At 33.5% G+C, this 72,089-nt stretch overlaps 1 protein-coding gene across 1 annotated transcript; it reads left to right on the plus strand.

The window, feature by feature from the left end:
- The first annotated feature begins 30,236 nt into the window (after positions 1 to 30,236).
- LOC123657145 lies at positions 30,237 to 50,412 on the plus strand. The gene is made up of 6 exons (XM_045592723.1): positions 30,237 to 30,276; positions 32,526 to 32,698; positions 33,771 to 33,954; positions 38,417 to 38,556; positions 46,772 to 47,004; positions 50,277 to 50,412. The coding sequence occupies exons 1-6, from the start codon at positions 30,237 to 30,239 to the stop codon at positions 50,410 to 50,412; spliced, it is 906 nt and encodes a 301-aa protein (XP_045448679.1).
- The last annotated feature ends 21,677 nt before the right edge of the window (positions 50,413 to 72,089 follow it).

Raw genomic sequence — 72,089 nt, forward strand, 5'->3', positions numbered from 1 at the left:
AGCAGTAAAATCCTGGTATGCCCTACCTCAGTTAATGTTCAGCTAAAAGTGAAATAGTATAACAAACATATAGGTCTATCTCGTTCTAGGCACATGTAAATCTATGTTAGGTATTTTGCGAAATACGTTAATTATAAAGTACGAAATTCGGCCGATCTATCAATACCAACCAACACCAATTCAAATCAACTAAGCTTTGTAATTCGATTTGTATTGAGAGAAAATTACATAAACTTAACAATTGAACTAATGGTACACATTTAGCGGTATTAATCTAACTGGCTTTCATTTGAATATATCCATTTAATCCTTACGTAATTTATATAATATAAATAAAAAAAATATCATCACTTCATCGCTTCAGCCTATTTCAGTCCACTGCTGGACATAGACCTCAACAAGTTAACGCCAAAAATGGCGTGAACTCATGTGTATTGCCCATTGTCACCACACTGTACAGGCGGGTTGGAGAATAAAAAAAAAATATAGCACCACGCTTTTTCGACTAGCCCGTTTGTGCAGTTTGTATTGACCCTGCTTTCTGCTCCGAGGGTTGTGGGTTCGATCCCCACCCCGAGTCTGGGTGTAAATATTTATTTATCGAAAAAATATATGTAGCATACACCAGTCGGCTGTTACCTATAACACAAGCATTAAGTTGCTTTCTTTAGAAACACACGACCGTGTGTGTATTGTGTAAATATTTATTTATTTATTTCTTTTATTCAATATATTTTCTTATGATTACATTTTTAAATATATTTATAAAAAAGACAAATAAAAATATTTAAAAATATAAAAATAGTAGTCCTCCGATGGCAGGTTGAGGCCCAGGCCACCGGTAGTTAAGGTTCCAGGCTGAGGAACCTCCTCACAATGCGGGCCGTTTCAAGCAACACTGCCTTTTGAATCCGACCCTTGATCCAACAGTCAAGTGAGAGTTTCTTAAGGTGTTGGTCGAAACTCTTCGCTAATAGACCATTAACCGATACAACAATAGGAACAATTATTGTTGAGTCTACATTCCACATGCCGGTAATCTCGTGGGCAAGGTCTAAATATTTACTTAATTTTTCTTTTTCGGCCTTTACGAGATTATCGTCATGTGGAACTGTAATGTCAACAATAATTGCTCGGCGCGCTGATCGGTCTACTAGCACTATATCAGGTTTATTGGCTGCAATAAACCTGTCAGTGACAATAGATCGATCCCAGTAGAGCAATGCACGACCATTCTCAAGAAATGGCATTGGGCTATACCTATAATAAGGCAACTCATTTTCAACGAGGCCGTAACGAATAGCAAGTTGTTGGTGTATAATCCTGGCTACTTGGTTATGTCTGTGCAAGTACTCACCGTTAGCAAGATGACTACAACCGGAAACAACATCTCTAATGGATTCTCCAGGCTTATGGCAAGCTCGGCATATGTCTGGAGTTCCGTCTTTCATGATATGTTTCCGGTAGTTAATCGTCTTAATAACTTCGTCCATAATTGCACAGACAAAACCTTCGGTTTCTCCGAAGAGGTTCCCGTGTTGTAACCAGGATATAGAGCTGGGCTGGTCTACATCTGGGTCTGTCAGAACTTTGTAAAACCGGCCATGTAATTCCTTGCTCTTCCATACGGCCACGCGGTCAACGGTACGCATTACGCCATTTCTCTTTGCCTAAGGACAGCGGAGTAAAGCCCCTATCAACTGCAACAACGTCCATGTGCATATCGCTCTTCATATTTAAAAAGTACTCTCTGAGATTATACACCTCACGATTGTGGAGGTTTTTAGCGTTTAAAAAGCCACGACCCCCACATTTTCGTGGGATGTATAATCTCATCACAGACGATCGAGGATGGTGTATTCGGTACGTTGTTAACAGTTTACGGACTTGGCGATCAAGGGTATCTAATTATTTTATTTATTTTATTATTACGGTCATCGCTTGGGGTAGAGAAGGGCTTTTGGCACCTTACAATTTTTTGAGTGAAAACTCTTTAGAATCGTTGTCATTAGAAATACGATGAAAAGAAAATACGTCACGATAAAGAAACACATAAATGTTTAGGAGAGAATGAGATAGAATACATTACAAAACCATCTGCCTCTATCCCCTTGTAGGAGAAGGATCAGAGCTTAAACCACCACGCTGTTCTAATGCAGGTTGGCGGATTTATATGTATTATACTATGAGTAACGATGGCTATCAGGTTTACGAGATAGCAACCGGGACCGACAGCTTAACGTGCTCTCCGAGGCACGGTGGGGAACAACAAGGACTAACAACCAGACTGGAAATAAATATTTGTATAAACACAAATATCCACTCCGAGCGGGAATGGAACCCGCGACCGTCGGTGTTTATCCGCCGTCGACACGGTACACGCATCATTACCCTAGAGCGGTCGTCAATTCAGTTTATTTTTCTCTTTTAAAAACGGCCCCTTCGCAAATTAAAATAAATTAAAACGCTCACCCCATAATTGTCAGTTCTGTATTCATTGTCAAAATAATACAAAAGAGGCATTTTGTATTTCTTACGATCCCTCGGCAAATAGAATGAAATCATTGTAATCGAACACGGGATAATTAATATTATTAATGTCCATTGGAGTATTATATTGAAACTCATGCCTCAAAAACTGTTCTGTTCTGAAACAAAAAAAAACGACTTTAGTTACCTAGACAAATAAAGTACAATAAAAGTTTTTAGGGATAACTCAAAATCCCTCTTTATATATATATATATATATATATATATATATATATATATATATATAGAACTAGGTCGGTTAGGAAATTTCCTGCTGTGCTCTACCTCAGGGAAAGTCCTCGTCAGACATCATTCAAATTTAAATGACACACACACGACGACATACACGACACGATGACATGACAGGTACTAGCTTATAAATAAAAAGACACGTCAAAATCGATACATTCAGTATAAAGTTATGAAATAAGAAACTTCAAAAATACAGTTGAATTAAGAACCTTCGTTTTTTTAAAAAGTTTGAGAAAAAGTTAACAAAACACAACATTTCTTGAGATCAACTGTAAAGTTTTTAAGAAATTAATGTTTTAAGTTATAACGTTTATACGTGGTAATGTGCTACGATTATGAGTGGGAACTATATATTGGCTTTGAAATTTGTTCAAATCTACTGAATTTTTGAGCTCTTTTCAAAAACAAAATAGCTGTAAATTAAAAAAAACTTTTTTTTTTAGAAGTGATTCTCGCTTATTGACCAAAATGACCCTAATGGAGGATTTGTCTCACTACTCTGAATAATTCATTGATTACTAGGTAAACGCTTACATCAAGATTAGTTCTTTGTCTATATGAATAAAAATCGATCATAAAAGTGTAGCTTATTATAATATTTTATTTTTATACTTCGTAGATTGTTCTTATGTGATAAAAAACCTGGTCTAATGGGACACTAGATAGGAACAAAGTTCCTTATTATAAAATATTAATTTAAAATTATATTCGAAGAAAATGATTATTTGGCTATAAATTTTTAGTATGATTTTTTTATCGATAAAAATAAAAATAAAAAAAATTATGTGGTGTCATGGGACACCAGGTATGAACGAAGTTCCTTCGAATAGTATAGAAGCAACACAATTTGAAAAAAAATTGTTTAATTTTATATATATTTTCTAGTTCTTGATTTTTTTTTTTTTTGTTGATTGGTTTTTAATTAAGTATATAAAAGTATTTAGGAAATTTAGTATTTTAGAAAATAACAAATACCGTAAAATAACATAAATCAAACAAAATAATAATAATAAAAATAATAATAATTAAAACTATTAAGTTAAATAAAAAAACGTATGTCTATATTTATTTTTGTCGACAGTATAAAATTACATATATTTTAAAAAGAAATTACTAGTAATATTTTAGTTTTTCATATTATACAGTCGTGTGACTGATATCACGTCACTTCCGTTATATATTTTTCTTACGGTTTTAGTATTGGCCATTTGGCTGGGCGACCGAACTGAAAAAAATGTGAAATGGCTCAAGCCTGCCGTAAGGAATTTCGTTCCAAAACTAGATACTTTACAAAATTATCTTAACACCTTTATTTTATTAACAATGATTTTAAAAAATTTATAATAATTATCGAATGATATAATAATAATAATAGCAAACTGCAATAATAATAACAGTCATCACGTAGACTATACAGATATATTAGATCACTGTATAGCCATCATACACGACTATACACAAAAATCGTACTCTTTTTTTAACGTTACGGACGTTTACGGCTAAAGTACCCCTCCTCAACGCGCTATAAGGAACTTTGCACCAAAAATTAAGAAGGTGACATAGAAATTTGAAAAACGAACGATCAGGTAGACGGGAAACCATCTGTAAGATTGGTTGATATATTAACAAAACATAAATATTTAATTATAAGATAATTGTGTTTGCTCGCAAACGAAAAAAAAACTGACTCCAATTACATCGACAAGTAATACAACGTAAATTGACGAAAAAAAATAACAAACGCACTAGTCGTCACTACGATTTTCGAGGATTCCCCTCGATTTCTCTAGGATTCCATCATCAGATCCTGGTTTCCTTATCATGGTACCATCCCTGAGATATTTCCTTTCCAACAAAAAAATAATTATCAAAATACGGTCGAATTGAGTAACCTCCTCCTTTTTTGAAGTCGGTTAAAAAATAGAAAAATCATGAATTAACTGTCTAAAGTACCAATACAATATTATTTTAGTAAGAGCATTTTAAAATTTAATCTTAGCTTTATATTTAAAACCTTTTAAGAATTGTTAAGTTTGGGTCGCCATTGTTGGTTGATTTTGAGCGTGGGTGTGTTCAACCTTTACGTAATTACATTTAACGTAAAACAATATTCAGAAAACGGAATTAAACCCAAAATAAACAAAATCTTTTTTCATACGTAACAATTGTTATTTTTCTTTTAAGCCGAATGTTTCGAAATTTATGGTACAGATTAAAAAATTTAAGTGTTTTTCCGTTTTTGATTGTTTTTTTTTTTTTTTCTTTATAAATATGTTTGATACAGCTCCTATGTTGTTGAATATAAATGAATACTAGCATTAATTACAAAGCTAACATTTCACGCTTCACACACTTCAGCCTATCGCAGTCCACTGCTGGACATAGGCCACCCCAAATTGGCACCAAAAATGGCGTGAACTCATGTGTTCATACTGCTTTCATGCAGCGTTGTGTTCCCGCAGTAAGGTAGACAACTCCTGGGGCTGGTCGGGTGTAGTATGCTTCTGGTGTTGCAGGCGTCTTTAGTCTACGGTAACCAATTACCACCAGGTGATCGGTACATTTGTTTGTTATAAATATATAAATAAACAAATTATAAGCGATTTAACCAATCTAAAACAATAAATAAGTAATCTGTAGCCTGTAACCTATGGATTGCACCATCAGAAGCATCGCAAGTGCGTCGTCGAATCTTGAACCCTTTACTTTATTAAGTTATAGTTTCATTACATAAATGTTGGCAGCGTATTGACAATTAGAGGTTCAGTACAAGCACAGTAGCGGTAAAGAGTTGGAATCAATAATAAATCTCTCCGGGAGTTCATGCAATTTACAACAACAATTTCTTTTAGGGAAAATTTAGCTTCTTTGAATTTAAATTTTATATGAATTTTAAATTACTTCGCTTAAAAAGTGCTTACAAAAAAAGAGTACCTCACAAAGCGTGAAAATAAAAGCATTTTGTATTAAACAAACATAATTATGTGCATGGGGGGTTATAAGTGCATGTATGAAAGACAGATTGATGTTCTATTTTGTATCTGAGTTATAAATACTAATTACTAAAGGATTTATGAAACATGACATTCCCACATAAGATACTGACATACTCGTAGTACGCAACGTAATCCAGTTTTTGAATTTCTTTAAAATTTTAATCCACCTTTTTAGTAAATTAACACACATCGGGGGTTGTCTGGAAGAAATGGCTAATTAGCCATAAATTTCATTCTATGTTTGTAATATGTTTGTGGTGTACAATAAAGTATAAAATAAAAATAAATAAATTAACACACAAAAATTACATATTTTTTAAAAAGCAATACAAAAAACGACAAAAGAATACCAGTAAGATTTTTTTATTCAAATTGTATTCGACTTGCCCGTTTGTAATTAACATCAAATTATACATTCATTATCTCTAATAAGAAACTTAATAAACATCTGTAATTAACCTAAAATGAATCAACAAGTTTTAGCAAAAAAATATCATTTATTTTACGTGTATTGCAATGTATATTTACAAAAAAATCTACTTCTTAATATTTATCCATGCATATCTTTATTTATTTACAAATAAAATACTGATCATTAAGAGAAGCTTATTTATATTGTTTTTTAACATACATTTTTCTGTTCCGAAGGTAAGCAAATTATTTCATGACAACCCACGGAACAGGAAGTAGGGTGACTACAAACAGCACCAACGGACTAGTCATTGTGATTCTAATCCCCTATACAAATTTTAAGTTTTAACAATAGGTTAATAACACTATTTAAATTTTACGGTTTGGAAAACCAAATCCAAAGCAAATATATTAATAATAACATAGAAAATATAATGGTAAACAACGTCCTGTTTGTATGAAGTGACTTAATTAAAATTAACAGGAAGCGTTAAGGTCGACCTCGTCAAATTTGTTTGCTAACTGCTCTACTCATTTACCCAGTGACCCGTAGGGGACTTGTTCACACGACGGTAAAATTTGCATCAGAAGTTGTCGCACCGACAGAACCACGGAATAAGATAAAAAAATGCAAAACAGTGACATTTTTTGCCGCGCACAACCCGTCAGATTTACCGTAGCTTATACGCTTGAGCGCGCAAGTATGGCATATCATGTATTAAAAAAAAAACCTACATTTTTATTTATAATTTTTAAATATATTTAGCTTTTATTGTATTAATAATAATATTGTCTGCGTACCTTAAAACCACAAAGCAACTTAACAAATTATCCTTGCAACCCTCGACGGTAATTATTATTCAACCTTTTATCCAGGGCAAATCGAGTAAATTTGTACCGAAATTACTTTTATTAAAAGCATTCCTTTCCCTCCACCGATCCAAGTGCTAAAGTAGAGTAAATGGAGTGGAATTTCCGTTTGAGGAATAAATTATCTAGGCGCATTACTGTAAATATAGCCATAAAAATATAAAGATAATTTATAACAATATTTTTCGACTTTGATTACTTTTAGTCTTTCATTATTATTTCCGTTATTCGAAACAACATAATATATGACTAGAAATGGAAACAACAACAAAGAGAAAGAACCCCAAAAAAGGTCATGCCGAAATTTTAATTATAAAAACATTGTCACTATATTTTTAACCGACTTCCAAAAAAGAGGAGGTTCTCAATTCGACTGTATTTTTTTTTTTTTTTTTTTTTTTTTTTTTTTTTTTTATGTATGTTACATCAGAACTTTTGACCGGGTAGACCGATTTCGACAAATTTTGTTTTAATCGAAAGGTGGTGTGTGCCAATTGGTCCCATTTAAATTTATTTGAAATCTAACAATTACTTTTCGAGTTATATCTAATAATGCGTTTTTGCTTGACGCTTTTTTCGTCGACCTACGTTGTATTATACCGCATAACTTTCTACTGGATACACCGATTTTGATAATTCTTTTTTTGTTGAAAAGGGGATATCCCTAGTTTGGTACCGTGATAAGGAAACCAGGATCTGATGATGGGATCCCAGAGAAATCGAGGGAAACTCTCGAAAATCCGTAATAACTTTTTACTGGGTGTACCGATTTTGATAATTTTTAATTTAATCGAAAGCTAATGTTTATCATGTGGTCACAAATAAATTTTATCGAGATCTGATAACTACTTTTTGAGTAATCTTTGATAACGCGTAGTTGCTTAACTATTTTTTCGTCGATCTACGTTGTATTACTTGTCGATGTAATTGAAGTCGGTTTTTTTTTCGTTTGCGAGCAAACACAATTATTGTGTAAATAGATAACGTGCTTGTCGAAGGTGGTACAAGTTAAAATGTATCAAGTCCACGGGATCAGAGTTGGAAGTATCAAAGGTTATCATTTGCCAAAGTACGTACGTACGTACGTACGTCTCGCTTTACAAATTTTTAAGCAGTGACATACAATTATCACACCGGACACACGTTGGACTGAGTGTGTATCAAGAGGAATCGGGGTAGTGTTACTAACTGATACTATTTACTTGCTGTTTACAATTGTATTAACAACAACAAGCGAAAATCGAAAAGAAAGCCTAATCGATTATGTTTTCAACCGACTTCAAAAAAGGAGGAGGTTACTCAATTCGACCGTATATATTTTTAATGTATGTTCGGGGATAACTTAGTCTTTTATGAACCGATTTTGATAATTCTCTTTTTGTTCAAAAGGAGATATCCCAGGTGTGATACCATGATAAGGAAACCAGGATCTGATGATGGAATCCCAGAGAAATCGCAGGAAATCTTCGAAAATCGTCGTGACGACCAGTGCGTTTGTTAATTTTTTTCGTCTACTTACGTTGTTATTACTTGTCGATGTAATTAAAGTCGGTTTTTTCGTTTGCGAGCAAACACAATTATTTAAATAAAGGACATATGCTGCAAAAATTCAGAAAATTACTTTATTCAGTTATTTTTATTAATAAATATTAATATAAATAAATAAATAAAAATAAATTTTGTTAATAAATTATTAGGTTATATTATAATTCAAGAAAATCGTCTGTCTTTATCGTCTGTCTTTCTAAATAATGATTATTATTATTCTAATTTTGTTTACTAAAAGGCAAACATTGGACGCTTGAGTGATTGTCTTCAAATGTATGAACAGTAGGTACACTCGTAAAGTGCTCCATCAATTTAGCCCATTTTTTAAAACATATTCGTAAATATCGGGACAAGGTTTTGCTTATAAATAAGGTACTTGAAAAACTAAAGGGTAACATCAAAGAATCATTTTTTATAAATATAGTAAATAGAAAACACACATCAAACACAATATTTCTAACATCACATGTTTTTCGTAATAACAATGGCTTATTTCATTTTCTCGCAGTATATGTCGCTAGAATTCTATGATTAAAATTTCATCGGGCGATCGAAAACAGTGTTCCCATCCGTAAAATCACATAAACGAAATCGCACACAGGTCTCGTAACTCGTAATAACAAACTCCTACCGAAACTTCACCATTATATTATGTACCTGGCGTATATTGTCAACGGGAAGTTAAGACCGTGTCAACTGTTATTAGCCGTGAGACAGGCGGTATTAGAGCTATATGCTTCGCTTTAATAATGCCTTGTGATTTATATTTCTAATTACCTACTTATAATCTTGGAATTTTCATTTAAACTTTAAATGTAATTACATATATTAGAATAAAATAGTAAACTATGTAATTACATATATTAGAATAAAATAGTAAACTATGTAAATACTTAGCGTTAGCGTCTTAGGTGCGACAAAGCCAACCCTGCGGTCACCAACCCGCCTGCCCAGCGTGGTGACTATGGGCAACACACATGAGTTCACCCATTTTCGCGCGAACTTGTGGAGGCCTATGTCCAGCAGTGAACTGCAATAGGCTGGAATGATGATGTAAATACGATAATTGAGGGTGTGTTCTGGAATGTAATAAAACTTAATAGGCCACTGTTACTCTTTGTCCTCGATTAGTGATGAAAGACAGTGAAAATGCGATAAAATACGATCAATACGTTCATTTAGGTGACGTTAATCAACACGTCAGCGTAGGCAGTTTTTCTTAGATATAATTGCGTAATTAAGAGAACTTATGTACTATTTTGTCTGCCGTTGTTTTTAAACTTTTTTATTGTTCAATGTATATTATTTAGTCGTGGTGTAAAATGAATTATAGACAAGAAGACGAAGCCATATCAAGGCTGTTTTCTGTGTTTCTGTGTGGCTGATTCGAAAAACGGGAACGCCGGATGTATTAATATAAGACGAGCTGAAACAAATTCTTTGTTTTGACATTTCAATCTCGGGAGCTGTCAGTCTGATTTTGAAAAAAAAAACCTTTACGTTAATAAAACCTGTTAGACCATAAAGATTATTTATTAAAAATAAATGTACGATTGATAAAATAGTGGTAACGAATTTGTTATCAAACAAAGAAAAATCCGATTTTGATTTACATCAAAAAGTAAGAAATGAGTACATCATCAAAATAGGTAATAAAAAAATGATTTGCTGTCAAACAAATAAAAATCCGATTTTGATTTAAATTAAAACGTATAAAATGACAACACCATCAAAGTAGGTAATGTCATCATATTTTTAAAAATCGATTAAAAACCAAAGAAACAAAATACAACGCCTATTTGATGACTAACTTTTACTGTTAAATTTCAATTTAAAATTGTTGGTATCTAATAATATTTCGTTACGATTTTGATATGCTATTGAGTTTACTTTCAAAATCTATTCTCAAAGCTTTTTTCAAAACAATAGACGACGTGTTAGCACAAACGTCGCGGGACTGGCGCATGGCTGATGCCATACATTTGTATCGGCCATATAGATGTTTGCCGTGGTCTGGGCGTTCGTGCTTGTGTATTGTGTGTGTTTCCGTACCCCCGACGCAAGATTAAATCCTAGTGGGGGCCGTTGAGTGTGAATCGTTTATTTATTTCTAGTTAAAGTAAAGAAATTGTTTTCATTATTATTTCGCTTCAGCCTGTAATATCCCACTACTGGGCATAGGCCTCTTTCCCCATGTAGGAGAAGGATCAGAGCTTAATCCACCACGCTGCTCCAATGCGGGTTGGTGGATATATTCCCTACTATGAGTAACGATCGCTATCAGGTGTATATGATAACAACCGAGACCGACGGCTTAACGTGCTCTCCAAGGCACAATAGGGAGACCCACAAGAACTGCACAAACACCCAGACCATGGCAAACACCTGTATGGCCAATACAAATGTTTGTCATGTACGGGGATCGAACCCGCAACCACCAGCACAACGGGTACAATCCATGGCTATGACCGTTGGGCCAACGCGGCGTTTCATTCTTATTACTATTCTTATATTCTTTGTATGAAAACTTTTAAATATATGTAAATTTCTTTCGCATACAATGACGGATAAACTCTTGATACGGTCACCAACTTTGCACCTTAATTTAGTCTGTCAGTTTGGACTGCATAAACTTTAAATTAAAAAATTTAAATTTAGTTAGCGAAAACGAGAGAACTTTTTCGGTTTAAAGCGCTATATTAAACTTAAAGTTGTATTAGTTAAAATTTGGAGTTTATTCTGTACACAGTTATTCAAAATTTAATTACATAAGATCGAGAAAAGAGATTTGTGAATTAAAAAAAAAAATATTAAACCAAAATACTGGAAAAAGTTTTTGTTGTGCGTGTTACCACATAACTTTTTACGGGGGCCATAATCGAAAGCTGGTGCTTGTTATGTTTTCCCATTTTAATTTCAAAATCTGAAGAGCAATTTTTGAGTTATGCTTAAGAATGCGTATTTAACAATTTTTTTCAATGACCAAATTATATTACTTGTCAATGTAAATTGATCGGTCTTTTTAGTTTGCAAGCGAACATAATTACTCAATAGTAACAAATTTTAAAAAAGTTACATCTATTCCTAGAAAAATAAATCTTAAGCTTGAAGTACGTACGTTCTTGTTATCTTACAGAAAACATTCAACACTTCTATAGTTCAAGTATTATATTAATTTACTATTGTTACTGCTACTACTTTTTTTTACGTGGGGAAAATCCATCGTGGATATCTTCCGGCGTAAGTCTGCCAGAGGGTTATGTCAGAATTCTACTGACTAAAAAACCACCACGTGTGAGCAGTCATCCGCCTGGGTGAGGCGAGATGAGGTCGCGCTAGCATTTGCCACCTCGCCCCGGCGGAAGGCCCGGACGAAACCTCCGAGTCCCGGCACAATGGTGGGGGTGGCCTCGCTCATAACAAGGCCACCCCTCACACATGTGGAGTCATGTCCGCCGGCTGAAGTTCCCCGATTACTCCCACTATTACGAGGGGGGAGGAGGTGGGCAAATCGCCTCATTCTCTCTGGCCCGCTTCGCGGCCTCCTTTTGCGTCATTACCTCTTCGCAGTACTGCTACTACTACTTCAGCCTATCGCAGTCCACTTCTGGAGATAGACTTCCCCAAGTTCACGCCAAACAACCTTGATTTACGCAATGCTCATCCAGCCTCCACCGGCAATCTTACGTGGATCGTCAATCCAGTGGGCTGGAGGGCCTCCCACACTGCGTTTGCCACCACACCGTCTCCACTCCAGGACACGTCTGCTTCAGCGGCCAACGGTCTTGCGACACAAGTGACCAGCGCACTGCCACTCCAACTTAACTAATTCTGTGGGCTATGTCAGCTACTTTCGTTCTCTCGCGGGTAGTCTCATTTCTGAGCCCATATTTAAGAGAGATTAAGCATAGATTTGATAATGACACTGTGAAACATTGATTGAGAATGACATCGCCAACTATAGGCCAATAAGCCTTCTACCAACTGTTTACAAACTCTTCTCCTCTATAATTAATAGAAGATTGTCTGAAACTTTAGAAAAGGGACAGCCCATAGAACAAGCTGGCTTTCGGAAGGGATATTCAACCATAGACCACATACACACTCTGGAACTTATTATTGAAAAATACCAAGAGAAACGAAGACCACTCTACATAGCCTTCATAGATTACCAGAAAGCTTTTGACACAATTTCACACACAAGTATATTGGAAGCACTAAGTAAACAAGGAGTAGAAAAAAAGTACATACAAGTAATAAGAAATATATATAGCAACAGCGTCAGTAAAATCAAACTGGATTCAACTGGCCCTGATTTCAGCATCAATAGAGGAGTAAGACAAGGGGACCCGCTATCTCCAAAACTATTTATTGCAGTATTAGAATCTATTATAAAACAATTAGACTGGAAAAAGTACGGCTTGTATATCAAAGGAGAATACCTGAATCACTTAAGGTTCGCGGATGACTTGGTACTGCTATCTGAAACCGGCGGCAACTTAGAGCTAATGATACAGTCATTACACAAAGCTAGCAGACAAGTTGGATTAGAAATAAACCTGACAAAGACAAACACCATGACAAACAGTTTTAAAAGAATCATCTCACTAGAAGATAAACCTTTGCAGTACGTGGAACAATATATCTACTTGGGGAAACAAATAACAATGGCCAGCAATAGCAACGAACTAGAGGTAGAGCGCAGAATAAGAATTACATGGAATAAGTTCTGGAGTTACAGAGAAGTAATGAAAAGTAACATGCCAATAGAAGTAAAAAGAAAAATGATGGACTCTTGCATTTTACCATGTCTTACATATGCTTGCCAGACATGGAAATTTACGAATAACATCAAGAATAAAATAATAACGTGCCAGAGGGGAATGGAACGAAGTATGCTGAATATAAGAAAATCTCACAGAATCCGTCATACAAGGATAAGAAGCTTAACCAAAACCGTAGATGCTGTCAAATATGCTCAAAGATTGAAATTCAAGTGGGCTGGCCACGTAGCGAGACTAAACGACAAGAGATGGACATCAAAAATAACTACATGGGACGGTCCACAGGGCAAGCGGCGAGTAGGTAGACCGTACACACGCTGGGAGGACGACATTAAAAAAATCGCTGGACCGCACTGGATTTATGTCGCCAGAGACCGAGATAAGTGGAAATCTTTGGAGGAGGCCTTCACCTGAGAGGGGTCCATGCATATAAAAATTAAAATAATAAATAATAATAAAATAATAATAATAATAAATTGGAATAATAATAATGAAAAGAATTAATTAAAATAATAATAGGAATAAACTAAAATAATAAATAGAATAATAACTTGAATAATAATAATAATAATAACTTGAATATTAATAATTTACCTATATTATAATATATTTGATTATTCCATTTTTCTATAAGATACATACAACTGAATCTTTTTTATAAACTGTTAATTGTTAATTTTATTGTTGATTGTTAATTTTTTGTTTTTGATTTATATTCTGTAATAGTAAAAAAAAGCACTTATAATAATAATAATAATAATAATAATAATCAATCAATAAATGTCTCCAGGGCGAGCGACTGACGGGTGCGGATGACCCAATCAGGATACGGAGGGGTATTTTCCAGGGTGATTGCCTGAGTCCACTATGGTTCTGCTTGTCCTTGAACCCTCTAAGCACCCTGCTGGAGCGTTCGGGGACAGGCTTTCAGTTTCGGAGAGGAGGTACTAAAGTCTCCCACCTTCTCTACATGGACGACCTCAAATTGCTGGCACCTAACGCTGCACGCCTGCAGGAACTGCTGAAAATCACTACGGAGTTCAGCAGTTCCATCAGGATGCAGCTTGGAGTGGATAAGTGTGCGGTCGTGCATGTGGACAGGGGTCAGGTGACTCAATCGTCGCAGCTTAGTCTCGAATTAACATCATTCAAGACCCTTTCCGAAGCTGAATCTTACCGGTATCTGGGCATGTCACAATGCATAGGGGTGAAGGAAGTGGACATGAAACAGGCAGTTTGTGAAATCTTTTTTGGACGGCTGACAAAAGTTCTTCGGAGCTACTTGTCTGGAGCCAACAAGGTCCGAGCCTATAACGCTTGGGTCATGCCCACTCTCTTGTACACCTTTGGCATACTCAGATGGACTCAGACCGAACTTGACGCCCTGGACAGGAGAGTCCGCACAACTATGACGTACCATCGCATGCACCACCCTAAGTCGTCGGTCATGAGACTGTACATCCCGCGGAAGTGTGGTGGTCGAGGCATGTTAAGCGCTAAGACTATGCATAACCGCGAGGTGTGCAGCCTCAGGGCCTACTTTGAAACGAGACGGGACAGCGCTTTGCATGGTGACGTTTCAATGTGTGACAAAGGACTAACCCCCCTAGCCTTGGCCAAAGAGAACTGGCAGAAACCGGTCGTACTGAGCACCTCTGACCGGGAGACCGTATGGATGGAGAAGGAACTGCATGGACGGTTCTACAAGGCGCTTCACGCACCACACGTGGACAGTAAGGCCTCCGTGCAGTGGCTGCGATTCGGCGACCTCTTTGGGGAAACTGAAGGTTTTGTCTGTGCAATACAAGATCAGGTGGTCAAGACGAACAACTACCGAAAGCACGTCCTGAAGGATGGCACTCCCGACTTCTGTCGAGCCTGTCGTCATCCCGGTGAGTCACTCAGGCATGTGCTTTCGGGTTGTTCCGCGCTTGCTAATACTGAGTACTTGCACAGACACAACCAAGTGGCCAAGATTCTCCACCAAGAGCTTGCTCTTATGTACGGTCTCCTGGAACAGAGGATGCCGTATTACCAATACTCACCGGTGCCAGTACTCGAACGCGACGGAGTCCGGCTCTACTGGGACCTGCCTATCGCCACAGACAGGACGATACTGGCGAACAAGCCTGATATCGTGGTAATGGACAGGGCACGGTCGAGGGTATTTTTAGTGGACATCACCGTCCCGCATGACGAGAACCTCGTGAAAGCCGAGACTGAGAAAAAACGTAAATATCTGGATCTGGCGCACGAGATTGTCGACATGTGGGGTGTGGGGTCAGCTGAAATAATCCCTATCGTAATATCTGCCAACGGTTTGATCCCGGTTAGCCTCGCTCACCATCTGAGGCAACTGGGGATCCGGGACGGTTCGCTCGCAGCCAGGATGCAGAAGGCGGTGTTACTTGACTCGGCTAGGATTGTCCGCCGGTTTCTCAGCCTACAGCCCTAACCCCCGGCCGTTTGATCTCCCTGCCGGGGCGTATTCCTCCACCCGCTTATATTTATATATGTAAGTATAAGTAAATTTACTATATTATTTATATAAGTAGTTATTATAATATATGTATCTATTATGTATTGGGCGGGCGGAGTGACATTCAGTATAATAATAATCAAATAATAATCAAGCATGTAATTTTTGAATTAAATTTCGTTAAATATTCTGTAAATGCATGGAATAAAAGGCTTTTTTATTTTTTATTTTTTATTTTTATTTTATTTATTTTATTTAAGCATAGATTTACTATAACCCCTAGCATATATTTACCATAACTATAGCACTAAATATACTCCATAAAACACAAAAATAAGGCCTGAAAAATGACATACAATAGCAAAAGTGTCGACAGAAAATTACTTTATGAATTGCATTTGAGAATAATGAAGCAATGTCGCATTAAGATGAGAGAAATGAGGAAGCACGGAATTATTTAGATTGATAATACTCTGAGTCACTTTCGTATAGGTATAATGGCTCGCCATATCTTGAGAGATTATTATTATGACACAGTTATTGCCACCTACATTTCAAATTAGATCTCACGCACAATCTTGAGATGTGTGCTTATGACATCATTGTGACAGTACTTCGTTGAATTTTTCTAAGCAATTTCACTTTTATAGCAGAAGAAACGTGTTATAAGAATAAGATCCAAGTCTAGTGCTTGGTTGTTTCTGGTTTGAACGAGCTAATTTCAGGAACTAATGGGTCAAGTTGAAAAATTTCTTTTGTGTTGGATAGTCCAAGCGCAGTTTGTGACGAACTTCGGTCCGCTGGACCAACGATCTTCGTAAAATTTCCGGTGGAGGCTGAATGAGGATTATGGAAAACCCTAATGTTTGGTGCGAACTTGGAGAGGCCTATGTCCAGTAGTGAACTGTGATAAGCTGAAATAGTTATAGTAGTATTAGTTCATTTATCGATGACGCCTAAAAGCAATGTAATATTTTTGTATGTTTTATCCTCAAATAGACGCTGTTGAAACCGCGAGGTACAGCTAATTTTTGATAACTAAATAATAAGTAATTTAATATATACAATTTATTGTTTATGTTATTAATATTTTCGATATTGATAGAGGTTGTCTGTAAGATAAACTATAATTAGTAATAACATCGCCTTTGCAATTTTTTAAAGTTATTGCTTTTTCTTAATATAATTTTCAATATGCGATAAAGTATTAAGTAAATGAATATTAATGATAATAAATATAAAAAGCGACTTTGATTAAATAGAATAATAAATAATTCAAAATAAGGCTTCTTTTTACAATATACAACGAAAACTATTAATGTCAAATGTTACATGCACTCTCTCAGGCGAACACGCCAAATTACATGCCGATCATTGAACGAAATCCTTGACCGTACATCAAATGCCTTCAATAAAGCGAACAGTCAATTTGCCGTGACTACTGAGCGTAGATTGATTTATATCAATGGTATAATCTCGGGGCATTTGACAGCTTCTTTCGTTATCGTAATGACCTCTTTCGGGAGACGGAAACTTAGTACCGGTCTTTCGTCGATTGATCAGAGTAGGCGAAAAAGTTTTTATTTTATATCTAAGATTTTTATTTTTGTGTTACCCACATTAGGAATTCTAAACATTTTTGAATATCATATCAAAAATTGACCGCTCCAGCGGGGTTCGAACCCGCGTCTCCGACTTACCGTGTCGGCGCTCTAGCCAATTAAGCTATGGAACGATGCACCCGCTCGAGCGAAATTTTCGATATGATAATTTTTAATTTCGGTTTAAGCGAACCGTGGCGCCGTCTATAGTGAGCTCTTTACAGAAACCCGTAACTATTCAAAGTTTCATATTACAATGAAAATCTTTGACAGGAGACGACACCGTGCTATTTTTAATATCTAAGATTTTTATTTTTGTGTTACCCACATTAGGAATTCTAAACATTTTTGAATATCATATCAAAAATTGACCGCTCCAGCGGGGTTCGAACCCGCGTCTCCGACTTACCGTGTCGGCGCTCTAGCCAATTAAGCTATGGAACGATGCACCCGCTCGAGCGAAATTTTCGATATGATAATTTTTAATTTCGGTTTAAGCGAACCGTGGCGCCGTCTATAGTGAGCTCTTTACAGAAACCCGTAACTATTCAAAGTTTCATATTACAATGAAAATCTTTGACAGGAGACGACACCGTGCTATTTTTAATATCTAAGATTTTTATTTTTGTGTTACCCACATTAGGAATTCTAAACATTTTTTTGAATATCATATCAAAAATTGACCGCTCCAGCGGGGTTCGAACCCGCGTCTCCGACTTACCGTGTCGGCGCTCTAGCCAATTAAGCTATGGAACGATGCACCCGCTCGAGCGAAATTTTCGATATGATAATTTTTTTTTAATTTCGGTTTAAGCGAACCGTGGCGCCGTCTATAGTGAGCTCTTTACAGAAACCCGTAACTATTCAAAGTTTCATATTACAATGAAAATCTTTGACAGGAGACGACACCGTGCTACTTTTAATATCTAAGATTTTTATTTTTGTGTTACCCACATTAGGAATTCTAAACATTTTTTTGAATATCATATCAAAAATTGACCGCTCCAGCGGGGTTCGAACCCGCGTCTCCGACTTACCGTGTCGGCGCTCTAGCCAATTAAGCTATGGAACGATGCACCCGCTCGAGCGAAATTTTCGATATGATAATTTTTTTTTAATTTCGGTTTAAGCGAACCGTGGCGCCGTCTATAGTGAGCTCTTTACAGAAACCCGTAACTATTCAAAGTTTCATATTACAATGAAAATCTTTGACAGGAGACGACACCGTGCTATTTTTAATATCTAAGATTTTTATTTTTGTGTTACCCACATTAGGAATTCTAAACATTTTTTTGAATATCATATCAAAAATTGACCGCTCCAGCGGGGTTCGAACCCGCGTCTCCGACTTGCCGTGTCGGCGCTCTAGCCAATTAAGCTATGGAACGATGCACCCGCTCGAGCGAAATTTTCGATATGATAATTTTTTTTTAATTTCGGTTTAAGCGAACCGTGGCGCCGTCTATAGTGAGCTCTTTACAGAAACCCGTAACTATTCAAAGTTTCATATTACAATGAAAATCTTTGACAGGAGACGACACCGTGCTATTTTTAATATCTAAGATTTTTATTTTTGTGTTACCCACATTAGGAATTCTAAACATTTTTGAATATCATATCAAAAATTGACCGCTCCAGCGGGGTTCGAACCCGCGTCTCCGACTTACCGTGTCGGCGCTCTAGCCAATTAAGTTATGGAACGATGCACCCGCTCGAGCGAAATTTTCGATATGATAATTTTTAATTTCGGTTTAAGCGAACCGTGGCGCCGTCTATAGTGAGCTCTTTACAGAAACCCGTAACTATTCAAAGTTTCATATTACAATGAAAATCTTTGACAGGAGACGACACCGTGCTATTTTTAATATCTAAGATTTTTATTTTTGTGTTACCCACATTAGGAATTCTAAACATTTTTGAATATCATATCAAAAATTGACCGCTCCAGCGGGGTTCGAACCCGCGTCTCCGACTTACCGTGTCGGCGCTCTAGCCAATTAAGCTATGGAACGATGCACCCGCTCGAGCGAAATTTTCGATATGATAATTTTTAATTTCGGTTTAAGCGAACCGTGGCGCCGTCTATAGTGAGCTCTTTACAGAAACCCGTAACTATTCAAAGTTTCATATTACAATGAAAATCTTTGACAGGAGACGACACCGTGCTATTTTTAATATCTAAGATTTTTATTTTTGTGTTACCCACATTAGGAATTCTAAACATTTTTGAATATCATATCAAAAATTGACCGCTCCAGCGGGGTTCGAACCCGCGTCTCCGACTTACCGTGTCGGCGCTCTAGCCAATTAAGCTATGGAACGATGCACCCGCTCGAGCGAAATTTTCGATATGATAATTTTTAATTTCGGTTTAAGCGAACCGTGGCGCCGTCTATAGTGAGCTCTTTACAGAAACCCGTAACTATTCAAAGTTTCATATTACAATGAAAATCTTTGACAGGAGACGACACCGTGCTATTTTTAATATCTAAGATTTTTATTTTTGTGTTACCCACATTAGGATTATAGGAGGATAGGATTAGGTCAATTTTTGATATGATATTCAAAAATGTTTAGAATTCCTAATGTGGGTAACACAAAAATAAAAATCTTAGATATTAAAAATAGCACGGTGTCGTCTCCTGTCAAAGATTTTCATTGTAATATGAAACTTTGAATAGTTACGGGTTTCTGTAAAGAGCTCACTATAGACGGCGCCACGGTTCGCTTAAACCGAAATTAAAAATTATCATATCGAAAATTTCGCTCGAGCGGGTGCATCGTTCCATAGCTTAATTGGCTAGAGCGCCGACACGGTAAGTCGGAGACGCGGGTTCGAACCCCGCTGGAGCGGTCAATTTTTGATATGATATTCAAAAATGTTTAGAATTCCTAATGTGGGTAACACAAAAATAAAAATCTTAGATATTAAAAATAGCACGGTGTCGTCTCCTGTCAAAGATTTTCATTGTAATATGAAACTTTGAATAGTTACGGGTTTCTGTAAAGAGCTCACTACAGACGGCGCCACGGTTCGCTTAAACCGAAATTAAAAATTATCATATCGAAAATTTCGCTCGAGCGGGTGCATCGTTCCATAGCTTAATTGGCTAGAGCGCCGACACGGTAAGTCGGAGACGCGGGTTCGAACCCCGCTGGAGCGGTCAATTTTTGATATGATATTCAAAAATGTTTAGAATTCCTAATGTGGGTAACACAAAAATAAAAATCTTAGATATTAAAAATAGCACGGTGTCGTCTCCTGTCAAAGATTTTCATTGTAATATGAAACTTTGAATAGTTACGGGTTTCTGTAAAGAGCTCACTATAGACGGCGCCACGGTTCGCTTAAACCGAAATTAAAAATTATCATATCGAAAATTTCGCTCGAGCGGGTGCATCGTTCCATAGCTTAATTGGCTAGAGCGCCGACACGGTAAGTCGGAGACGCGGGTTCGAACCCCGCTGGAGCGGTCAATTTTTGATATGATATTCAAAAAAAAGTTTTTATTTGCTGTTTTACTTTACTCTGCGGTACTTTTTGTTAATGTTCTAAAATAAAATTTGAACAATAGTGTTGATAATTATTTTAATGTTTTTTAGATTTTTTTTTTTTTTTACCAAAAAATCACAGCTTTGAACTAACTACAGTCCTTTGTTTCCGAGGTAACTTAATGCTTGCATTACAGATGACAGTCGTCAGATAGAGTTATTTTCTATAAATATACTTGTAAGTAATGCACAGATAAAAACTTATTTAAAAATATATGATTACACCATGACTAGGGTGGGAATCGTACTCACAACCCCCGGTGCTAAAAGCTGGGCCACTGCTGCAAACTGCGACAGCGGGCTTCTCTTAACATCCATGAGTGCTTGTTAATACCTCTATATACATTAAAATTAAATGACGAAAACCAAAAGTAATTTAGTTTAAATTACTAACTGAGGCTGGGAACGGGAAATATCTTGCTCGAAATATGGAGCACTGGGGGAAGTACCTCGACCTTACAGAAGATCACAGATAAATAATACTGCTTTCAAGCTGTGTTGAATTCCTGTGGTGAGTAAAGTGACCAGAGTTCCTTTGGAGGATTAGAGGTAGGGTCAGCATCACGCTAGCGATTCTTGTAGTGTGGCAGGCGTCTATAGACTACGGTAATCGCTTACATTAGATCAGCCGTAAGCTTGTTTGCCGACCTAGTTTATTAAAAAAAAAGAAAAAAAAACTTTGACGAATCTATCATTCTTTAAAATAATAACATCGTAATATTGTGATACGTTTATTTAAAAATACGCGAGGATCACATTGAAATGTATTTTTGTTATTTATTACTTTATTACGCTCATTCATAACGACAGTAAATATGCGTCAGAGCGGGATTGCCACTTCAGTGAAGATTTTCAATTTAGATAAGGCTCAGTGTAAAATGGCTGTTGTTTTATGAGTCTCCAATTATTATTTAAAATAAATACCTAACGTAGTTTATTTTCATTACAATAGTCATTGTTTCTGTTACTACCTTCATTTTTAAAACGTAATTCTATCGAAAATTAAATTTAACTAGCTGACCCGGCGAACTTCGTATCGCCAAACACAAACTTTATCGTATGGTATTAAAGTTCAAATTGACTTTTAAGTATTATCACAAATCTTTTGTATGGGAGTATAGAAAAGTGTTGTTTTTAGACTTTTTCAGGAAATTTAATTTTTTTTTTTTAGAATTTTTCTCTCTGTAAGAACTATCCTCGTACTTCAAGGAATATTTTAAAAAAAGTCCAACCGTTCTCGAGTTTTGCGCTTAGCAACACATTCAGCGACTCATTTTTATATTATAGATATTACGAATTGTTCGAAATAGTTCTTATTTCTTCGAATTACTTGCGTGTACTTTTGATTGAAGACTATAAATGGAATTTACGTAAATTATTGTAACAAATATTTGGAGTATCGATCTAATTATTATACAAGTATTACTGAGAATAGCTTGAAAAGTTTGAAAACAACGGCATTACTAAATGGTAAGAAATTAGTGAGAAACCAAGCCTCAGTCAAATTAGTTGCACGTTTGCTTTGGACGAGCCCTCACGACCTCGGTAAACATTTGTTTTCTTCCTTTATTATATTTGCAGTGCATATATGTTGTCTAGTTCTAGTACACGGGGAAATTGAATTTGTTTTTCGTTTTATGACACACGATTGGCTATGTATTCTGTTGACTTGTAAAAAGTTATGTAGCGACTAGCTATGCCCTGAGGTTTCACGCGAGGTTCATCTCATCCTCGGTAAATGGGCTAAACAACACAAAAATAAGTGTTTATTTGAAACACTAGTTCTAGACATTAGCACGCTAACTAACAAACTTTTCAGCCTTGTAATACGAATATTAGTAGATATGGATTAGAAAATTCGTTGAAAGTAAAAAATTTAACATTTTTTTTGACTTTCAACGAATTGGCTATTCCGCTTCCGTGGTTAACAGAATGATGTTTTTAACATGAAACTAGCAACAAACAAGTTGCGTATATTTTTTATTTTTATATTTTTTTTAAATTCGGTTCCGTACACACGTTGAATTGGGGCTTCAAAACAACGAACGATACACATTTTTTTATTTCGGTTGATAGTTCAAACGTTTTTTTTATTCCTTCTTAATATTAGTACTTGTATATGACTTTAAAAATAAATTACGGTAACAATATACTTAGTAATAAATATTAATTTAATATTATAGTTTTGTCAAAATATGAAAGCTTTTGAATCGATTCAGCTTGTAATATCTCACTGATGAGCAAAGTCCGCTTTCTCCATATAGGAGATGGATGATAGCATAATTCGTGGTGACTTCTACGCTGCGCACGGGCATATATATTCTCTACTATGAGTAACGATCGCTATTAGGTGATAATAACCGGGACCGACAGCTTAACGTGCTCTCTGAGGCACGACCCTGCGGTCACCAGCCCGCCTGCCCAGCGTACTGACAATGGGCAACACACATGAGTTCACTCCATTATTGGCGCGAACTTGTGGAAGCCTCTGTTCAGCAGTAGACTGTGATATGCTGAAGTGATAATGATGGTGAGGTACGGTGGAGCGATTCACAAGGACATACCTAGACATCCGAATCGTTGTTTGTTGTAAACACAAATCCCGAGCGGGAATCGAACTCGAAACTGTCTATCTTTAGGCGCGTACACAGTGCAGCTGTTGTTGTTTTTGTAAATTAAAATATGTTCCATATTTTTGGAAATATCGTCCTTAAGGGCGTAATATGGTGAAAATTTTTTTGTGATAGTATTAGCATTGTCGAAGGTAACTGACATCCGATTACAATATCGAATTACTTGGTTATTTTATTTTTAAGCGTCAAATTCAAATTGATTATCAAAATTTGTACAAGTTCTGCTACTTTTGAAGTATGTGGAAAAATCGCAAAGTTTATATTTTGTTGTTTTTATTAGGAAATAAATTTATGAAATAATTTATATGAAAATGTATGAAATTGAACAATGAGTAAAAAGTAAAAATTTGTGAGGAAATGTAATTCGAATTATTTAAGTTAATTAATTTATAATGGTCATAAGACTTCTTCGCGAACCAACTATGGACAACATTTAGATACAAAGGTTCATAAGCCTGCCAATTCGACAAATGATATCCGTTTAAAATATTATAGTAATTAATTTATTAAAATAAAATTGAAATACTATAAATAAATAAATAATAAATACTCTTTATTGTACACCACAAAGAAACATTACAAAAAAGTGATACATGAAAAGAAAGATGTACAAAGGCGGTCTTATCGCTAAGAGCGATTTCTTCCAGACAACCTTTGGGCATAGGACATAGCGAAGAAAAAGAGAAGCGGGAGGGAAGTGTACAAACAGTTGATAAAGAATTGGCGTATAGTTAACAAGCAGTATGATATTAACAGAAGTAAATATACATATACACATACATATACACACAATATACATACACATACATATATACAAATAAATATGTACATATATACTACATAAACAAATACTACATAATATATATATTTATGAAGCTGATAATGATATTTATGAGGTATTTAGTGACAAAAAATGCGCCTTTAGATATTTTTTAAAACAAGCAAGAGATTGAGCTTTTCTTATAGAGAGAGGAAGAGAGTTCCAAAGTTGTACAGCTTTAACAGAAAAGGAGTTTGAATAAAAGGAAGTAGTATGAGAAGGAGTTTTGAGTGTTTCTTCAATGTACTTAACTGCTCAACATGTAAATATATTTAAATGCATCAAACATTGTTTATTCTTCCGTATTCAATTTCGTCGAAACTGTATACATATAAATGATTATAGCGTATAGTAAAAAAAAAAAACAACTCTTAAATTTATCTGCAATATAATGGTCTCGTTTTAAAATCATTTCATTTTATATTTAAAATCAAAACAAAATTTCAACAAGTTACAAATTGCTATAAACCTAAACGAACAATTGCGAAGTGTGCCCTCACAAAACCATTAGGCTTAAGTTTCTCAAATATATTCAGATGCAGTTTATGTAAATGTGGAAGCCACTTCAACGAACGTGATATTTATGTAAAAACAGTGTATCTTCACTCGAATCGAAATACCGGCTTGCAACTGTTTACCACTTAGAGCTCGTTTCACCGGATATGAAGAAAGTTTATCCTGCGTATAAATAAAGAATAGATTTTAACAGCAAGTATTCATTAGGACTTTTTTCGCCTCAATTAAGAAACCAAAACTTTCATCTTCACTTCACAATCGGGAATGGATAGGATACCATAAATATTGTATATTTTAACTGAGATAGGGCACAGCAGGAAATCTCCTGCTCAAAATATGGAGCAGCCCGACTGGGGTAGCACCTTGACCTTACAGAGGATCACAGATAAATAATACTGTTTTCAAGCAGTGCTGTGTTCCTGTTGGTGAGTAAGGTGACCAGAGCTCCTGGGGTAATTGGGGATAGGGTTGGCAACGCGCTTGCGATGCTTAAGGTTTTGCAGACGTCTACAAGCTATGGTAATCGCTTACCATCAGACGACCCAACCTAGTAGTATAAAATATATATATAAGGGAATTCGATAGTGAAAAAGAATAATATATTATAAAATTTTATCCGTTAAATACCATCATCTGTAAAATAGCGTTAACGGTAACCTGTTAAATAGGCTTTAGTATGTCCCAAATTATATTGTTTTACTAATTGCACAATAATACTGTTTTGTTAGCGTAGTTCATTTTAAATTGTTTCTATTATAAGCCTTATTAGGTATGTATTTTATTTTTTACTAGACGGACAAACCACTGCTACGCCTATGAGTCAAAGTTTGTGTTCTTTAATTCAAAAACTTTCTAAAAAATTAATAGAACTTTAAAAATGCAGGGCTAATAGAAAGATTACCGAGTTCAAAATCTAGATAAACATCACTTAGATTATTTGAAACCAGTTTGCCCAAACCAAAAATATATAGAACAAGGTCGGCGTACAAAATAAATTTAATTACAATTTTTAAGAAACCTCCATGGACAACTTTATGACATTTAAAATTTATATTTTTTCGCCCAAATCACTAAGGAACAACGTTGAATAATTAAAACAGAAAATTGTTACTTTTTAAATTAGAAATGCATGAAATAATATCTCAAAACGCTACACAGTAATTAAAAGGTATGACGTTTTTGTTCTTGCGAAACGATATTAATGTAAACAGTCTTTATTATTATGAAAGCGATTCATATTTACAGGAATTACGAATCGACAGGAAAATTGCGTGTTTTTATTTTTAATTAAACAAGGACCCGAGTAGAATTTTTTTTGTATTCCTTAAAAGGACCGGATCGGGCATGCATGATCTGGACCAGATAAGGTATGTAACGCAGAAGACTTGTCTGGACCTGATCAGGATGAGATTAGATTTCCTGATCGTGTCCAGATCAATCATCTGCGTTACATACCTTGCCTGGTCCAGGTCGGGTATGCCCGGTCCGGTCCTTTATATGATGAATATCAGATATTTCGATCTAGCGGATACATCGTTCTTAATTGGCTAGAGCACCGACACGGTCAGTCGGAGATGCAGGTTCGATTCACGCTGAAGCGATCGATTGTTGTTTGTTGAAAAATGTTTAGGGTCTCTCTTTCTATTTTCACTAACTTATATCTCCCTCTCGAATTCCGTTCGCCTCACCCGATCACACTTTTCGTAACTCTCTTTCCTCGCATTTACCAGCTTATTCCCAAAATCAAGCGTCCGTAAAGAAGTTTTACTTCAATATAACCTTTTGCAACTTTTCATTTATATTTTATGCATATAACAATACATAAAGTGGTGGTATATTTAGGTTAAATCTAAGAAAGTAGCATAAACAAATATAGAGGAATTTGCTTTTTTCATTTATTAAAGATAACGCCGTTTTATTATGAGAAATTATAGTTGATAAGTATATTAATAAAATGAAAAAAAAAAATAAGAGTATTAAAAGAATTCACGTCAAGAGCAACACTGCTTGTGCAAGCACTATTTCTAATACATTAGGTCCTAAACGGTCGAGCTCCACGCGAAAGAAAATAGAGAAAACGGAATTTTCTTGATATAAGAATATTAAAGTATATTATTACACATACTTAAAGTTTTTACGAAAATATGAAGAAAACGAATTTTTACACACGTGGATTATATTAGATCGATTTTTCGCCTTAAGCCCTTATGTTGCAAATTTAATCAAAATCGTAATAGTAGTTCATTCAACATCTTACACTGAATGACAATTCTCATAAATATCAACTTTATTTTAGGCTTTGTTATTTTATTTATAATTTTTTTTTTTTGAAATATACGAAAAATTCTTAAGAGGAAAGGGTACCGAAGAGACTTTTCAAAAATAGGTATTTGAATAAAATGTTTCTGTCGCGCTGCATGCCGCTACCGCGCCCCGCGCCATCTCCGCCCCGTTTTTTCTATGTGTGGCTGTCGTGTTGTTAGTGTGCGTGCGCCGGCTATTCAGCTATTAATTGTTGACGATATTTTAGTATTCGCATCTTTCGTTTGTGATTGACTACGAGTACATATAGCGCATAGTGCTATTTTTCTGAATTTGGCTTGTTTTATTGAATTTGTTTTGCTTCGTATTGCTGTGACTCGGCTTACTATTATTGAATTTCGTAAACTACTTATTATTTATGTTTTATTATTTTGAATTGGATACTCTTTGTGACTTGATACATGTCTATATTTTTGTGGGTAATTATCGAAATACTTAGGTACTTTATTTATGAATTAGGTATGTAATTACATGGTTGAGGTGTGTGTAAGAATGGGTAATGAAATACATACATAATTATAGTGTATACATGTAGTACATAGTATAAGTGTAAGTATAGTATATATATGTAATGTAGTACATACACAGTATAAAATGTTTGCCTTAGTACCTATATAATTTGTAATGTCTCATGTTTGTCGCAGTTATTAATACATGGGTATAGGTTATATATATTAATTAACATATAATTGCGGCGATATAACAATGGTTAAAAAAAATATTATAAATAAAAAAAAAAACAAGAAAAGCCGCCTGCGTGAAGAACAACTATTAGAAAGTCAATTGAAAAAGCTGGAACAAGATAAAAATTCAATAATTACACAAAGATAGCTAAATAAATTACACCAATTTCAAACATTATGTACTGTACACTTACAAAAATCACGAAGGCGACTTTTTCAATTATTATTTTATTTATGTTTTTTTAGTTAGGCAAATTACGTAATCGATTGAATTTTTTTAAAGAGTGGTTGATTAACATGACATAACATAACAATACACTTTATTGAACACCAACAGAAAATAATAATACGTATCAGATTGATTTTTAACCGACTTCCAAAAAAGGAGGAGGTTCTTAATTCGACTGTATTTTTTTTTGTGTGTGACCGAGTTCGACTTGTACGCAAAGGAAAAAAAGCCGACTTCAATTACACCGACATGTAATACAACAAAGGTAGACGAAAATATAGTCAAGTAAATACGCGTTATTAAAGATTACTCAAAAATTTGTTATCAGATCTCGGTGAAATTTAAATATGACTACACGATAAACATCAGCTTTCGATTAAATTAAAAATCATCAAAATCGGTACACCTAGTAAAAAGTTATGCGGTATAATACAACGTAGGTCGACGAAAATAGTCAAGTAAAAACGTATTATTTATATTACTCGAAAAGTTGTTGTTAGATCTCAAATAAACTCAAGTGAGACCAAATGACACACACCACCTTTCGATTAAAAAAAAATTTGTAGAAATCGGTCCACTCAGTCAAAAGTTCTGAAGTAACATACATAAAAAATACAGTTAAATTGAGAGCTTCCTCTTTTTTTGGAAGTGGGTTAAAAATAGAAACCGATTTTACACGTCTATAGAATTCCTAAGTCGACAAGCTTGAACAGTGAAAGATTTAGTATAAACGAAAGAGGAGTGAGAGGGAAATTCAAGAAGTAAGCTTTCCTCAGAACGAAAACTGCGTTCATTGGAATCACTAAGAAACTTAAATCGTCGTTTTAGATAAGCAGGTACAACAGGATTAAAAAGAATAGAGTAAAGTAAGTTGAGAATATACGTATTCCCGAAGTAGGGAATTGGGTGCCACTCAGGGCGTAACTACTGCCGTATCAGCCGTATCAATGATACGGGGCCCCCTATTTACAGGGTGGTACCCCTAAGGTGTGTAAGCAAAAATTAGTAAAATGCTATCCACAATATCACTTAATCTTGTGCTTCCTGGAAAAAAGAATAAAAAAACTGTCATACACACCTATAGAGTTTTAACTTCAGAAATGACTGAAGTCTGAAAAGCAGTCCCCTTTTATCCGAGTCAAGCGTGCGCCCAATTGTTGATAACATTCTGTATCGTTTATTTCGGGATTCAGTTAATCATTATGAACAATGAATTAATCTTTTTTATATAAGAATGGGGCCACAAGCAGACGAAGCCATCTGATTTATAACGGCTACCGTCGCCCATGGCCTTTAGAGAAAAGATGTAGACACTAGACGCTTTAAAACCCCCAAATTTTAGCAAGGTCATTCCACACTTTGAATGTACGCGGAAACATTGCGCACGAAGCTCGCACATTGGTTGCAAACCACTGGTGGATACAATTAGCACCACTAGACTTCTTGACATCGAAATAATGCAGAACACGACAAACGACACTGCTCATAGTGCACATTACGCATCGCGTGTTCGCACCGTGGAATGCTCGGTGGGGCTTTTCCCTCATCGTCAAGAGTTGAATTCGACGCAAAAAGAGTGCAAAGAATTTCGCTTACTTTTTCACATAATATGCCAGAGAGCCTTCAGGTTCGCGCAATGATGGAAGTGTAGACTAAAACAAGTTACCTTCGACAGCTTTTGTAAGAAACAAAAGGCATGGGTTCCATTTGGAAAGCCCAATAGTCTCTCGCCAATTCTGCTGTGTTTGAACTTTGCCCTAGCGATTTACTACCTGTAAGACCTGGAGGCAGCGTTGAATCTCTTCTTCAGGTTATGCGCCTGTGAATCCCCCATATAGATGCGGAAGATTCATAGGAATTCACTAATAGTATTGGCCTCACAGGCTGAAGCGAACGATCCCCCACATCTATTGCTGCAGGTCAAGGCTAATAACTCTCCAGCTTGGAACTACAAGCTCTTTAAATTAGCTTAAAATTCGAAATTCAAAACATTCATTCCATTAAAGAACTCATGGAATTATTACTGATAAAATTCAATAGCCTTGCATCCAATTTTCCGGAGGTATTAACTTGATGTTTTTCAAAACTAAAACTGATAAAAAATTACCTAAGGATTTCGATGGAACGGGAACAGCTACAGCAGACTACACTCACTATTGTCTATTCTAGGAGGAAGTTATAACTTATAATCAATAAACATTTATTTTAATTCAATGCAAGCATTTTTTGTGAGAAATCTTTACCCATCATTTGCCTGCCCCCCCACTAATTTTGATACAGGGTCCCAAGGTTCCCGGGGTTCCAAGGAATGCTACGCTAGTGGGGCCACTTGAGTTTTTTACGCAATTCAGAAATATGATTCTATTTGCGAAGTCCAAATACGAATCGCATAGGTACATAGATTCGACCAAATTTAATAATCTGCTCCTCAGTAATGTCAAGAAAACAACTAAGCAATTTTTTACCGATGAAAAAAAACAGAGGAGGTTCTAAAGTCGCTACGTACCTATATTTATTTATGTTTGACCATGCATAGCTTTTTACAAAGTATTCCGAAATTGATAAAAAAATATATTGGAAAGAGTAAACCCCGAAGTTGTTTTTCGCCTAGGAGGCGAGGAAGAAGCGCGGCTCGCAGCTTGCTTGGCATAGGCATGGGAAAGAGCAGTCCTAATTTTTTAAACTTTCTTATTGTATTTTTTATTAGTATTACGGTAATAATAATCATAATATACTTTTTTGAAATCCTTGTATTGAGCCCTTTTGATACCAAAAACAAACAACACAGTTATTTACCATAATTATCATTGTTATTTGTTAGCGAAACCCTTCGTTAGCCCAGGTTTGCACAGTGTTACAATAAAAACCGCATATACAAATACGGTTTTATTGTAGTTCTGAAAAGAGAAATTATTTAATTTTGTTAATACGAATTTTAGAAAATATCGACTAAAAATAACATCACTAGTGTATCGATATAATTGTCGACTATGAGGCATCACTTCGCTGGCGTATATACGTATTGCTTTGACCCTTCCCTCCCCCAGACCTATCCCCCAAAAAGCAAGAAAGGGACAACTGCAGCTCAGACCGTTTTAGGTATATAATTTTTGACCAAAACAGTGTTTCGTAGTCGACTGTTTTCTCCTCAAAACATGGCAATTTTTAAAAAAATTTTTTTTTAGAAAATAAAAGAAGACTTCGGCTATGCCCCTATGTTTTCATTTTTTTGAAAATATGCATATATTTTTTTTAATGAGTGTCTGAAAATGTACAAAAAATTATGCAATATTTCGAGTTTTTGAAGTCTCCTAATTCCTATGATAATAAGAATATGAAAAAAATCAAAACATAGGGGCATGGTCATGGCAGCAAAGAGTTCTATGTCACAAAAATATTTGATCTAGTGTCATTATCCAGGGAGAAAACAGTCGACTACGTTTGTATGGAGAAAGACCCGGTACCCTTTCCTCTTAACGGATTTTGATAAAGACACATTTAAACGTTATTATTAAGCTTACCATACAATAATAACTAAGTACGATTTTATTTTTGTGCTACCCACACATTAGGAATTCTAAGCATTTTTGAATATCATATCAAAAATTGACCGTTCCAGCGGGGATCGAACTGAATGATAGCATGGCGTTGTCTCCTGTCAAAGCTTTTCATTGTAATATGAAACTTTGAATAGTTACGGGTTTCTGTAAAGAACTCACTATAGACGGCGCCACGATTCGCTTAAACCGAAAATAAAAATCATCATATCAAAAATTTCGATCTAACGGATACATCGTTCCATAGCTTAATTGGCTAGACAGCCGACACGGTCAGTCGGAGACGCAGGTTCGATCCCCGCTGGAGAGGTCAATTTTTGATATGATTTTCAAAAATGTTTAATAATAACTAAATTTAAGTATATTGCATTAAGTATATGCATTTTATTAACAAGGTGAATTTTTAATAGATAATGGTACATACGTTAAAGGACTTGAAATAGGCTTGTAATGTGGGTCGGGAAACCTCCTCATTCTTCACATTAGACCAGCACATTCTTAGTCTTTCAATTTTCAAAATTAATATTTCTAATAACTAACACGCGTGACCGAACTTCGGCAGCCTTGTATGGCAGGGTCGCCATGTATGGTGGGAGCTTGGAATGTTAATCAAAACAAGCTTTTCGCTACACATCCAGTTTATTAATGATTTAAATTGAATGTCGATTCATTATATAGTATATCTATAGGTATATATACATGTTACGTATACTTGATGCATACATATAAACGATTCAAATTTGTTTCAGCTGTGACATCAGCGCACAAAATCACTCAACTAAAAGTCCCACTGTACGCCGACCCCCGACGAGCGGCTGAGCTCAGCTGTCACTTCGAAATGGACGATCAGAAGCTACACTCTGTCAAATGGTACAGAGATGTCCACGAAATATTTAGATACAATCCATCACAGAAGGTAACTTTGATTTATACTTTTGGTTTTAGAAATTAAACGTGTATTTTTTAAAATATATTTTGAATTAATGTAAGGCTTAACTTTATTTTTGATATGTGTTCTGTAAATGTATTTATACATTATTTAGACAAAATTTTAGTAATACAATATCATAGTAGTCAATGTACCAGTATTCAGTATATTAAAAAATTGATTATTTAAAAAAAGAATAACTTGAAAGCGTTGCGGTTAAACAACGCGTCTCAAGTTAAATCAGGAGCTTTGGTGCTAGCCAGGTTGTAGCATGTATAGACCTTACCATTTGGCATTGTTTGCGCTTTTCAACGCATATTGTGTTGACAAAACATATCAAAGATCTTCAGTTCGTGCAGATTCTCTCTATCATGATCTTTTTAACCGTAACATAAAATGATTGATATGTATACATATTATCAAAACCGTGTCTGGGTTATTAATAAAAACTAGCCGTTTAAAATTGTTGCATAGTTTCTTGTCGATTTCTCTACAGAATCTATATTCCGAATCGGTGGTAACCTAATTGAATTTAATTAATTTATTAAGAACAAATGCAATTTTAATTTCTTTAATTACGATAAAATGTGCTTTTATAGCTTTCTCGAATAAAGTGATTTTGATTCAATTAACTTAAAATTTCTTTGAATATTGACGAGCTCATGTTCCGGACGTGACCTAAATTGCGAGATATACTCATTTATAGACTATTTTCTGGCCGTGGTGTAATTTAGTGACGTGTTCGAGGTCGAGTATGTGTGCTGGACGTTTTAATGAGTTACCGTTGCTTATGTACTTTCTAAGTAACGATTGAACGCAACTAACGTATAGTGAATTAAAAAAAAATTATGCTGTCTTTTGTGTTTACTTTCTTTTTATATAAAACTCATAAAGAACACTAAATTAAAAAAAAAGAAACATTAAAAATAATTAATTTATAAATGTTTAAACATAATAATGATACATTATTCGGTCTGTATTGAAAACATGACAATTCATAATTGTAATCCCAATTCTAATACATTTAATAAGCAATTGATTGATAAGTTGTTCTCCTCAGCCGCCCATTCGTCTCTTCAACATAACGGGAATAATGGTACAAGGTGGAGATTGTCAGAAAGACTCTTGCATGGTACGAGTGATGCCTCCACCAATTGCTACACGTGCAGCATACAGCTGCGAAGTGTCCACAGAAGGTCCTAAGTTCCAAATAGCGAGGCAAACTAAACATATGACGGTTGTCGGTAAGTCATTTCTTATTATATTATTCTAGCTGACTTTGCGAATTTTTGCTTCCATATTTCGTTTTTTTTTTTTTGTTAAAATGCTGTCTTTTTTTCTTATACAAACCTTCAGTCCTAATAATAACAATACACAAAAAAGAATTACCTAATTTAAAGCAGTATTAGCAATGCGGGTAAATACATTTCAGTGAATCATTTTTATATACATACAGATATATTTTAACTGAGGTAGGTAGGGCACAGCAGTCTGTCTTGTTTGTCGCGAACTTGGGGAGGCCTATGTCCAGCAGCGGACTGCCGTTTCCTGCTTAAAATATGGAGCAACCAGAATGGGGTAGTGCCTCGACCTTACAGAAGATCACAGCTAAATAATACTGCATTCAAGTAGTGTTGTATTTCTGTGGTGAGTAAGGTAACTAGAGCTCCTGGGTGGATTTGGGGATAGGATCGGCAACGCGCTTGCGATGCTTTTGGTGTTACAGATATCTATAAGCTACGTTAATCGCTTACCATCAGGTGATCCCTACGCTGGTTTTTGACCTAGTTGTATTAAAAAAACATATAAATTTAAAAATAGAGCAGAAAACAATATTTATTGTTTTCAGAGTTTAAAACAAAAACAATGAATTGATAAGCTTAAACAAATATGTTTGGTAATCACAACTTTCAAAACATTAGTTCCCCAGACGAGTTTCTGTTACTGAGTATACATTAAAATACATATTCATGGAATAATAACACTCTAGTTTTAATTTGTTCAACGTTTAGTTAATAAATTGAAAGTTTTTAAAATTATATTTTGAAGTATTAGAAATTACGCAATCATTACACCGTGCTTACACTCACGACCCTCACTAGGATTTAGTCCTGTATCAGGGGTCTGAAATTACACATAACACGAACACAAACGCCCAGACCACGGTGAACATTGTATCTTTATGTTTTTCAATGACTAAATATTGTGACTAAGTCAAGCTTGCTGGATAACACTAGACACATGAGTTTCGTCTATTATAATTTTTTTTTATTTTTTTTTATGTCACTAGGTCGGCAAACAAGCGTACGGTTCACCTGATGGTAAGCGATTACCGTAGCTTATAGACACCTGCAACACCAGAAGCATCGCAAGCGCGTTGCCGACCCAATCCCCAATCCCCCTAGGAGCTCTGGTCACCTTACCAACAGGAACACAATACTGCTTGAAAACAGTATTATTTAGCTGTGATCTTCTGTAAGGTCGAGGTACTTCCCCAGTCGGGCTGCTCCATATTTAGAGCAGGAAATTCCTGCTGTGCCCTACCTCAGTTAAAAGAATGTACCTAATGTTAAGATGTAGCAACCTTTTTATTGATTGTCGTTTGGGAGCTTGTCTTTTTGTTGAAGTTATACTTCTTAAGGCGTGTTAGGGAAAAATGACGAGAGTTAATTTTTACATTGCACGCGCACGCTGTCACCAAAACCCCTGAAGTTAGATAGTCAACAAGGAAGAAGTTAGCCAATGAAGTAAATCTTCTTGCGTACATAAGCACACTCACACTTTTTTATGTAGATTTTTGTAAGTTTTTTTTTTTTAAGAATGACTTTAATCACTTTATGGCGAAATGAATATTTTCATTACATTTGATTTCATGCTATTTTTAAGTGTCACAAGTTAAAAAATATTTTCGAATAACCATAATGATCTGTTAAACATTTTGACCGACATTAAAAAATGTTCTATTTTCCATATTTTTCCCCATTTAACCATTTAATTCTATTTTTTGATGAATGCTGCTTGATGACCAGAAATATATATGAAAATGTTTATGAAAGAGAAAAAGTTAACTCGTTGATAAGTGTACATTTAGATAATGTGAAATGTATCTCGTTAAGTAAAATCTCGAAGCACAATACGTTTGTTATTTTATTACAACTTCAAATAATACTATTTTGCTAAAAGCTTTTTTAAAATCACATTTGTAACAATAAAACGTCGACATGATTACAATGTCGGAGCAACTTTTAGAATTTGTTTGTGCTTTATTTGCGACAGAAAAAGAGAACAATACAATGAAAAAATATTTTCTGTAGTTATCAGTAGATATTTAATATAATACTTTTTATAAATAATTTAAATATAATAAATTGGAAGATGTTTCAGGTATTTTTTACCTTTTTAGGATAAAATTGTAGCGAGAAAAAAATGTAATACCTTTTTTTCACAATTTTTTTGCTATATACTAAAAAAATTATCATCTGTGGCTTATTTTTTATCTTTTAAAATGCTATATTCTATTTAATCAAAGTATTTTCGCCCCATCTCGGCAAATTGGTCAAATGTTTTGATATTTTTATCGGTCAACTATCTTAATTTTATTATTCTCATACACAATAAGCGGTATTGTTGCTTCATTTATGATAATTTTAAAGATACAAACAAATTAAAAAATAGATTTAATCACGGAGAAAAAGAGAGATGGGTAGATTTGCCATGAGCAAATTGCCGCATTCTACCACCCTGGGATACTACTGGGATTTTGTAATAAATATTTGATATTAATAGTTTGTGATCGCAAGTGTTAGCATTTAAATTTGTAATTCTGACACTTACTAATATATTGGATTTTGTGTCAATATTACTCTTATTGTTTATTCGCTTAATACCAGAGCAGTACAAAGATGGTGACGCCATCTACCGAATGGTTAATACCTATTAATTTACGATTAGTCAGTCACTAGTCTTTTTTATCTGTTTTGCAGGGTAGTTACACAATAAATACTGTTATCATTTAAATCTTCTAATTCTGATTATTATCCAAGTACCGGAAGAGCATAAAGATGGAGACACCATCTTCCGAATAGTTAATACTATTTTTTGTGATTGGTCAGTCGCCATCTTTGTCATGTATTGGCGGGATTGTTGTCCTATAAATATAATAATTTGTAAGTGAAGATGCAGTTATTGTTTAATTATTGTCGGCTAGCGTTGCTGCTCGAAAAGTGGCATATAAGTGATTAGTGCGATAACGTATTCAATGTAGTTAAAAGCTTGTATTGTGAATGAATAACTATGGATTTGAAGTGGGGAATAATTGTTTAGTTGAGTTTTTTTAGTTGTGTTCTACACAAGTGTGTTAAGTTGCCCATTTTATGAGGACACCGTGAATTGACAAGGTAACGAACGGTAAACGGTCCACATGATGGTAAGCGGGTACTCAGCCCACGCCGTATATCTTAGAGCTCTGGCTACCTTACCCCCGACAGGAACACAGGACTATTTGGGTGTTGTACATTTTAGCTGAGATCTCTTGTAAGATTGGGGTACTTCTACGGACGGGTTGCTCCAGATTTTGGCTGGGATATATCCTTTTGTATCCGTACCTCAATAAAATATTTTTGTAATAGCTTTAAAATTATATAACTAGCCACCCACTTTACACCACTAAATATATATTCCTATTACCGTTACATTTCTAATTGAACAAGCTTAGTAATCCCAGACTAAAATCTAACAAAGGCAAAGTTTTACCTAAAACTTTAATCACCTCCCGATACTCACCAAGCGCTATAACTGGAGGTCCTTTATAGGATTATCTTAATCGTGAAGTTCTCTGTTATTTAGCTACAATCCCTGCCAAATTCGAACAATGAAACTTTGTCTGACCTTAAATATTTCATCTCAAAAGTACATTAATATTTTATTTGAATGGAAAGCTGTGTTTTTCATATTTATGTATTACGGGTCTTATCTGTTGCGGTTAGCTCGTGACGCAGCTCTATCGAGACAATATAAAAGGTTATTGTTGCGACCAGACCTGTTGTTTATTAACATTGAAAATATTAATCACGAATTAATTATTATTTTTTTGTTGCCGGTTCGACCCAATCAGATGGCAAACATTAATTTGTGTTGGCCATATAAATATTTGTCGTTGTCTGAGCATGTGTGCTTGTATTTTGTGTGTGTTACCAGGCTCCCTACATAGGAATTCTACGTTTTAAGTAATGATAGTTAAAAAAAATGTATAAAATATTATACTTTTAAATTTCCCCCTCTCTTTCCGTGGGTGTCGTAAGAGGCGACTAAGTGATAACACAGTTCCACTACCACCTTGGAACTTAAAAAGCCGCCCGGTGGCGGGATAACCATCCAACTGCTTTGAAATACACAGGCCGAAGACGGGCAGCAGCGTCTTCGGTGCTACAAAGCCATTACTGCGGTCACCAACCCGCCTGCCCAGCGTGGTGACTATGGGCAAAACACATGAGTTCACGTTGTTTTTGGCGTAAGCTTGTGGAGGCCTATGTCCAGCAGTGGACTGTGTAGGCTGTAATGATGACTATTAATTTTTGTTCTACGTGAAATAATAAGAATAATCCCTTCAATTATATTAGCAATATAACTGACCATTATGACATAAACTCAAACTGTGTTAAAATCATATCTACGTTAAATAGATTCTGAAAACAGATTTCCTTACAGCTATGCCGGACAAGGATCCTGTTATAACTGGAGCACCTAAATTAGTGAAACCTGGAGAGCAAATACTCCTCAACTGCACATCCGATTTCTCCCTACCGCCGTCTGATATTAATTGGTATATAGACAATGAAATAGCAAAGGTAAGTATGTACTTTCAATACATTGTAGATTGGACTAAACTAATTGAATGTAATTTTTCATATAGTAATTTTAAAGTATAATATTGTGTAGTATTAATTAAACTTTTTTTATCAAACTTTATCTGATTATAATATACTTATAACATATACTTAAATGTATATTGCGTGGGGAAAAATCACTTCAATTCCCGCCGACAAGTATTAAAATGGTCACTATTAAGTCACAGCACTGGTTTGTGGCTGTTGCGCTGGATGTTGCGGGTTCGATCCCCGCACGTGACATACATTTGTATTGGCCACACATTGTCGTGGTTTGGATGTTTGGTCAGTCCTTATAGGTCATCGTTCCCGGTTGTTGTCATATACACCTAGTAGCGATCGTTACTCATAGTAGGGAATATATCCGCCAACCCACATTGGAGTAGCGTGGTGGATTAAGCTCTAATCCTTCTCCTACATGGGGAAAAAGGCCAGAGCAGTAAGATATTACAGGCTGAAGTGTAAGCGTAAGGAAAGCTCAAAAGTTACATGTCAAGTCTGGATGAAATTTAAATGGAACCTCATGACAAGTTTTGTTTTGTATGTCGCAAAAAAATGAAAATCACGAAAATCGGCACTCCCGATAAAAAGTTAAAAAATAACACTCATTAATAAATACAGTCGAATTGAGAACCTCTTTTTTTAAAAGTCGCATAAAATAAATAGTGAACATAACAATAGTATATTTACTTTTATTTCATACTAGCTGAACTTTTAAGGTTTACCCGCGTAATTATCGATGAATATGTCATAATAAAATTTAGCCTACGTATCATCGTACATCTCCAGCTGTCTACGTACCAAGTTTTATGACAACCAGTTCAGTAGTTTTTTAAATAAAAGAGTAACAGACACCCGTCCATCATTTATAATTTCAGTAGGATTAGTAGGACTCATTAAGGTCATTTATATCCAAGTTAATAGTATAATATATATATATATAATTATACACTAAAAAGGAGTCCATATTTATTGTATAAATAGAATTATTAATAATGGCTGACACCATACAATTATATAATTACTAGCGACCCGCCCCGACTTCGCAGGGGGGAAAACTGATATAAAATATAAAATAAATATTTGCAATTTATGTAAAAAAAAAATGTTTATTTACGACATCACAAACTATTAGTGTTCCTCTAGTATAATATGCATGTTTTGTATATATATATATTTATACAAAACATGACACAAAACCATAATCTGGAATTACTCTATTTACTAAAGAAAACTCTATCAAAATCCATTGCGTAGTTTTAAAGGTCTAAGCATACAAACAGCGGGAAGCGCCTTTGTATATATATTTATACTATGTAATGATTTAAATTATGAATCGTATTTATAGTGTATTGATATGATCAATTAAGCGTAATCAGAGGGCTATTAAAGTAACATTAGGAGACATGAGGTTGCGTCTAATATCGTTTACAACCTTAATGCTTTCAGTGTATCCATTAGATAAGATTTACATATGATATCTATAATTCCATATGGCTATCATGACTTTGAAATACAGCCAAATAGATATATATTAAGAACAAGCAAGTGAATAAATATGTCTTAATAATCGTGGTTTCTGGTTCGTGGTTACTAAAATTCTATATAGCCTATACCTTTCCCTGGTCAATGAACTTTCTATGACAAAAATATTTTTTTCAATACCAAACAATAGTTACTGTTGACAGCTTTATAATATTAATGTAGATGAATAATAATATATTACCTACTCGTTATTCTAAGTAAATATATATTGATAATCATTATTCTTGTTGTAATAAAAAAAAACAGTTATTTGTATATTATTAAGTATTCCCCATATATTTACTATACAATAAAAATTTAATATAAATAACAAATGAAACGTTAAGAGAATTTTGTCTCTATAATAAAGAGTTACGGAGCAGTTATAAAAACTTTTTAATTGAAAATTCACCCATAACTGGCTTCCGTTTAATGAATGTAAATTTAATATAATTTTGTATTTATGTTTCAAATTCGAATACCTTTATAATCTAAAATTAATTTTAATTTACGTTTCTATAATACGAACAGATATTATATTTATTACTATAAACGAAAAAAGCGGTCACGTGTGAGTCGGTCTCGCGCACCGAGGGTTCCGTACGAACGAAATTATTAAAAATATTTTTATTATATGATGTAACTGAAAATGTATGCTTTTCGCATATTTTCCCTTATCTGTGCTATAAGACGTTGTTTCGTACTAAATTTCAAGATTCTGAGTTCACGGGAAGTACCTTGTAGGTTTTGATTTCCTTGATAGTGTCGAAAATTTGCAGCATAAACGGCTGTATATTTTGATTGCGTTGGCTTCTAGTTTGATTTTTTCACAGCTCCAAGGGACAGTAAACTTGAGTATTTGATAAAAATAGATAGATAAATAAATAAATATCATTTATAGCATACGGTCGTCTGTTCTTATGGTAAGCAACTTAATGCTTGTGTTACAAGTAACAGCCGACTGTTATAACTATTTCTTTTGATAAACACACACAGAAATTATATATATATATACAAGTTTTTTATATAAGTTTTAAAATCCATGGGCTCTCAAGTGCCCATGCCTTTTTTATTTACATTTTAATTTCCAAAGCGTTGAGGCGTATTATTTTCAACACTGTATGCTTCAAAGAAATATAATACAAATATTATATTACACCCAGACTCAGGCGAGAATCGAACCTGCAACCCGCAGAATAAAAAGCGGGGCCACTACAACTGCACCAACGGGCTAGTTAGTAAATTTCAGCTAAATACCTCCACACGTTCCTGAGAAAAAGGGTCTTGACAAACAGACAGACAACAAAATCATCCTATAAGGGTTCTATTTTGTCCTTTTGAGGTACGGAACCCTAAAAACAAAAAGGTTTTTTTTAAATTACAACAGCGATAAACGTTGTAAAATTTCTTTTAAATGAAATGCATAATATAAGAGGGTAGTTTGGCTGTTTATTTGCATCGTTTCAAAACAAAATATGAATATGCTAATAACGAAATGCACTCGTTACAAAACTTACGAAGCTAGAATTTTTATTTTTAAATTTAAATTGCAACTATGTAGGTTCTGACGTGACCTTCTTATCATCCCTCATTAGAGAATCGTGATGGCTTGGGTATTCTCGAGTACATGTCACTTATATTTTATTGCTATACGTAAAAAATATATTTTCGTTTATATTTATTATTGTTAGTATTTCGTCCATCTGTAACGTTGGCCACGTATTTTAAGGGCTTATACTACTCTATAGGTTCACTTTGTATATTTTTTCCCAATTTAATGGGTCCTTTATCACAATTTTGCGATACAACTTTCTACATTTAACTTCATTCACTTTAAATTTTTTCAGAGAAATTGCATCTGGGTTATTTATTTATTAGGGACAGCCAACAGAAGATACCCAATCGATATAAATGTGTTAATATATATGTTAATATATATAGTTTGGTAAACAATGCTGAATGTAATACTTTTAACAGGGTTATGTTATATGCCTTAACACGTTTGTAGCTGATTTTAATGATTATGTAAAACTCAAGTTTTTTAACCGACTTCGAAAAAAGAGTATGTTCTCAATTCGAATGTATTTTTTATGTGTTACCTCGTCACTATTTACTAGGTGAACCAATTGTGATTATTCTTTTTTTAATCAAAAGCTAGTGCTTGTCATGTAGTTCCATTTAAATTTGATCGAGATTTGATGAATACTTTTTGAGTAATCTCTAATAACGCAGATTTACTAGACTATTTTTTCGTCTCCTACGCTATATTACTGGTCAATGTAATTGAAGTCAGTTTTTTTTTTTTCGTTTGGAAAAATACATAATTATTAATGTGTTTTAATTTGAATGATACAAAGCATCAAATACAATCTCAATCAAATCTGCAGTCGAAATCAGGATAACTATAGTGCTTTCGACCTAGTAGGCAGTGCACTCAAGAGATAGTCTAACTCGATTTAACTGTTTGCTCTCCTGCTCTCCTAATGGAATCAGGAATCCAATCTGACTGGATTAGGTACTATCAATTATTGTAATTGAGCTTAGTCGGCAATTGAATCGGCAGATTAAAACAATTGCTCTTTTAACGTTTGATAGATGTAAACTTTTGATTTTCTGTTCGCTTGGTAAAACCTTAGTAGTAAGCAATTGGTTATAAATTTTGTGGTTATCTTAATATTTTTGCATTTACATTTTTATGTAAAAAATGATTTATTAATAATATGTATGTAATACGAGCTATACCCGTGCGTATAATTCGCACTAAATAAGTATAATAATTATCACTTTGCAAAATTACAAAAATGTATTTATACGTGAGTTGATTTTAAATTGAACCACAAAATTTGCCGACCATCAATAATGTTGACATTGTTTCAAAATTAAAGCTGTCATCTATATAATTTTAATAATTAATTAATTAATTTACAAAAAATAAAATCTATAATATAAAAATGAGTCGCTGAATGTGTTGCTAAGCGCAAAACTCGAGAACGGTTGGACCGATTTCGCTAATTCTTTTTTTTAAATATTCCTTGAAGTACGAGGATGGTTCTTACGGAGAGAAAATTTCAAAAAAAAAAAATTTAAATTTCCTGAAAAAGTCTAAAGACAACACTTTTCTATACTCCCATACAAAAGATTTGTGATAATACTTAAAAGTCACTGTTAGGCGATACGAAGTTCGCCGGGTCAGCTAGTTAATAATATTTTTTTAGTTTTTGATGCCGGTAGAGCAAGCAATTTATTTATAAAATGACATATAATTTATGTAGATTAATTTTAGGATTTTTTTCTAAAAAGCGAGGCACTTATTACTTTTAATAAATAATGTAACATTTACAAATTAATACTTTTCTGTTAAGCATACATAAGTATTTAAATTTTTATTTCCTTGTGTGAAATGACAATTACTATAAGAAAACTTTTATCGGCTTAGTTTAGAAAGTAAAGTGATAAAAAGAAGGGAAGAAAGAGATATTAAAATGTTATAAAGTTTTAGTTTAGTATTTGAGTTAGACGAATACTCAAACAGTATTTTCCTAATAAGGTTTTTATGGTACATTTATCTAACAGACTTTTTTTGTTTATAGAGATTTGGACCATCATGCTTGTTTTAAGATTATATACAAAGAAGTATTGACACACGATTGGACACATTTGCTTGACAGTCTAATCTAATATATAAAATTCTCGTGTCGCGGTGTTTGTAGTTAGCTCCTCCGCAACGGCTAGACCGATTCTCATAAAATTTTGTGTGCATATCGGGTAGTCCTGAGAATCGAACAACATCTATTTTTCATACCCCGAAGTTATAAGGGGGGAGGGGATTAAGGGGGTTAATAGCACATTTGGCAAAACAACGTTTGCGGGTTCAGCTAGTAGAACAATAAAATTGTATCTAGTCCTTATTGAGCTAAATTGAAGAATATTCTGAATAGAATTCATAGAATTTTTGGTAATACAAGCATTGAGTAAAGAGAGAGTAGTTTAATTAAGTGTATAATTACATCTAATCACATTAATCTTTATTTAATTGAGCGTCTATAACTTTGAGTACTATTCCATCTTGTGAAATGGTTGTATAATACGTACATCCTATCACGCTAATTCGTTTTTGATCAGAGCTTGTCGTGAATGCAATGAGAATTTTGATTTATTTCATTTATCTTTGGCTGAATATAAAAAGCTGTTGTCGAATTTTATTAAAACAATTTAATGTGGAACCAATTTTATATCGATGATTTGTCCTTTTTTGAGTTTTTGATGTTGATTAATTTATTAAAGCTTATCATTACTTTGGAGTGCTTTCATGAAATAATAATTGGTGAAAACTTTGCTGAACTTTGTAAAATTAATTTGTGTTAATATTTATTATTATGTATATCTGTTTGTTTCCCAAATATTAAATAAATAAATAATTCTTTCTGTCATATGTATGTTAGGCGATAATTAACCTTAATGTCGGTTCTTGTTATATATAAAAATTAAATAGTGAATTATTTATATGAGCAGCTAATACTGCGTTTATACATGTATTTTTAAATCATATAAGTAAAACTAAGGGGCGTATTATTTACGAGAAGGCTACCTACACCCAAGAACCTTTATAGTAACTTGAAGCGTTCGTTTTGTATGCTATTAACTGGGCTCATTGTTGAGACTTAGCAGTCGAGGCACTTTAAATCTTCACTAACGGCCTTTTAAAATGGTTAATATATTTTACGAAACACTCCCACGCTATGTACTTGATTCTATTTTAAAATATCTATTTTATATAGTTAACAACTTATACTAATGTGCTTTTATAATATTTATATCGACTACAAAAGATATTCTCAATTTGACTATATATTGTTTTTATATGCGTTACGTCATAACTTTTAACTCGGTAGACTAATTTTGTTTGACTGATTTGATAAGTAAAATATGTGTCATCGCTGAAAACAGACAAAGAAATAAAGCATATCTTTGAATACTAAAAAGTAACATTACTGACCCAACCAACTTCGAGGAAGATAACATACAAAGAATCCATTATAGATTCGAATCGTATCCCAGCGGGTTTTTATGATAAAAAATAAAATGAAAACTAACATTAGCATACTCAAAAGTTACTAACGTAGAATCAAGAAAGTATAAAATATTACATTCAAGATTTATAGGAATTAAAATCACTATTGTTAAATGAAACATTTAATTTTCGGAGGGAATTTTTCAATTTATATATTAATAATAATTGGTATACCCCGACACAGGAAAAAATCCTTCTGGGGGCCGTTAAGTTTTATTTATTTATTTATTTAATTTATATTTAGTTATTTATATGAAGTTACAAGAAATTATGCGTTCCGCCCCATCTTTCCTTGGTATAAATTGAATGCTATTTATGCGAAGTCAGGCGCTATTATGTACTTTAAATTCAAAAGGAAAATTGTAATAATTAAATATATAAAAAAAAACGTAATAAAAGATGTTGATTTATACCGTGGTTATTTGATAATTACTTTTTTGAGTACATTCATCAAAGTGTACTGACTACTTTTAGCATAAATGCGTTCGAAACAAAAAAAAAAAAAACAGTTTAACTCAAATATTAACCACATAAACGTTATAAAATATGTTTTGATGAGAAGCTTTATTAGAATTGTTGTGATTCGAAGTCGATGAAACGAAAATGCGTTACGATAAAGAAGCAAACAGTTAAATGTATAGGAGCGAATGAGGTAGAATACATTACATAGTATTTTGTATTATCGTTGAAAAAATTTCTTGTAGGTACTTTTCAGAACATTTACTTCTGCCGTGTGTACATTGCATACACACACACACACACACTTTATTTTGTAACGATATGAACTTTTTTTAGTTTTCGCAACTCTAAAAAAACATAGCATATATTTATAAAATCTTTCAAAACTTAAATAGTGATGAACTTCTATTAAGCTAAAATTACTTTAACAATGTACACAAATTAAATATATTTATATATATATGACCAATAAATTGTAACCGCTTAAATAACGATACGATACGCTTTTAACGATAATTTAAATCTTAATATGTAAGATGATAATTCGAAGGTGCTTTTGAAGCCTATTTAAATGAAATTATTTTTAATCGACTTCAAAAAAAGGAGGAGGTTACTCAATTCGACCGTATATATATATATATATATATATATATATATATAATGTATGTTCGGGGATAACTTCATCGTTTATGAACCGATTTTGATAAAAAAAATTTTTGTTGGAAAGGAGATATCCCTAGTTTGGTACCATGATAAGGAAACTAGGATCTGATGATGCTATCCCAGAGAAATCGAGAGAAACTCGAAAATCCGCCATAACTTTTTACTGGGTATCTGGTAATCTGGGTACGGATTTTGATGATTTTTAATTTAGTCGAAAGCCGATGTTTATCATGTTATTTATTTGTTTATATGTTTTATCATCTGACTATAACTTTTGGAGTAATCTTTGATAATGCGTATTTACTTGACTATTTTTTCGTCTACCAACGTTGTATTACTTGTCGATATACCTAATTGAAGTCGGTTTTTCTTCGTTTTCCTGCAAACACAATTATTGATTTTGAACTTAAATAAAATAATTTTATTGTATCAAATGTCAAATAAATAATGGTTTGACAGACTGACGCGTGGCAGCGTAGAGAATTAAGCGCACCTCAGCTGGGGGGTCTACGAGCGTCATGGCGAGTGCTACGCGTCTCCGTACCGCCTACAGCGAGCGGCGCTCTACGAGTGCGCTGCGAAGCTGTACTACCCGTAGAACCGCCGGTAGTTCGAGACGCAATTACTACTATAACTGTGTATTCACGTACGCAGTTGTCAAAGTATGTCGCTAATAGAGGTACGTGGCTTGTGTTAGTTTCTCTTGTTGAGGTTTTTTTTTTCGGGACACAATACCCACGTGCTTTTTGTTGTTTGTGCCTTTTTTCACATAGTGCATTTTTTGCTGATTGGTCACTCTCTCTCTGTATGTATGTGGTGGGTGGTGTGGGTGTGTGTGTGTGTGTGTGTTTGTGTGTGTTTGTGTGTGTTTGTGTTTTTTTAACATAATAGCACTTTTGACTATTTTTTGTATTTATATATATATATTCCTAAAGCTTATTCCATTATATTTTCAATTTTTTTTTTAAAGTCAAGTTTGATATAATTTAGATGTCATTGTAACGATGTAATCTGATCATTGAAAGGTAGTACGAGTATAAGCATTATAAAAGAGAAATATTTGTTAAAGCTAAAATGAAAGGTAGATTGTAAAGTATAAAAAGGCTATATTAGCAATGAAAAATAGCTATGTCAGCCAAAAAGAGTGTTACCTGTAGAATGTTGTATCACGGTTTATGGAAATAAAATAGTCTTTCACCAACATAGGTTTAACTCGCTAAAAACTGAAGGCCACGTATTAAATGAAAGTCAAAGAAATATTTGTGGTATCATGAGAATATTTTATTTTCTTTTAGTAAGGATTAACCGCAGTGTTAACTTGCACAAAACATACAACTATAATAGTATATAACATCGAAAATGTTATTTTTTTTTAACATATATTAAGAAGAATTCAGATAGCTTCAATAATTTTTGTTTAATTGAACTTTATGAAGTAAATATTACGTAACATATTGTTTTGTTCAAAGTGTACATTATAACCTTATTTTCCATTTAAAATTGAAACACCATAACGTGTTTATAAGACGTGTATCGTATTACATTTGTGTGAAAATGTATGTATAAATTAACATGTCTATTAGAGGGATAGTGAACTAGCAGTAATAATATAAACACACGCCGGGCTTTGAGAGTAACTAATGCAATTTGCCTAAGATCATAGAGTTTCAAATCTCTTAGATCTGTACCTAAGATGTATATCATACTGGAATTGAGTTTATACAAACATTGCTTATTTTGATGGCTTTAACTGTGTACAATGATATTATTTTGATTATTATAATTATAATTGTTATCTTTCTCTGCTTTATTGTCTTATGAGATATTTGTCTAATGATTTTTTGGTCTTTTATAACCAACTTCCAAAAAAATGAGGTCTTCGAATCGATTGTTGTTTTTTATATATGTTACGTTAGGACTTTTGACTGGGTGTACCGATTTTGATAATCTTTGTTTCAATTGAAAGTTAGTGTATGTCATGTGGTCCTATTTAAATTGAGTTGACATCTAACAAGTACTTTTTGACTCATCTCTAATTATGCGTATTTACTTGACTATTTTTTATCTACCTTCGTATGTATGTATGTATGTATCTATGTTTGTATCTGGGGCGCAATATTTTTCAAAGTTATTTTGAGTTGAATTATTAAATTAATTTTTTGTTATTATTACTATTTGTTTATTTTTTATTATTATTATATAAGCCAACGCTATTTTGTTTCTGTTTGACTGGTGGTAAGGCTGTATACTTTAAGTCTACCTTTTGAACAATGTTATTTTTGTTGTGTGATAAAATTTAAATAATTAATAAATAATGCCAAGTTCACCTGATACATGTACACCTGATAGCGATCGTTACTCATAGTAGGGAACATATCTGCCAACCCGCATTGGAGCAGCGTGGTGGATTAAGCTCTGATCCTTCTCCTACATGGGGAAAGAGGCCTATGCCCAGTTGTGGGATATTACAGGCTGAAGCGTATAATGCAAAGTTTATTCTTTAAATACGATTACCAGGATATTTAAAAGTTCAATTATTCTATAAAATATATTAAATTAAAATTAATTTAAATTATAAAACTCAGTAAGGTATCAGGTACAGTAAATGTGTGACAGTATACCGCTGTACCCGGTATTTCTTACACAAACAGCTAAACGTGCGGAAAACGTTAATCTTCACGTTACTGAGCGTCAATGTCAGATGTCTGTGTGGGGGGTCCGGAAACACACACAATACACAAGCACAAACGCCCAGACCACGACTAACATCTATATGGTCGATACAAATATCTGTCGTTAGCGGGAATCGAACCCGCGACCGCCAGCGCAACAGCCAGTGCTATGCTGCGCCAACGCGTCGTCAAATTCTTTTTTCAATTCTGTGTGTATTTCCTGACCCCTGACACATTAGTAAATACTAGTTGGGGCCGTTGAGTGTGATGTGTCTATTATTTGTTATTACTTTCAGTTAAAATAGTGTTCCCTGATTAGAAATTTCTTGTTATCATATCTTGGAACCTATTCTCAGGTACAATTTAATTTGTAATAAGGATATTCGAACTCATAAGTACAAATAAGCTTAATGTTGATATTACGTACTAAGCGAACCACTCAGGTTCATTAGAATTTATAATTGACTATAAAATACAGCACGGTGCTTTATAGCCTTCATCAATAAACAGACTACTTGAAATGAATGACCCATTCAGTAAAATAACTTATATTTATTCATTCGAGTAACCTCGGAGTTTCTAGTCTGTTCTTCTCTGCAGAATTTATATTTTGAATCGGTGGCAGCTTTTCTTTAAATAAATTTAATTAATTAATAATCGAATATAATTTAAATTTGGAACATGTCGATTTAAAAATGCTTTTGAAATTACTTTTATAAATAATATTTTATAGATAAAAGTATTTTTTTTTAATTTTAGTTTTTCATTGTTACTCTTAAATATACTAAAATATATTTGAACAAATTCACGGAAATTAGCTAGTTCTGTTTTAGTTTGTAATATTTGTGTTCAAGCGTTCCACAATAGACTAACACAGGTTACCGTTTTAGAAAACCCTTGGGAAATTCGGTGCTAATACTGGCAACTCGGAATTTTGTTATTCATGCATTGTGTACATTCTAACAATTTAACTTTGTTGTTGCTGATAATAAAACACACTTTTAGATATTAAAACGAGTTAACTATAACTTCATGTCAAGATGAGTATATTTCTAACGTTATATAAGGGTTGAAAACTTTACCAACAGGAAACATTGCCTATATTCTGAAGCTTGTAGACCTAAATAATTGTTGTATTAATTCTGTTTGAAATATTTATTCATTTTAATTTTGCATTTAATAAATTATTGCAAAACTTTAATATTTCGCGTGGAACTTTTTTGGCATTTATTTTGTATTTGTGTCATTTTGTGCTTCAATAATATTTGTTTTAATTCACAAATTTGTTCCAGGTACACACATCGAATACAAAGCAAGTGGTATGATCGTTTTGATCTGGACTTTCAAAGAAATGTCAAGGTTTTTGAGCTTATGAGGCTTGATTTAAAGTACTTTCTGAGTGATACTAGTTTAAGTGTAGATAAATGATCGGCCTCAAAACATATATAATTGTCCAAGAGCTTGAAAATATTATGGAAAACACAGGTACAGAAAACTCTTAAAACTAAATATTAGAAAAAAAATCTGACTATAGTGGTTGCATTGGTTATAGCAACTGGCGGTTACGGTGGCGGTCTGGGCGTTTGTTCGTGAACGTTGTGTGTGTCCGGACCACAGACACAGGATTCCCATTCTATTTTGTGCCGTTGAGTATGGAACCTTTATTCAAGTCTAAATAAATTTATGGGTTTGACAAGTTCATATGTTAGAAATACTTTCCAGCTCCTGGGCAATAACTGAATTTACGATATATTATGTACGATTATAGATCGTACATGTCTTACAAATAAAATGAATTTAATTCAATCTATAGATAAAATATAGTAATACGCAGTACGAAGTTATTATTTTTTGTACATTCCAAAGTGTTGTATTTATTAAAATATCGTTAAAGTGTATGTGTAATATAAATATATTTAATAGATAAATGAAAGAAATATAAAACTTATGATGATTTAATTATTTATATTTAGTTTTTATAACTTCTCATATCGTTTTTTTTTTGTTTAAATAAATTATTGTGTATCTAATAATAGTTTTGTTTATATTTGTATGGATTAGTTGAATATAGTTTCATTTTTGTAATAAATAAAAACGTAATAGCATGATTGGTCCGTGCAAGTTGTAACTACTAAAGAAGCTTGTTAAACTTGTCGTCAAGTTAAATTGGTTGCACAAAGCCATAAAAGTCTGGGAGCATGCAAATGTATTATAACTCAAAATGCTTGGCAGTGGAAAATGTCAAGACTGAGAGAGTTTTCTTTCTATTAAACTAAAAGTTTCATTAATTTTTAGTTACGTACAAATCGCATTATTATGTTGATTGTATTTTTTTTCTATTTTCTATTAATCATTTGCTTACTAAATATTTTTATTGAACTCGAAGTTTATTTACATAATTAAAATGTAGAAAGTCCTCGAATGTCAGTAATAACTGCTATATTTAATATTTTTATGTAAATTTTTTAATAATTAAAATCAAAACGAATGCGCTTCCTATATAATAACCAAAAAAAAATGTTAAACAGAAACAAAATGATAAAATTGAAATAGCTGATATTCTTTTAATGTTGACATAACATATACGATGTGATTTTTAATTAGATCATTTTCTTTTAATTATTTCTTATTAAGTCTTTGAAATTAAGCTCATTAACGTGAATATTATATTTTAAATCAACAAAGATGAAAAAAAATATTCGCTACTGAGACTTACAAAGGTTTTAGGTACCTTTCGGAAAAGACGATATCACCCGTATTTTAATGTTTATAATTACTTTTTAGTATAATTTTTTACCGACTAAAAAAATAAATATAGAATTTGTTTTTTAATTATTTCACAGGACTAAATATCGACGATAAAGTGAGGGCAACAAGCTTTTGATTATACATGTACATGATTTTAACCCCTATTTAGTTAATTGTATGATCAGAAAGTTTCTGAATAGGTGTTTCATGTTAAGTATATATTTTTTAATTTAAACGGTATATTTGTTCGTAAGCATATAACTTTAAACAAAGCTATATGTTTATGTATATGTATGTATGATTTATATTATATATATATATACATGTTTCTTGCAAATATGTTTGGGTAGTTAAACGAACTACTAAGCTGATATAAAAAAAACGAGTACCTAATAATAAAATAGTACAAGTAAATGAAAGGTTTTTTTACACACGACCCGATTTTCGAACTTTTGTGTGACGTTCAGTACAAAACTTGTCATAACGAATACAAACATACAAAAAATATTTTAACCAAATCATTTGACCCGCTCTGAAATGATGAACTTTTAAACATAAGACAAATTATGTTTATACAATTGAATTGTTACTGACATAACCAATATACCAATAAAACGCACATTTTTTTTAAATTAATCAACCGTGTTGAATTAATTTAATTAATTATTAATTTAATTAATTAGTTAATTTAATCGTGTTTTCAGCAAATAGTTATGATTAAAATCTTTGCTATGTATTCTCTGCGATGTGACAAAAATGTCAGCAACGTTAATGTTAGATCGGGTTTGTTGGTTTACCTTAAATTCCACACATTGAAACTCCATAACGTAGCCATCATCCATAACGATTATGTAGATTATTCGGGAGGAATTCTGAGGCATATATAACTAACTGTCAGTTTGCAGTGGAACAACCTGTCAGATTAATATCTTAATTCTTAAAATTAATAAAAGGAGAGATTTTTCACAGTTGGTATTTACAGTCTTAACTGTACTATACAAATTTTTATAAGAATTATTTAATATAATTATAATTATTTATTAACAAATTATTTCTATTCAATAATCATTTGATCATCATCATCATTAGAGCCTATACAGTCCCCTGCTGGACATAGGCCTCCACAAGTTCACAAATCATTTGATGATTTGTGTTAATTCCTTAAAAATATTACCTTATATACAACGAGTTTTACTTACGTGTTAACAAAATTATACTGGCGTCCTTCCGTTTAGGACCATATACCGATACATGGAGGCATACCATAGCGAAATTATAAGTGAAAAGATGAAGGAAGAATAAAATGCAGCTTATTTCTACGTAAGTTTAAAATCGACAAATTTTAAAAATAATGGTGAGAAGACAATGGGAAAATTGGCTAGAGACCAACTTAACTATAAACTAAGGTAACTCGATCATTGACACGACACTTACGTGAACACGACGTTATTTTATTTTTTATTAATTTTATTAAAGCATGCAAGCAAGTTGCATACTTAGGGTAATAATATCGATTCTGGTATTGCAACTAAACGGCAAGACGCCAGTTTAAAAACACATTGTATAAGCTATCTAAAATCCTAGTAATTAATTCGACTGACGTTTGATATTGTATTTAGTTTTCCATTAATTCTAAAGACCTTAAATAGTAAAACACTATCTCTAATAAACAGTTCTCGTTAGAACCAATATTTTTATTACCTGTGAATAGCAGAAATGCGCATAGAATGGGTTTTGACGGTAACAAATGAATCTAAGCCCTTTAAATTTCAGTTACTACGTACATACAGATACGTATGTGTTTGTTGTATTAGTAGTTTCAAATAGTCCGATACCAAAATACACAAAAATAGCGAAATATAAAAATCATTAATCATTAAGAAAAAAAATAAATAAAGAAATGCTACGACAGTTGGTAACACTGCAAAATATTTTAATGGTATGCGTAAAAATGAACAGATTGAACCATCTTTAATATGCTCTCAAAATATTAATATATTATCGATTCAGTTTTAGAGATATATGTGTATGTAAGTTACTCCTTGTTTTTCTTTTGTTTCAATTTTTCGCTATCGTCGATTTGAATTGGTGTCGTTGTAAACTAGCGCCATAATTATTACTAAATTAGTAATTTACTGTGACAAAGTTTGATTGGACAATCGTCGTTTATTACGAATGTTTGCAATGTATTAATATTTAATTTGGTAAATAATTGTGAAAAATCAATGTATCATGTAACATAGTATGTATAATTGTATATACGAAATTTGATTTTTTTCGTATCATATCTAAAAATTGTTGTTTTGTGTATATGTATTTATCAGAAAATTAACACATTTATATTATGTATAGTAGTAAAAAATATAAATATAGGCATTAATCTATGGCTGTGTTTCACTTAAAGTAATGTCAATTCTTTGCACGAAATCATCTTTTATCTTAAATGTACAGTTAAACGGAATATTTGTTTTAATTAATTTATTGTAAAATTAAATGGGATACGTAAATAAATTATGATATGAAACTTGTGCTTTTTATTTATTTAAGTTTATAATTTTTTTTTATAAAGATTACGTTCTTACGTAATTTTTAAATGATTGATAGGCAGAGAGATCTACATAAAGGCTTTGGAATGGATTTAATCTCAAAATGCTCTCAGTGCTCTAACTAAGCACACCGACACCCAAACCTTCTTCTCGTAGACGCCTGCTAGGGTAGAAAGGTACCTTCTATGTAGAAAAACATACAGACAAGACAGAAACAGCCTATGCATGTTTTGGACGACTCTTACGTAGGTATAACACATAATACACCGCCGGTGGAAATAAGCTCCCCACATATCAGTGGCCAGAGAACGTCAAGGTGCGCAAGCCGCCAGTAGTTCGACTCTACATAGTGCTCCATACCTTCCGACTTCGTCCTAAATCTAGGTGCTATGTCGCTACAAGACATCCTTAGGACCAACCTTCATTTCTGTGAGTTCTATAAAAAGACTCACTTTTCATGACTAGGTGTCAGTATCCAGCTCTCAAAGCCATTGATGCTCTGAAGGCCGCTAGGGTTACAAGCATACCCATTTCGAAAAAAATAAAATAATTAGTTACTCAAAACAAAATTGAAGATTTATATATAATTCAATGAAACGATATTTATAAGATACTGTGTAATAACTGTATTTTTGGAACACGAGTAGAAGACGCTATATTTTCTTGTCAATAATATATATATAATTATAATATTTAACCTTCATATACCCGCGTGGAAAAGTGTAACATGTATATCCGCGCGCGGTCTGTGGGACCGAAATTTTTAATGTCGCTCTAATAGATTGTTTACTTATTTATTATTTATTTATTTCTTAGGGATGATACACAGCACAGAAAAAATTATAAAAAAACAAGAATGAAATATAATCATAAAGGCCAATTACGACTATCCATCCGTTTAAAATTCAACAATCAAACGTGAAATAAGAAAAAGAAAATCAAAACAAAGGAGAGGATAAAACCGAACAACAAAAACATATCTATATCTATAATATATATAAACGCGAAAGGTCACTCATTCATCGCGAAATCTCCGAAACTATAACACCTACAAACTTGATATTTGGCAGGTAGGCTCCTTATAAGACGTAGGCATCCGCTAAGAACGGATTTTACGAAACTCGACCCCTAAGGGGGTGAAACGGGGGTTGGAAGTTTGTATGAAAGTCCTATGTTTTTGAAGTAAGAGACTTAAAATTTAAAATATAAGCTCTATAGATGGTGAAAAGGTGACCAAATAATGAATATTTAGAAATCAACCCCTTTTTGGGGTTAAAACGGGGGATCGTAGGTTGACTCACTGATCACGAAATCTCCGAAACTATAACACCTACAAACTTGAAATTTAGCTGGAAGGTTCTTTATACAGCGTAAACTACCGCTAAGAATGAATTTTACGAAACTCGATCCCTCAGGGGGTAAAACGGGGGTTGGAAGTTTGTATGAAACTCCTATGTTTTAGAAGTAAGAGACTTGAAATTTAAAATGTGTGCTCTATAGATAGTGAGAAGGTGTCCAAATAATGTATCTTTAGAAATCAACTCCTTTTTGGTGTTAAAACGGGGGATGGTAGGTTGACTCCCTCATCACGAAATCTCCGAAACTATAACAGCTACAAACTTGAAATTTGGCAGGTAGGTTCCTTATAGGGCGTAAATATCCGCTAAGAACGAATTTTACGAAAATCGACTCCTAAGGGGATAAAACGGGGTTCGGAAGTTTGTATGAAAGTCTTATGTTTTTGAAGTAAGAGACTTGAAATTTAAAATATATAATCTATAGATGGTGAAGAGGTGTCCTAATATTGCATCTATATATATAAAAGAGAAAGGTCGCTAACTCACTCATCACGAGAACTCAAGAACCGCTGGATGGTCTATCCATCCAGGTTGGACAAAGATAAAATTTGGCAGGGAGGTAGATTATAGTTAGCAGACGTCCGCTAAGAACGGATTTTACGATATTCCACCGCTAAGGGGGTTTAATTGAGGTTGATAGTTTGTATGAAACATATACAGCCTGAAAATAAAACTAAAAATGTGGTGTATACAGGAGTTTTATATAAATAACTATTAAATTATACTAAATTGTGCCTTTTATAAAGTTACTCAGTTTGATAAGCATTTCAAGTGACTGAAATAAAAAAATAATTTGCGTTAAACATCTTAATAGTAATGCATATCTTCATAACCACGTGGACGTAGTCGCGGGCAACAGTTAGTGTATTATAAAACAAAGTCCCCAAAAATGTATGTGATCGATTCGCTTAAAATCTACTGAACGGATTTTCATTCGGTTTCACCATTGGAGAGAGGGCTCCACTATTGGAAAGAGGAAGGTTTACGGAACGATTAAGCCGATTTTGGTTCGAGTTTCACTGGAATTTTGCCGGGAAAAGTTTGTGACACACTAATTTCAACGCGGGCGAAGCCACGGGCACAGCTAGTTTTCATATAAAACTATCTATCAGCGTCAATTTCCTAAATATACATTAAATATTTGTATACCTACAGTTGATTTTTTACCTAAAACCTTTTTATTTCAGTCTAAATATTGTTATTTACCTTCTATCACACTTATTACAAAAATAAGTACATGATTATTTTCTAGAGACATTTTTTCTTACCCCATTTTAGTCTTATACGCTTTTAACCAAAATAAATATTATAATCGCATACTTTGAATGATAAGTAAAATAAGCTTTTAAGGGAATAATAAAACATATACAAAAAAATTAAATGATAAAACATAGGTTAATACTCGTAAAGCATAAAACGAAATGAACGATTTTATTATCAATAAGATATAGGTAAATGCCAGACAAAGAGGACTCAAGGAGACTGGATGACCTCGATATCGAGAGATTAACCCGGCTCACGTTGAGAAGATAAATCAGGACAAGCAATGACATTAAAGTATCTATGACCACTTGAGGACCACTCAGGAAATTTTGTTTACGTTTACGTAAATCTATATTACAATAAAATTGTTTACATGGGATTATTTACGAGAGTAAGATGAGTCTTGATATTTTGAAATAAAATGCAGACTCAGTTGAAGGTTGTATACTGGATTTACGCTAAATATTATTGGTCATTTTTGATAACGCGTTGGTACAACGGTCACAGCACTCGTTTGTGGCTGTTGCGCAGGCGGTTACGGGTTCGATCTTCGCACATCACAAACATTTAGTAATAATAGGGAATATATCCACCAAACCGCATTGGAGCAGCGTGGTGGATTAAGCTCTGATACTTCTCCTACATGGGGAAAGAGGTATATTCCCAGCAGTGGGATATTATAGGCTTAAGCGTATTATTTGTCATCAATAGTTTTAAGTCCGTGTAAACGCTAAGTAGAGTGGTCATAAATATGTTGAATTCGGAAAGAACGGAGAAATGAACAACGATTACCTAAATGAAATGGTTTTATATTTAGGTTTACCATAAATGCTTCGGTTTTAGAGATATTGTTTGTTTTTTCAAGTATTCGTTAATATTTCAAATATTACTTTGATATAGATCAGTTATTAAGAAGTTAAAATTAAAGGTAATCGAGGTGTCAGTTATAATTATGTTATAAAGGACACGGTGCCAGTTACCTTACAAGCAAACTTTTGGAATCCTCTTAGACCCCATAAGGGTAACTGTGCCTGCGGTTTGAAAACACACCGTGAACATAAACATGCAAGCCACGACGCGATTGTTTGTTGTGGCATGGGTTTTAGTGCTTAATCCATTTGAAGACACAGCTAAAGCAAACAAATCAAAAGTTATAATTAAATTATAATATACCTGACGTTCTAATAACATAATCTTCATCGTTCAATATTATAATATTGATTATAATAATAAAGATACATAGTTTAAGTTTTAGTTTTTTATGAGTAAGGTAAAAAAAGTATTGACGATGCGTTGACGCAGCTTTTACAGCACTGGCTAGTGGCTGGTTGCATTGGCGTTCGCGGATTCGATTCGCGCTCATGGCAAACTTTTGTAGAGTACATATAAAAGTACATATGTTTCCGTGATTTGCAACATTTGTGCCTGTGTAGTGTAAGTTTCCGGACTCCCTACACAAGAGTATTCTGTATTCTTCATTATAAATCATGTTAATATTACCAGATATATTAATATTTGCAATGGCACATGTAAGAACTACTTTTACTGTATAAAGCTTGAAATATTTACCTGTAATGATGAATATGATCCTGAAAATGTCCCCCTTTCAGCCCCTTTTTATTGAATTTGACATATTATGAATCAACGGTTTTTCTTTGTACCTAATCCACTACGATAAAGTTTACATAAATTGCTCATATTATTGTAGGTATACAACGTTCATTTAACTTTTCAGAATCCTAATAAAACTAAGAAGTTATAAGGAAATATTGTGAACTAGGATCTAATACAAGCGATAATTGCTTTTTGTTCCATAGTGTTTAACAACATTTTTTTTCGATATGCCGTTTTTTAACTTTTTAATTTTTTCACTTATAATTTCGGCTATGGCATGCCTACGTGTATGTCTAACCTAAATGGAAGGATACATGTTTCAAAACCCGTTATATAAGCTTGTGCCGTGTGTCGTGTGTGTTTATGGACCCCCGATACATAAGCAAACCCTAGAGAGGGCCGTTGATTGTTAATTAATTAATTTATTTTTTATATATACATATATTACTTACAGACTTGATACGGGAATCGAAACTACAACACCTGTAGCAGAAAGCTGGATCACTGCAAATTGCCAACGGAACAGTCAGTACATATGACATGTTTATTCGTTTTAAGCGATTCACATGATGATAAGACTTTTCGATGCATCAATATCAACATACTTTCGAATACATTAAAGACCAATTTAATAAAACTGTAATCGAAGCTGAAGCCTCCATTTTTACTTGCCCCGAGGGAGCCTCTAGAACCAATCTATTACTGAACGTCACCGAAGGCGACGGGGCGATCTGAATATGTATGGGCTATGAATGAAAAATCGATTCCGACAGATTATTCAACAGGAAGGCTCATTAGACTACAAATTAAACACAGCGCAATTTGAGTTATAAATTTGAAAACGGATTCAAAAATTTATTCACTTTTAAACGTTTACTAATATTTAAATATTGGCCTATTTTGAGTGACTTTGTTGAAGCCTTTGACGATCGGAACAACTTCATTTAAGCGACGAAGAAGGCGATTTTTACACAAAAGTCATCATAATGCTAGGACCAAAATAGATCTAGAGTTTAAAGCAGAAGACACTTAGGTATACACGAAATCAATGCTTAGTATGAGACATTATTCAATTTCCTAAACTATTACAAAGCGCGAGTGATTGACGATTCCATCCAAATGTAAAATCCATCACGGACACCCCCCAGCGCGGGGGCGCCGGAGGGTTATGTCAGACTCCTACTGACTAAAAAATCACCACATGTGAGCGGTCGTCCGCCTGGGTGGGGCGAGATGGGGTTGCGCTAGCATTCGCCACCTCAACTCACTCTCTGCCCTAGCCATGCGTAAAAAATTGACAAAAATTTTTTTTTTTGCTTTTCTTAAAAAGGGCTTTTTGCTTTTTGTTTGAAAACCCTTCTACTTTCATAAGTATAATCAATTCATTTAGTCTTGCAACATTCCACTGCATAGGCATATAGCATAGGCCTCTTTCTCCATGTAGGAGAAGGATCAGAGATTAGTCTAATAAGATCTATTTGAAAACGTATTCTCTTGAAACTAACGTCAAACCATTAATTTTATAACCCGACTGCAGACGAAGGGTCATATTTTTTTCGAGTGTACGCATGATTAGAGATTTTAGATTTCTGTGTTCTCCGCTACAGCCTAAACTGTCGTTAGATTTGTCTCGATGGACCAAATGATAGATTTAGACGAGTCACGTGTGTTTGTGGAATTATTATACTGGTGCTAATATAGTTCCGTAATGAATTCCTTTTGTAGTGGGACTTGATCGCGAGTAATGTTACGCCGCAACATCAATGTTAATCTCAGCCTAGTTAATGACGCTGTAGGTGTTGTCAAATAAAATGTAGAATGGCCGGCTCTTCATAATGAGCAGTTAGAGACAGTGGAGTTGCTTCGAGCAGTGTTTATAGAATTTATTTGATTTTTATTATTTTCTTATTATAAACCTTCCGAGGACTTTAAGGAACATACAAAAAATAAATTAGCCGAATTGGTCGAGTCATTCTCGAGATATGCGCTTAGCAAAATTTATTTTTATTTATATATATTAAAATATCTGTAGCTTATGAAAGTATCGAACGGGATATAATACACGATGACTGAACACACTTCACGCTGAATTGTAAAGCTTTATTTTCCCTTTTTAGTAGTTCTTTGTCGTGATCGGCTTCTTTGTAATATTTAACAATTAATTTTCATCTCGAATTCATCTTTACTAATAAATATTGAATACGCTGGAGAAATTCAAATTTGTCATTTCCATTTGGCCGAGGCCCAAGGATTGAGTATCTTCTGTTGGCTGTTTCAACCCATACAATATAACATCATTTTATATATGTAGACAATCCGATGTAGGATGGCTTATGTCCCTTTCAGATTGTATCGAGTAAAAATATAAAACAGAATTCTGTCGCAGTGACCAATTTTATCGTTATTGTTACCGGCAAAGCATATAATTCTGTCATTGTGTGGAATTATATAACGAGTCATTACATACAATGTAGCATTTTATGCATTCTGTGAAACAGTTTATTTGTCATTTATTGCTATACACTCTACCACACATTTGTCAAGTCTCTTTTATAGATTGCGTAAACATCCATACAGAAATCGTCAGTCAATATCACATTATTTAAGAATACTTTGTGAATATTATAATACGAACACAAAATATTTGTATTTTTTGTTTATAATTAAGTAATGTTTTAGTTAAAAATTGTATTTTGTTAATTAATTAAAAATTTCGAATTTTCAAATGACATGTGTGTTTATTATTGTTAGTGGAAAGTTTATTGATAAATTTTTTTTGTAAGAAACTTAATTGTATGTAGTATTTACATTGTTGGTTTCCCAAATAAATAAAATAAATAAATAAAATAAAAAACTTATGTAACAGAACCGTATCGAACACTTGGTAACATAAAACTCTTTCTCTATGAGCAGAATCTTGTGAAACCACCGCATTACCGCGATTCAACAAGGGAATACGTCTAATACTTAGTCGATAAAATGTATTCCATAAAATAAAAGTTCCCAAGGGCATCCAAAACCTTATACCCGTATAAATAAAACCTCTGAAACGGATTTAGTCGATAAAAAAATAAACAAGGGTTTGATAAGCTGCAATAATATGTAGTCGTTAAGTTTGCGCAGTTCATTGTTATGGTTATATGTCTGTTATGTGACGACGATACACATGAAGGTCAGTCATTTTGTACGTTATAATACATGTATTTTAGCAATCTCGTATAGTTCCAGCAATTGGGAACTGTCCTCTAAAATTATTTATTCCAAATAGACGAATACGTCTTTCAAAAATTAGGTATTCGACATAATTATAACATTCGAGAACGGCTCAACGGAGAATTCTAACCACATTTCTTAAAGTTTTGTAAGGCTTGTACAAACAAGGTAATGAAAATTTAAGAAAATTGCGGAGAAAACAGAAAAATTTCAAAAACTTAACGCTTATTTAGACTTGACGTAATTGACAGTTCGCAAGACAGGATGACTTTTATCAGGTCAGCTGATAGTACGAGTATAATAAATAAAATATTATCTTATCACCTTTGATCATTTGGATCATCTTTATAAGATGCTGATTCTACAATTGAGACATAGGTCGATTTGTCTTGGCTTTAAGGACTTTGTGTTATTTTATAGATAACAGAACGACAGGAGAATGTGATATGCTGATGCAAGTTAGCAAATTCAAAAATTCAAATTTCAAATTTTAAACAAAGTATATTAGAACTGTCAAATTACTTTGATCAATTTATGGCGACAAAAATATAAAATTACTGTCCAAGATGTCTAATCCTCGTTCCCTTGTAATACATTGATTATTCTTGCCCGCGTCTTGATCATCCTAAAGCTTTTAAAATGAATTGCTAAAACGACTAACTCTCTAGAGAGTTTCGAGTAATTTGTTCGTCGCCGTTCGAATCATATTATCTGTATTCCTGATACAAATGATCCGCAGTTCTACTGGGACGTGCCAAAATGGCTAAATTAAAACTGAGTACACTTTGGACAGCAAATTTGTTGCGTACATAAAAAGCCGCAACGTTTCGTGCGCCTGGCGAACCTCCAGCATGGCGGCTTGTCAACGAGACTTAATTCACTCGACTTCTATTAAAATAAATTATAATTACTGACTTTCCAAGTATAACGCGTTTACGCACTTTTTGAATTTATAATTATATTTACTCTAAGTAGCTCTAATGAATGGGACTATTTTTATTCGTTTTTCAAATTTTACTTCATAATTAATATCTAAATAATAAATAAAATTCCTAAAACTTTAGTAAAATTCAAAGACGTCTGTTTAATAAAGTATATACAAAAAACGACTTCCAGGAATATTTTCATTTTACTTTTAGTTAGTTATTTCAAATGGTATATTTTCGTGTATAAATAGATATAATTTGTTACAAACTTCTTTTAAAAGTAAACCTATTTAGGCAAAATATATCTATATACAAAAATGAATGTTTGTCTGTATGTCCTTTATAGAATCGTAAAAAATGCATTTGATTATGTTATGATCTTCAACAAAGTGTTGTGCATGAGCCCACAAAGACTTCTGAGTTGATACGACCAAAAAAAAGCGCAGCAACGCGCGGTAAAGCAAATATCTTATATATAAAATTCTCGTGTCACAATGTTAGTTACCGCACTCCTCCGAAACGGTTGCACCGATTTTTAAGAAATTTTATGTGCGTATTGGGTACGTCTGAAAATCAACCAACATCTTAGCTTAGCTTGGTTAAAAGGCTTTTAATTTTTTGTCTATAAATTGTTAGTATATCTAGAAAATCTTTCCATTAATTCAGATAATTCATGATCATATTGAGATTTCACACTGTACGAGTATTAAAAATTTTATATTTAACAATTGACCAATTTCTTTTTTATGATTTTTACGTCTTACAGCATTAGTTTTTTAAGCTTTTGACTTTTTTCGTCTCTTTTTTCGTTGACTTTGAAGACAGTAAGTACGTAAGTCTTTCATATGTTACCACCTATAAAGTTATCTTGACATAACCAAGGAACTGGTCCACAAGTTTAAAGTCGCTCAACGTGCAATGGAACGGGCTATGCTTGGGGTTTCTCTCAAAGATAGAATTAGAAATGAGACTATCCGCGAGAGAACGAAAGCCGACATAGCCCACAGAATCAGCAAGTTGAAGTGGCAGCGGGCTAGTAAACTGTGTCGCGGGACCGATGGCCGTTGGAGCAGACGGGTCCTGGAGTGGATACCGCGTCTTGGCAAACGCAGTGTGGGACATCCTCCGGCCCGCTGGACCGACCATCTACGTAAAATTGCCGGTGTAGGCTGGATGAGGATTGCGGAAAACTGAGATGTCTGGCACAACTTGGGGAGACCTATGTCCAGCAGTGGAGTACAATAGGCTTAGCTGACTGACTGAATCAAGGAACAACTAGATCACGTTCATTACTGTGCTATTTTGCATTGACCTACATAAACGAATCCTATTCCATAAATTCATAAAAAAAATGATTTCTTACCAATTTTTCTTCGTCATTCTCTTAACTTGAAAAGTTTTAAATTCCTTTCAGGTATTAAAATGATGCAAAATTGTATACTGGCGTTCTTGATGTGTGACAAATATTCGTCAATTTTTACAAAGTATAATATATACACGAAATAGAAAATTCCTAATCATCCAAACGACTTACTGCGCGTCAAAAGAAATCACTTTGACGGGTCATATTTCAAGATTAAAAATATTTTATTATGTCGAATTTTATTTTTTATTCATACAAAATCAACCGTTCAAAAGGCTCTCATTTAGCAGCAGGTCCTCAAACCCTCGCCTCATTTTTTATGTAGATTGCGTGGAAAAGTTTGTTAATATTAGTCCACGACACCAGAGGGCCACGAAATACTCCTCTGGGCTTTCTCTATATTGAAGTTTACAATGTTTTCTTTGTGACATTTAAATACTTCAAAACTCCAAGCAGTACGCTCTCAGTACAGCGATGAAATAAATTAAAGAACATTAAAAAAAAACGAATGAATCCGAATTCACGAACAAAATGCTGTACCAAGCTGTAAATTTTTAATTATCTCCTATTATTTATCGTATTGATTTATCAAAGAAGAATATTAATTTTTGTTTAATACTAGCTTTCACTCGCGGCTACGCTCGCATTAATTTTTTTTTAAATAAAAAGTATCCTTTGCTACTTCTAATACCTCAAAGAGTATGTTTACAAAGTTTCATGATGATCGATTGAGTGGTTTTCACATAAAAGCGTAACAAATACACTTACATTCACATTTATAATATTACTAACTTTTACCCGCGGTTACTCTCTCATAGATTTTTTTTAATAAAAAGCATCCTATGTTACTTTTAATATCTCCAAGAATATGTGTACAAAGTTTCATTATGATCGTTTTTGCGTATTTTGAGTTTTTGCGTGAAAGCGTAGCAAACAAATTTATATTCACATTCATAATTTATAATACTATATATATAATGACAGAAAAAAAATAACAATAAATATAGAAAAATCCCAAACAGCTGAAACTATAGTCAATTGGATTGGATATTGACGTGACCGTCGATAATACAGTGCAACGGTATTATAGTACTCAGGGTTGGAACTTCATTACTGGACTGCTAGATGGCGTTGAAGTAGCTAGATATTGAGATTTTTTGACAAACAATTTTTTTTTATTTTTCGTAAAAAATAATTTTTTTATTTTCATAAAAAGTATCCTATGTTACTTCTAATACCTTCAAAAATATATGTACAAAGTTTCATGATGATCGGTTGACTAGTTTTTGCGTGAAAGCGTAACAAACAAACTTACGTTCACATTTATAATATTAGTAGGGATAATAAATAATTAGGGATTTGAAAATATTAATTCTGTAATACCGGTTTTTAGCTTCAAACCATTTGTAATCCAGAATAAAAACTGGTTAAAAAACGGCTCGCTAAATCCAAAGGAGGTATTTAACCGGTATAATATTTTGATGTTAATTTAAAATGAATAAATTAAAAACAAATGCCTAAAGTACATAACTGCTTAATGAGACTCAAAAGCGTGGAAGTACAGTACACGTGTGCTTATTATATGACAAATTAAATGATATATTTTACTCGAGTACCGAATAAGTTACTTAGAATTTAAAAAAAAATTAAATGCCGAAAACAGTTGTTGGATGTTAATTAACGAAGCGTACATCAAATGTATTACTTGTGTATTTTTCATTTCAATGATGTTGTAGCTTGGTCGTTCAGAGAGTATTTAACTGTACAGTCTAGAATATAATACTATGGGTACTATTTCTATTATATCAAATTGCTTGTAAGTTCACATTACACATCTTTATTAATTTAATAAAGGTGGCCTGATAAGACAAATTTCATCATCACATCAGACTATCGCAGTTCACTACTGGACATAGGCCTCCACAAGTTCGAGCCAAAAATGACGTGAACTCATGTGTTTTGCTCATAGTCACCACGCTGGGCAGGCGGGTTGGTGACCGACAAATTTCATACCTCTTTAGAATTAAATAATGAATTAAAAAACATGCAAAGCATTTTCCATTAAAATATATTTGTATACTTTGTTGTTGTATGTTTGAATGGGAAAATAAAATTGACGCTCTTACAACTTTCTTCATATTTTCTTATATTTTAAACCTTCCTTGAATTATTACAAATATTTCAAAACCGAAATTAGCGAAATCGGTGCATCCGTTTCGAGTTTTACCACGAATAACAAAGTTGATTTTATTATACATTTACAGTTGTAAGAAAGAAAGCGTTAATATAATATGTGAAATGTTATCTTGATTGTCGTACAGCACGCCGGATTATGCTTTAATTTTTCCTTCTCTCACTTAGGTATAAGATGTCGTTACTACCGAGTAACGACATCCTAACCTACTGAGGTTAAATATCGACTGCTACAGTACAGCAGTGTATAGTAAATATGATTTTTGAATGTTTGGTTGAATTATAATTGATTTAATAAACTTGTTTATTTTTAAAAAGTAAGTGTGCTTTATACCACATCTTCGAAGTAAAATTTACGAAACGTACTTCTCTCTCTTTCTATCTTCACTAACTTATATCTCCCTCGAAACTTCCGTTCTCAAACGTACTTCTCTCTCTCTTTCTATCTTCACTAACTTATATCTCCCTCGCTACTTCCGTTCGACTCACCTGATCATACTTTCCGTAACGCTGTCATCACGCATTCACCAGCTTACTCCCCAAGTCAAGCGCGCGTCAAGAAGTTTTGCTTTAAAAACATTTTGTAGATAATGTGTACAATTAATTACAAATCAATTTCGTATAATGTTTCTAAAAGATTACAAATATAAAATTACCTAAGGAGACTAAAATGTTTCACAATAACCTATATCAAATAAAAGGAAAGCGTAGTAAACATCAAATATTATTCGCAATAACGTTAAATATTTTATGAATTTGTATATATAAAGTATAATCTCGCTAAACGTTCAAAGTGCTCGAGTGGTCGGGTATATCATAACCGTGAGCTCTGAGTTTATTCCAACGTTATTGCACGTCTAGCGAGCATAACATTACTCAGCTACAAGATGCATCGTCGAGTCTACTATAAAAATAACACATATCAGAAGCGATGATATAACGTAAATAACTATTTATAAGTATTTGAAAGGCTTTACAAAAATACATATTAAGTAATAGAGTAAGAGATTTGAATTGATAATACGAGAACGTATGACCTTTTGCCTAATGTGAATTTAAATATTATTCACAATAATGGACTGTAATGGTTAAACTTTTTGACTCACATGTAAATAGTTTAGTTATTGGAAATTCGAATAGTTGCAATTAAGTGAAAGGTCAGTCACACTAATTTACTTTTGAAATTTTGTTACAATGGTTGGTCAACTATTTCAATCTTATTATAATATTTATTATTGTTATGCTATTTATGTTCCCGATCCTCGATGAACATCTATATAACCCATAGGTCAAACAGGTGTAAGATTTGACCACTCTAACAACTGCTCGGTATTTGTTAGAAAGATTTCTTTCCGTTTCGAATGTCTAACTTTTTTTGTCGCTCCGACATTTCTTGAATAGCACGTTAAGCTATCGGTCCTTGTTGTTATCATATAAACCTAATAGCGATCATTACTTACAATAGGGAATATATCTTCCAACCAGCGGTGTAGCAGCGTGGTGGATTAGGCTCCGCGCTTTCTCCTATATGGAGAAAGATGTCTATGCCTAGAAATGGGATGTTACAGACTGAATCGTTCTGTAAGGTTGAAATACTTCTCCAGTTGGTCTATTTCAAATTTCGTACAAGATATTTTTTGCATAAGTATCTAGCAACCTCAAATTTCTAACTTTTTTGGGATCCATTTCCAAGTTAACCATTTTCAAGTTGCAAAACATAATACATGTAATCCTATCTCCTGTGGCGAAAAAAAGAAAATATCTTCGAAGTGGAACAATCTGGCCGATATGAAATGAAAATTCCCTGTCAGTGAAAAATGTTTTTTTTTCCTTTTCCTTCAACACCCTTGATGTGAATTCTAACCAAAATTTTATGGAAAGTGCTGTGTTAGATAAGGTTATCGCTTTAAATTTAAATGAATTAATATCATATTTAATGTTTCAAATGAACATTACTTAGTTTTTCGAATTGTATCTAACAAATCGTATTCGAAATTTCAACCGTAACATTTGACATAAAAAATTATCCTTGTGACTTGGAAACGTCTTTATAGATTAAGCATATTTCTCAGATATTAAACAAAATATGTTTACAATTCGAATGCAGATTGTCATAGAACTTCCAACTCTTGATATCGTGTATTTGTAACATCAGTTAGCCTTTTGTCTTGATTAAACCCTTCTTTAAGAAGAGGCCATTATATTGTGATTATGTTCATTTGCAAGAGAGGGTGCTCTTATGGAAGTATCATGAATATTTCTCTGTGACGAAAGAAATAGTTCACTTCAATATATTTAAGATCTATCGATTATACTATGAAAATATTGCATGTAAAGTTTTACTGTTATTTTAATTCTCATACAATTAACTTATTTGTAAAGAAACACGATGTTTTTTTAAAAGTCGCGTAATCCAAAACGCATAAGCAGTAAGTTATGCAGCGGGGTTCTTAGCTAATTTTGGCTAAAATTCAAAAATACATAATATATAACTTACATATAACGGAAGAACAGCTTTATTTTTAGCATTAACGGAAGAATAGCGTATTTTTAGAAAGTCTGATGACAGCATAGCTGATGTCACTCAGGGTTTCTTGGTTGACGCTCATCGTCATCATCAAAGAAACAAAATTCCAAGATACATGCCAAAGCTTCGTTTATTGAGCTTACAGACGTTTGTTATTTGAAGTCAAATAAATAATGGTTAGATTATTATTTGTATTATAATCTATCAAAATATAGTCGCCTTTCGTGTTTTGTTCTAATTAAATATTGGCTTTGGGGTCTGGGTGAATCAGTGATTAAATTCATCCTTCTTGTAACGCTAGTTGCTGGTTTGCTCGGCCTATTCTTTATTCCACTGACTTGACTTTGACTTTTGGGATGAGATGTGACATGTAACCATCTTATTTATAGACGTTTGAATATCGAGTAAGAACGTATAATTCCAGTTAATCAGGTGGTCAACGCTGATGAGGACATGGTCTGGGTCTCTTGTGATCCCATTTCTAATAACGAAGAATGAACAGTTTCAGTATTTTTAAAAAGCTAGACACAAGCACTGGTGAAATCACTCAGGGTTTCTTGGTTGACGCTTATCGTCATCATCATCATCATAGAAATAAAATTTCAAGATCCAAAAGCTTCGTTTATTAAACTGACAGCGTAATGACGTCTCACAGAGGTACACCCTGTCCAGTGGTTAAAACACGAATGATTCTAACACACTAAGTGCGGCCGTATATTTACACCTTATTGTACGCACATGTGAATGACAATTTCATAAACATTTTTTAATATCATATCAAAAAATCGAACATTCCAGCGGGGATCGAACCTGCATCTCCGACTACAATGAAAATCTTTGACAGGAGACGACACCATGCTATTTTTAATTTGTATGATTTTATTTTTGTGTTACCCACACATTAGGAAATTCTAAACATTTTTTAACATCATATCAAAAATCGACCGTTCCAGCGGGGATCGAACCTTCATCTCCGATAGACCGTGTCGGTGCTCTAGCCAATTAATTAGCTTATTAAAAAATGTTTAGAATTTCCTAATGTGTGGGTAACACAAAAATAAAATCGTATAAATTGACAATTTAATGTTTAAAAAAAAGTAATAATTTTGTACATTGTTATGATCAATCAAAAGCTTATGAATTAATTTCAATTCGTTGGAATTGTTGAACTAAATCAGTTCAATTGACGTACTGTTGGTATTGCATTTACCACGTAACTCATATCAGTAATTACTAATATTATTAAAGCCTCCTCCGTCGATAGCCGGGAATAGTGAGATTGCCAGGAACTAAGGACATCTCCGATCGATGTATTTATAAACCAGACAATGGATGATTATCCCGCCATCTATCGGCTTCTACTGCTCCAAATTGGTAGGCAAACTTTGTTATTCTTAGTCGCCAATTACGACATCCACGGGGAGAGGGGGGGTGGCTATCTTCCATTCTGTGTCACACGGCAGATGTTTAAACATGATGTTGTAAATATAAAGAAAAAAAACAGTGTCGCTTGTATTTTGTTAAAATTAACCCAACTATAACTTTTGAGAAATAAAGGATTTCTCATGTCTCCAAATCATTTTAGGTTATATTATATATGTTCCCGATACAAACGATCCTCGATTCCTGCGGGACGTGCCAAAATGGCTAAATTAAAACACTTTTGGGGCAAATTAGGTGCATATATAAAAAGCCACAACGTGTCTGTCCTCTGGCGAGCCTCCAGTCTGGCAGCTTGTCAACCCTCATATCCATTTGATTTCTATTAAGATAAATTTGTGTAGTTTTTTCGTTAATAGGGAGATACTATTTAGGAAATCTGCATATCTGGTCACATCGTAACTGAATCCAAATAAAATTCACTTACGAATATATTTACGCAAATATGTTATAATCGTTACAAGTTTCAACATTTACAAGTTATATTCTGCTGAGTGGTGTGCAATGTCATTATTTTGTAAGTTTCATACATTATAAAGCTTTTAAACATGTGTGTTTCTTATCTGATTTAGTTAGTTACAAAAATGATATTATTTTCACGATTTACTTAGTACTTAGACGACTTCAAAAAATTGATAAAATATAATTTACAAAATCAACCGATATTTATTTTTTCGTTTTGTCGGAAAAAAGTTATAAATATAACAAAACACAGTTTTTTTAAAGTAACTTCGGAGACTTCCGAATCAGTAGTAGATTCGCTTTTAACTTTAATTTATTAATTAAAACAAACATAATTTTAATAAAATTACGTGAATATTTTTTTTTATTTTTTTATTTTGATTTCAAACCTTTTTCCTTTGATAATGTTTTAATGTATCATAAAATTTTGTAGATGTTTTTAAACTTTATGTAGAGCTATAAATATAATAATTTGTGATATTAAATACAAAACATAACGAAATTAAATGTATAATATTAACGAATCAATTGACTTCATAAATGTTTTATCTATTTATTATATGTTATGTTGCAAGAAATATTTAATTTAGTTTTCTAAGCGTTTTGATTTGTTTAAAATAATTTTTAAGCGCTTCAGCCTGTAATATCCTACTACTATTATTCTATGTAGGAGAAGGATCAGAGTTTAATCCACCATGCTCCTTATCGGGTTTGTGGATATATTCCCTACTATGAGTAACGAACGCAATGAGGCGTCTATGATGATAACCGGGACTGACAGCTTAGCATGCTCTCTGAGGCATGGTGGGGAGACCGACAAGGACACACGCAGACCGGAAATAAATATTTGAACAAATACAAATATTCACTTCGAGCGGGAATCGAACTTGTGGCTGCCAGTGTGTAGGTAGTGTAGGCGTCTATACCGCACACGCAACACTGGTACAAATGGTCGTCCATAATATAGTAAATTTCATGCATACCCCTAATATACAGTGTGAAAGACATTTCTCAGAGTAAATTCTAAGACGTTGATTCTAAGAAGTTGCTAACTCACAATGGAGTATTAAGGTCATTATCCTTCTACCAAACGCGTGGGAGCACATAACTCAGCGGTTCTACATATTTTGCTGTCTTGAAATACAATATATTATGCTGCTGTTTTGTTCTAAAATTTTAGTTTTATGAATTCCATGCAAATAAATATTTGTAAGCAAATCCTATGATAAGCACCTGAACCGTGTTTTGAATTTTAAATGGCGTTTCGCACATATTTTGCTGTTTAAAATTCGTATTAAAATGAAAACGAGAAAAAATAATTATAAAAGAAAAAATTTAAAAAGGAAGAAAGCTGAAAGCGGGACGACTAACTCGGGCTTGAACTATAAAATATTTGCATCCAAACGAGAGCGGAGCAACAATAAGATTGAAATCGTGAATAATACGCATCGT

Source organism: Melitaea cinxia, chromosome 10 (genome assembly GCF_905220565.1).
Source record: "Melitaea cinxia chromosome 10, ilMelCinx1.1, whole genome shotgun sequence".
Lineage (NCBI taxonomy): Eukaryota > Metazoa > Arthropoda > Insecta > Lepidoptera > Nymphalidae > Melitaea > Melitaea cinxia.

Bases quoted from the DNA above. Each gene is read 5' to 3' on its own strand.
- LOC123657145 (XM_045592723.1), top strand. From the start codon at position 30,237: ATGGAATTATTACTGATAAAATTCAATAGCCTTGCATCCA. The intron at 32,699-33,770 runs GTAACTTTGATT...TGTTCTCCTCAG, and splicing joins GATACAATCCATCACAGAAG to CCGCCCATTCGTCTCTTCAA. The intron at 47,005-50,276 runs GTTAGTTTCTCT...AATTTGTTCCAG, and splicing joins AATAGAGGTACGTGGCTTGT to GTACACACATCGAATACAAA.